This window comes from Dermacentor variabilis, chromosome 5, assembly GCF_050947875.1.
Source record: "Dermacentor variabilis isolate Ectoservices chromosome 5, ASM5094787v1, whole genome shotgun sequence".
NCBI classification, from domain to species: domain Eukaryota; kingdom Metazoa; phylum Arthropoda; class Arachnida; order Ixodida; family Ixodidae; genus Dermacentor; species Dermacentor variabilis.
In genome coordinates, this window is record NC_134572.1 from 128,694,878 (window position 1) to 128,766,966 (window position 72,089).

Below are 72,089 nucleotides of genomic sequence, written 5' to 3' on the forward strand. Positions count from 1 at the left end.
CATGACCGACCCACTGACCGATGTTACAAAATCTGTCGTTGAGTTCAAATGGGAAAACCTCAAATCGAAGCAGTCCAAGAGCTGAAACGGTGCGTGCAGCTACCACCAGCACGCGTTCAATTCGACGATGATGCCAATATCGAAATCCACACCGACGTAAGAAGCTTGGTATTCGGCGCCGTGCTTATCTTGAAAGAACTAGGATTTATTGAAAGCATCATAGCTTACGCTAGCCGGTGGCGATTCAAAGTAGAAGCCAATTATCCAGGATTTAAAGGAATGCCTTGTTGTAATTCGGGCTACAGCAAAATTTCGACCCTATCTCCATGGTAGGCCATTCAAAGCGGTAAACGACCCCCACGCCTTGTGCTGGCTGGCAAACTCAAAGGGCCCTTCAGACCACTTGATAGAGCCTGAGGCTGGAAGAACTCCACATCAGGGTCAAGTCAGGACGGAAACACTTTCAGGGCAACTGCTTGGCTCGCGCCCTATTGACCCCTCATCGCTCGACCGCCAAGACTGTTCCCACTTTCATGGGAACAATCAGCGCGGATAACTAAGCTCAGCAGCAATGGAGGCGTGGATTTGCAACGTGCGCTAACAAACATTGCGACTTGATTTTGTTGCTTTTCTTTCTTTGCAACCTGTGTATATTGTTTTTTTACTTTTTTGTTAATTGCCACTGTGGGCGGATGCTTTAAGAAAGAGACATTAACACTTGTACTGCTTTATCCTTTTTTCCGGGGACAACATTTCAGCCGCTAAAAGCTGAAAGTTATTGCTCAGTGCAAGACGCGTCAGCATGCCTTCAAACGTACTCAAATCTTCGCGTTGTTTCTTCTCTGTTGCCTGTGTTCTCGCCGACCCTTCTGTGATAAAACTCTACGCGCGACGCGAATAGTGTTGTACTTTATGGAAGGTATGTGGATACCAGCGATGACGCTGAAACCATCGACAAGTGATGTATAAAAGTCGACGTGAGTCAACCGCAGATCAGATTTCGATAATCGCATAGCGTGCTCGCTGCTAATATTGTGCTTCGTGATTTGCTGGGCTAAGATTTGCCAAGAAACAGTTTCGTCATTTGCATTGTGGCCCTGTGCTTGTTCACCGTAACTACATCTTGACACTACACCAAATTTGGGAATTATGTCGAGGCTTACGGGAATCTTAATTTGAACTGTAATGACTTGCCAACGAAACACTGTTCCAAGTTCTGTTATATGTAAAGACCAGGAGAGGCAATCATAGCTATAAAGAACGACCTTTTGCTAGAAGCCTAAAATGTATTTGATCAGTTATTTATGTGACGGAAGTGGTTGAGGAGTTCCGTCCGTTTGAAGTTTGAGGAATAAAGCAGCACTGAGGTAAAAACCTTGTAAGTCACCAAGTGGAACAGCTTCATTGTGCTAGTGACGACAGCAAGATGGCGTAAAGGGTAGATAATTCTCTCCGCGGAAAAACACAACAGCGCTTTTACTGAATGACACTCTTTCGAACTCTCAACATGTCATCGTTCAGTTAAGATTTTTTTAAACCGTGTGCTCGTATGTCAAGATCCCGTTGCAGTGAAGCCCAAGTTATTGTGTTCGACGGTTCGATGGGCGTCTAATAAATGCAAAAGCATTTCTGTTCTTGCCCAACTAGAAAACTGTCGATCTGTCCCGAATCGCTTTCAAGAACGCTCCCACAGCAGCGAGCGGATTACCTTCCGGCTGTCTCTAGCTTCAACGCGAACTACGCCACCAGAACACAGGCCACACGAGGCTGTCACCACTCGCCGCGCTGAGCCCCATCGCAGATCGTTTCAGGAATTGTACCAGCGCGTTTTCCCCAACGCCAACTCAGCGGCGAGAACAAAGAGCACACAAGGCTGTCAGCAGTTGGCGCTCTCTGTCACCTTCGCAGATGAACATCATCTGCGAAACGCTATGGTTTACACTGTGGTGGTTGTAGCGCGGCTTTCATCCCGTTTTAAGTGGGGCCTAGGATGTGGAGCTGAAGACCTCGTGCTCGTTCGGAAGGGTGCTGATGGGCGACCATCAGCAACCGACCGATTACTTATTCTTGCATCATCCCTTCTGCCGGATGATGGGTGGTCGTGATGTTGTGGGACGAGATTGGAGGGGGCTGTTCTTGCACTACTGCAAGGCTGTGTGAGTGGCCTGCGAAAGGTCATCCTCTTGTTCTGCCGCCCAGTTACTGGTAGTTTACACGGTTATGCCATACGCACAATGAGCACGTTGGATCACGAGTATGGTGCCTTATTTCGGCACCAGGCGATATTATTGCTATATTTAATAGCGTTGCCAATACTACCATGATTCGGGTGCGCATCGGTTGAGTGTGTGGAGAGCTGTGGTGAATATATTGCCGATTCGGGCTGTCGCCATGGTATCGGTAAGATACGTGTTCATGTCATTGTACGTGTTGCGACCGCTGTGGCTCACGTTTTGGTTCTCGAGAATAGTGGGATCAACGATATTGTCGAAGGCGCCTTTTTGCTGGAGGGTCATGACCACCACGGTATTATTCTGTGTGACGTGTCCAAGAGATATTATTTTAGTTGGATAGGAATGTTCTTAATGGAAAGATTTGTTCGGAAGCCTAACATATGTCAGGGAGGACGTGGTTAAAATTCAGGCATGGTAGGCGTCTGTTCAGGACCATATACTCTCATGTTTTTACAAAGCGACAGGTGGAGGTGATAGGTCTGTAGCGGCCGTTTATGTCCGTCCTTTCGTTGTCCCGCCCGTGGGGGCATTTGCCCCATTCCAAGAAATCCAGTTTGCCTCGCCGTGGGGGTCATTGCCAACTGATGTCTCTCAGAAAGAAAGCGCCTGCCCGACTGGGCTGCCACCACTTCCACTGGGCAAATTTGTTTTTACTTTTGAATAAAGCCAGTCAGCTATCCGTTCTCCATGTGTGAAAACCTGTATTCCTTCCCTCCCCTAAACCCAGCTGCCAAGAGTTCTCAGTTGAGGCTGGCATAGTAGCACGCTGGGCTTCAAAATTAGATTTTTTTATTGTATGCTTAAATAGATTGTGTTCAGTCCTCTCCTTACAGCAGTTGATTATGATCTAGGGGGTTTGCAGGGAAGAGCAATCAGATTTAAGAAACTTGATGGTTATCTTGTCCTTGGCCAGGGTTGTTTCTTTGAAGCCTCATAGTGGTCGGTTGATTTCCCATTATATAAAAGGCCGATCAATGAGTGTGCTTTAAATCCCACCGTGAAGTGTTGTTTGGAAAGGCCAGTGGAGTAGCCAGCGGTTGTTGGGGGTGGCCAAGCTCCTAAGGTTGTCGTGGACGTATGTGGGGTCTGACCAGGATAACATCGAGAAGTTGGCGGCTGATGGTTGTTATTGTGTGAGAGTTCGAGAAGCTGCCTCAGTAATATTCGCGCTTTAGGCGTGCTCAGCATTCCCTGGAGGTCCCTGCATAGCTGCAACCGATTATGTCGTGCCATTGAATTGCATATTTTTCTGTCATTATGGTGATGCTAGCCACAGGAAGTTTCCGTCGCAGATTGTGTTTGTGGTGCTTGCAGCGCCTTACAAGACTACAGCGAGCTTTCCAAAGGAGTAGTTGGTGAAAGTACACTGCCAGCTTGTCCGTAGTTTGTGTAAAGGTTCGGGAGTGTTTGTGGACGTTGGTTTGTAAATTCTTGACCCATTGCTACAGGTTGGTTGTTATTATATGTCACCCATTCGATCAGTTTGTTCTTTGGAATCGCCCGCTGGTATTTATGTTTGTGCTTACTGCAGTGACGAGGATACAATCATCACTGCCCTGAGTCTCTTCTGCGTGGACTCATACGGCATTTGCAATTTCTCGTAGAAGCGTAAGCTGGAGGCAGGAAGCTCTGTTTATTCTGTGTCCGGTTAGTAAAGGGTATTGGAGATGAGTTGCGATGGTTAATCATGTAGTACGGCTTTGTGGAGCGTCGTGCTTTTGCAGGTTGTTGTGCAGCCGCCCCTCCAACCACAACAAAGCTGTGAGACCTGACTATGGCGATTGCTTTGATGAAACGATCGTCCAAGTATCCTTTGGGCGTCGTTGTCGTGCGTTGTCGGCCTAGACTGTTCTTGTTCCTGTTTCCTTTTGCTCTGGAGCATTTTCAGTAGGTCTTGTTTAATATCACTGTACTCAATTTCGGTTTTCTTGAGGTCACTGTTCTGAGAGTGCATGTCACGACACGGATGTTGGAAGTCGGCGCATGGGTCTCATAGCTCGATAGCGTTGTTATTGTTCTCGCGTGTTGCAGAGTATTTGCAGTTCGTGGAGTGTGTCAATTGCAAATATATAGGCCAGGATTGTAAGGTTTGCATGTGGAGATGGATTACAATGTAGAGAGAGTAGTGTACATATGTTAGGCTTTGTTTTCTTTGACCTATATCGGTTTAGTGGGGCCGTCTCCTCATTATGGCCGGAAGAAATAGTGGAATGGAATTTTGCAATGGCGTCTGGCGTGCAATGGCGTGCAAAGTGTTTCGGTCTTTACGGACCTATTTTTCAGACAGTTTGCTGTCGATTTGTGGAAAACATCATTGCATATTCTTGAGTGTGATTGCGTTTAATGTTTTTTTTTCAAATTACTTTGACGAGTTCTTACTCTGTGTGTTCAACAGATTCGAATTCACATTGATCTCGTTCGTCTTCTTATTTAATGATGCCTGAGTGACGTACCTAGCTTCGGGAAGTCGTGAATTGTTTGCGGAGTACGCCTCCTCTTTAGAAGTAGACTCAGCGTTGTTAGTAGAGAGAAGCGATGAGTGAATGCGTCTACTCCTACGTTCGTTCACGTTTGTGTCTCTAAGGTACGGCGGCTTGTTCAGAGAGGTTTGCGGATCATGTTGGACAAGTTTAAGTGCACAGGTGCAAAGTAAATATGCGTTGTTGCGTGTGTGGGTGGGGCGGTTATTAAAAAGGTACAGTTTCGGGATTTCAAGAGGCACGTAATGAAGAAGTGCACATATCATAGTCTACCAAATTTACCGGTCACTTGTGTGCGCTTTTTCTAGTGTAATTTTAAATCTTTAATATTGCTAATAACTTACGTAAAGCTCACGAACTGTGCGAATATTCTTTCCCAATACATCCACACAGCATATATATGTGCACAGGCTTGCACATTGTCAAGGATACTAACTGATGGAGGACACTCAGGCTCAGCTCAGTGCAATAAAAGCATTGAACATTGAAAAGCTAAGCACTCAATGATTACAAGAACACTTGAAGAAAAACCATGTACAAGTGTTACAAGCACTCAAATACGATTTGGTACTATACAATATATGCAGTCCTGTTTGTGCAGTAAGCATAATCCATGGGTGCCTGTCGGCAATCCCTTGTTGAATGTATAAGAAATGCCACTGTTGCACAGGGTTAGCCTGGTGGTCACTTGTCTGCAGTATTATAGAAGAGGCCAGACGAAGGGAACGGGACGCGTAAACCACAGCATAGGGCAACGTGGGACTTGCAGCGGTATTCAGGCCAGCAGCACAAACACTATTTACATGCACTGAAAACAAGCCCAGCCCATTGCGGCCCTTCCCTGGCCGCAATGGCTTGCAAGCCACTCATTGCTGTCATCACTCAGAGACATGGTCACTACTTCAAGGAAACACATATGGACATTATATTAAGAAGATCTAACTGATAAAACAAGAGCAGTATATAAATACAGAGACTGTGATGAAAATACATCAAGTAAGTACTTTTATAATGCTCACATTAACAGCCTACAGAGTAAAATTCACATGCTGTATAAATTTAAAACAGTAAAAAAAATTAACTGGCCTAAATAGCGCACAATACATCTGCGTACAGAAAGAATCGCGTACAATTAGGCGAGATAGTTGATAAGTAAACTGTCGAAAAGGCTTATCACAATGTTAATAAATAAAGAAGAAATAACAGTGGATTGGACTAAATTTACAGATTTCCACTGTGTGTTTCGCAATGCATTGTGAAACGTGCAGGTGATTGGGGTAAACTCTATTTGCTGTTACGATCGAAAAACGTGTGACGGAAGAGACACAGAACGGGAGAAGTGGCGACATGGCGCAGTCGAAGCATCGGTACATTGTGTCAAATGCTGTCAGTTCCACCTTTTGCTACTTGCCTGAATGAAATGTGACTTTGCCTGCTGTCACGCTGGCGCAATATTTTTACAGCTAAGCTGTACATCACTAGGATACCGAGATTCTTTCGCGTCCGTCGACAAAAAACTCTCATCATCAAAGTCTCATTATTATTATTATTATTATTATTATTATTATTATTATTATTATTATTATTATTATTATTATTATTATTATTATTATTATTATTATATGCTTTGAACACACATATACACTAGACAGGAAATGAAAAGGGAGGAGCAGGCTGGCAACTGCCGCCGGAAGGGACGCAACACATGCATACTCTTCAGAAAGCAGTAGAGAGATACATAGAAACGGAAGATAGAAAGAAGGGCAGGAAATAGGGAAGAAAGGCCAAGATGACAAACATCAAAGAATCAGGCCCAACACTAACAGTACAGGTAACACAGGGTAGGGCCCGTCACTGGAGCGCGCGCCACTAAAGACATCGAGATAGCCCTAAGCACTAAGCATTCATACCCGCGAGACCAACCAGAAACGGAATAGCTCAAAGCCACATTAGGCAGCGGCTACAAGTACTGAGCAAAGTGAAGCGAGCAGTGCATACATTCTTTGGAATCACGCTTACAAAGTACAGAACAGCATACGTTTCAATTAAAACAAGGTCAAAATAAACATCTGAACCATATAGTTGATTATATGGCGCTTGTGACACTAATGCGAAGCACGTAGCGCTCCCCGCTTACTTTCAGTGGTACAGATTATTGTTGCGCAAGCTGCCGCATTGAGGCCAGCTTCACACGTGAGCTGGGACGTCCCTAGGCTTTCGTATACAGGGTTACCAGCCTAGCAACTTAGTTCCATGTTGTTGCAGCAGTGCTAAGGGCGGCGGCGGGCTGTAAAAATTAGCATTACTCTGATTCCTACGAAAAATCTAAAATAGCACTACTTTTGTTACTTTAAAGTCATAAAGCATTATATAACTCCCTCAGCCGTCGCACTGGAAGTTTTCAACATCCACTTTCGCAGTGCCGAGATGGCGACTTTTCTTTATAATTATCGTTTCTTTTATTTTCAAAGTGCACTGCTTGTTTGCAATTCAGAATATGTAAAACCAAGACTCCCAAATTTCTATCGTGCTTGCATATTATCCTAAACAAGCAAGAAGTAGTGACTCATTTTCTGTGCCTGCGGGTAGCAGAAACAATATTGGATCACACTGGAAAGCAATATTTCGAACTCATATTTGGGGGCTACAATTCGCCTATTTCTTCTAAAGTATATATTTTTTATAGAATGCATCCTAAACGTTTATAGTAAATGATTTCCTCGTGCAGAGCACCATTGCGATATCCCACTATTTTTTACATTGATCGTTGCAGTTTCTAATTTCAGCCACGTTGCTTGTAAAATTCCAGCAAAACGTTGCTTGTGCTCTGTTAATCAAGGACGCTTTAACGTTTTCGAGATGGCTCAACTAAATTTTCAAAGCAAACACGTTTCGCGAGAAGCGGTAACTACGGCTTCCCTACTATCAGCTCAAGCACAAAGACTACGCTCGAGGCGGCCAGGAGCAGAACAAAAAGCACCAGAAAACTACTAAGCTCGGCTAAGTGATCTGGTGGCTCTGTCGTAGCTGGCCTGGCGGTAAACACTGAAAGGGACGAGCACCAATCGTATTTCTCGATCATTCCAGTTTCACGGATTCTGCGCACCAAATGGCGGAAGGCTATCTTATGAGGAAAATTCTTGCGCACCGGGATGGAATACAGTAATTGGTTTAGCGTATCTTTAGACTGAACAAATCCGCTATATATTATTTCGGCACACTGTGGCAATCTCAGTGCGAAACAGACGTGATCCTTCTTCCTTGCGCATGAAAGACATTCTACAATATCTGCGGTCTGTAAGGAGGCCTTCTCCTTGGACGTGTAGAACGCCGAGCTCAACTTGGAGTGTAAATTGATGTAGCTAACGTTCCATATAACGTTGTGATGCATCATAGTGCCAACACGAAGGCAGGGAGTAACAGTTTTTCGGCTAAGCGCATCATCAAGTTCCTCGACTGTGTCCATAACATTTCCTTGAGAGCGGACACTGAGTCGCGCGACGAGTTCACCGCGGAAATAGTTTGAAAGCGGAAGGATAGCCATTAACCACACGCTGTACACGAGTGTGCGAGTCCACAGTGAGCTTCTTCTTCGAGGAATGGGCAAAGAAGTTGCGTAACAAGATGCGAGGAGGAACAGAAAAGATTCAGTCACTGCGCTAAACTGCAGGCCGTATCTTTCTCTCAAGTCAGCTACTGCTAACACAAGTGAAGCGCATATGAGAGAAACCAGAATGAAACACAATCCACGCATTGACTCGACGAGGATTTGTGCCAAGGAAGTCAACACAAAGCCCACGTCTTTGACATAGAATACATCGTTTCCGTGATAAAGAATTTGATCGATGCCGTAGTAGTGAGCACCGTAATAGTTAAGAATCATCTCGGATCCAATGATGTCTATATCTCCCGAAGCGAGTGCTTGCGCAAGAGTTCTAGATTCTCTTTTATAGGAAAATTTTAAAGTTACGTTGTAAAACTGAAGTGCACGTAAGACAATCCTCGCGGCTCCTGTGTGGCAAGATAATTCTGGTGCTTTGCATCCGACATGTATTACTTGATTTCTGATGGGGCGTTGCGGCCGAATCCTGGAGTAAGGTTTCACAGAAAAAAAGAGGCATTCTCTAGCGGATGTCGAGAGAGCGCGGAATCGCGGCCTGCCTAAACATTGCGGAGCGTTTTTGTTTTCTTTACAGAAGCTGCTATGATCACAAGGCAGCGTTCTTGTGTAAGACACCGTAACGTTACCATTGAACAGTGTTCTTTTGGCCGCAATGTTCTCAAATAAAAAGCAGTCCGTGACAGCAAAACTAACTGGTCGTGTGGGACACACGTTTGTAGAAGCAAATGCGTTGTCACCCAGATTTATAGCAAGCACGTTCGTCTTGACACCCGCATCCGCATTTGCCTTCATATACAAATAAAACGCTCTTCTTCGAAACGTCCACAAAGTTGCAGGCCAAGGGAACTCGCGAAGGCAGAATGTATTCTCAGAATTCCAGTACCCTTCCCGCGTGACGAATGCTGGTATATTGTACCTCGAAATGTGCGACTGAAAATGGGAAAACAATTGCTCACCTTCTTGAATTAGGCGTGCATTCGGCAGTGCCCATGAAATGCAGAGAATACTAAGAAGCCAATGAGAGAACAGGCGAATGGGCACAACCATTTTGGAGAGCAGAAGACTTTGCTGTAGAAAAGAAAAAAATTAAAGGAATGCATATATGTGGCTCGCCTGCCGTTATTTTTTTGGTTGGATATCAAAACACACCATAATTCCGTGCTTAAAATATTAATGTTTTGCTAATCCTTGCGAACTTACTGGCTTCCTATTCCGTGGTCAGGCAGATAACTCTTTTTCAGTTTGACTATCCGGGCACGAGCCAACATTCAGCTGCGCCGTGAGCAACAAACAACGTCGTACCAGCAATGAAATTTGCGTCAGCTAATGTCATCACATCTGTTGGTTGCGCTAATTTTGATTGGTCTTTCGCTAAGCTCAATAAAAGGAGGCTGATGAACGTTGATCTTCTAAGCTCTTCACCAACGGATGTCACCAAATTGCACAGTTGCGTCGCACGCCTTTTCAACGAAAATGGAGTTTTTCTCACCTTTTCCAAGGGGCTAACTCTTGGTATGAGCCAAATTTGTTCTCACATTGCTACACGAATGCAATACTAGAATGCGATAGCACGCATAAACTATGGATAATCGAGGCTCGAAAAGTTTACACGTTATGCGAGTAAACCGAAGAAAATGCACGCTAGTTTTATTTTGTGTGTGATAAAGACTCACTGTTTGGCACAATAAATACGCAACTTTTTTTTCTTTCCTGTTGTATAGAAGCCAGAGTAGTGGAAATTCTAAGGACAGCCTATAGTGGCAAGCGCAAGGCAGATATCCTCACATTCACTTGAAAAGCAATATGCTGTCGTCGCTATGGCAACGCCTCTGGAGAATCTGAAGAAACTTTTCGGTCCTTCAAGATCCGCTCCGTATCTGCAAAGAGAAAAAACTAAATTCAAATATTGCTTCCATCTACAAACTCGCAATTAACTTAGTGAATTTAGCTGTGACAGTTTGGTGGGCAGTCACTTAAGAGACAACACAAATGTTGCTAATTCGTTTGAGAAATGGAGAAATTTAATGTATGTAACAAGCTGATCGCCAATTTTCTTCACCAGGACAGGTGGAAATGCAAGTTTTCAACCAATGGATTATTTACAACATAAACAGCTTACTTGGCAGAAGTTAAGAATGAATAAAATTATTGTCACTTACTTGACCTGTCTCTTGGACTCAATCCATGTATGGCATATTAAGAGAACGTTGCAGAAGCTTTCAGTTTATCTTCTCCTAAAACAATATTCGTAAACAACTCGCGTGCCCGTTCATTCTATGACACACCGCCCCCGGATGTTTCAGGTCCTAAACAACATTCGCATAACCTCTATATATTTATCACGACTAAAGTTGTAAATGAGTAGTCCTAGAGGTGACAGCCCTTTTGATTTTTCAGCAACACCCTAACCAAAGTGTGGTAGAAACAAATGTCTCTCATCCCCTGAGAGCAGAGTGGTAAAACGAGAACACCTTTTCTACGTGCCAAACAGAGAAACACCACGCAAAATAAGTACTAAATAAGTAAATATACTCCTAACACCTTTGATTTAGCTCCAGCTTTGTTGTTGATAAATGGCATGTTTATTTACTGTATGTGCTACCCAGCTTTCGCTATGTACTATCCCGTTCTGTATGAGCAGGCACTAGCGAGGGGTGGCCGATTTGCTCTCCTGGGGTACTACTCAGAACGTCCCAAGTTTGACAAAGTCCGGGATCTGCGCCAAATCTGGCGATGCCCTCAGATAGAAGAGCTATTGGTATCGAGGCATAAAATACGACGCGCGGCACGCCTCCAGTTTCAGTGGCTTATCTAGATTTACTCATGGGTTAGTATACCTAGGCATTTACCTCGTAGATGGCCGAAAACGGAGGGGCCATGTGGTGAAAGAGATGGTGCCTTTTTTATTCATTTCATTTTTTTTCATTTTCATTCCACCCACCTGGGCAAGTGAGATAGAAAGAACTTTATATTTTGTTTTCAATGCATGTTATGTCAATGTTAAAGAAAGGAAAGAGTTGGCGTGACAATGCGCTACACGTCTCCACTGTTCGCATTCGATGGAGGGTAGACCGGTAATGTGCGAAAGAAGTGGCACACTCGTGACACTCCCCAGGAAGGCGGGCAAGCGGCTTGCGCCGTGTGTGTAGATAGCTAGCAAGAGAGTCGTGGTATAACAATATTCCGATAGTTCATTGATAAAAATAAGCAGCGCTATCGCAGAATATTGGTCAGTCTTCAGTGTTTGAAATGAGCATGGAGAAAAAAAGAAGTTAGAAGGGAGCATCGCGCAACGCGATTGAAGCTAACCCTGTCCGCCCAACACGTGATTGCACGTCACAGTCGGCAGCTCGTTTTAGGATTCCCGCTCTGCAAGCAGAGCTTTGGCGATGTAGACGAACAAGCTCGCACCGAGTGAAAATTACTGGCATAGCTACTACGAACCAAACCAATCACTAAATCTCAATTCCTGATCCGTGAACTGAACGAAAGAGGTCCTTTGTTGGGCCACCACTGAGCAAAATATGGACTTCACGGAGCGTTCGCTTGCCAAGGCTAGCTGCGTGACGCAACGGTCTCCCCTCACCTTTTTCTTCCTCCATGGAAATGAGAAAGCGGTGTGCGCAAAGCGCGTTCATGGTGGCGGCTCTATCTCGATCAGTTGTTGTCAGAGTTGCCATATATTACCAGCGAGCATCTCGACTATTTGTTGTTTCGACATCAGTCAAACAGCTTTCGAGCAAACTCAGTCGAGTGATAAATATGGGCAATCGTGCATAGAAGCTCCAGTCCAAGAGGGCACTAAATATTTTACCACACTTAAGATGGGGTTCTTAACGTTTACACATTCGATTAGACTATTTTAGCACCCAGTAGTCAAAATACTCATGAATAAGGGTGCATGCGCCTATAATATGTGTTTATCGTGAATAGTGATTTTACATCGAGGACTCAAGTGTCTTCGACACATTGACGCGAAAACCAAACGTCCCCGCCTTGCGCCACCTGTCTATGTATTGCATTTATTTTCTATGGTTAGGATGCGGCTGGTAGGTGGGCTGCAGCAAAGTCTTATATCTAGGTGAAATACACATCTTGACTCACCATTTTAACGATTGCAACCATATTCTATGCTCAGATTACCACTATACAGTGTCATTGAACACTTACGGATTCAAATATGCACTACATGCATGAAAACGTGCAAGCAGCTTGCACAATTTTCGAGGCATTTTCGGAGTCCCACAAAAGCAAAACTAAAGCACAAGCCTAAACAAGATCTCTATATAGATGAGAGCACAAACACAGACATGCTGTTTTAAGAGCCTCCCTTTTACATTGGCATTAAAGTACCTTTTGCGTCGCGCGTATTAAAGAAGAGCTTTAGAGCAGCCAGGTTAGGCAGGAAGTTCTGAAACGTATCCTGTTCAAATGCTTCTTCACTTTATTCAGCCACTTATGTGCTCTCTCACCCGATCCTGAGGCACTGTTCGTTAGACGCGGAGAACACTGAGGGTCCGGCCTCGCTGAAGCTGTAATTGCAGCTACACAGCTGACGATCTGCGGTAGGAAGCGTTCGTTTGTTTCAGCACAGCGTGGGCAATATTACAAAATACTAGGTCGTAGTATTGCCTGAGGAAATTTGTAGACATAAGGTAGCGTCAGGCAAGGCACGGGTAGGTGGAAATCACTGAGCCAGGCTTTCGTCCTGCAGTAGACATAAATAGGCATAAAAAAAAACGTTGATTCCAGAAAATATGTTCGAAAATCCTTTAAATGTGGAAAGACACAATAATTGTGTGGGTTTGTAAAAATTGCGTAACCACTGCTGGATGAATTTTTAAATGATCCAGGTTGTAATTAGAGAGCGAAACTTAACAAGTATAAACTCACGAGGTCGGACGACTGATCTTAATGTCATACTTGAAGCCCGTTACCCAAAGATTTCATAACTCGTCCGATGTATGCAAAACACTAACAGCGCTAATTGCTCCAGCGTAACGAATTTCATACAAAATCAAACCGAAGTATGAACTGCAGAAGAGCACAGCTCTCACTCCTTTGTCTGACACTCAAGTCAGATGTGAATGTTTACCCCTGACGTTCGCACCAGGAAGACAACCACGATGCCAGCGTCCTTATCAAGTCACTATCTCTCGGTAATTGCACGCTGTGGTCTCGCATACTCGCCTCGATGGGCTGCAGCAGATAATCTGCACCAGAGCGCCCATCGTCTTGCTCACGGCCATGATTAGCATGCTACACCGTCACCGATGGCAGAAAGCCAGCGGCAAAAAAGTTTAGGTGAAGCGTCGCTCGAACTCCCACCTCACCCTTTTAACGCGAGGCCACAACGAAGTGCCAGTGAGCAGGTGGCCCAGCGAACAAGCGAACCTATGGCAGCGAATATTTTTCATAGCTCTCTACTCTCTACGCGCAGCTATGAGAGAAGGTGGAACCTGCTCCATTACCCTGATTCTTGCCGTAGCTGTAGCTGTTGTAGCTACAGAAGATGCATTATCTGATGTTGTCTCTTTTGCGGCGACAGAAGTTCGGTTCCCAAATTAGCTCTTGCCTTTTCCGACTGTCCCGTTCGTCCAGCGAGTGTGTTACGCTGACGATGATCGCTGCCGCCGTCGGCAACTCACAATGATGACTTTTGTCCTTGTCAGGCAACTTCGTCATGCCCAACTTTCTCAATGGCAGCGTGTGAGGAAAACAAAACTTTCACAACCACCGCCACAGGGATGCCCATGCCACTGGAGTAATCTCCTTTTAGGAGCCAAGCCCTCTAACGATTAAAGTATCGTGGAACAATGCCTGACAATAAGTGGAAGGCTTCCCCTTTACTAAGACACATCGTGCGTTGAGGCCTGGGCATTTATTTCAGAAGCAAGGATGAAAAATTCTGCAGTAGACGTGGATTACTTTACATGTACATCGCATAGAAATTGTTTTTAACAAGATGACACTGTGTTTGCGTACCATTCTATGTTGTCATGTTCGTAAAAAGAAGGGCGGCGACACAGAGGAGGCATTCATTGACAATGATAATTATAAATCTCAGACTTGCCTAATACTGGCAATGGAGGATACACGGAGAATGGTCTTGGTGGAGGAAACTAATATCGAAAGCATCGCAAATGTCCAATACAATATCGGCGTCTCAGCGTCATGAGCACGTAGTGTACACAGCAGCTCACCAAATTCATAGCAGCCAAGTTCCCTATACTTTAGCTTACGAAATGCGCCAGGAGAATAAAATAGCCTAAACCTCATAAATAGCACTGCGTCATTTCGCTCCGGACATCAGTTCCAATACAAGCTTTGGTCCAAGAATTGAATAAGCCATAGGCCTGAAGTTCAAAGAAGTCATCCAGACTGACAGCTTGAAGTCTTTAAAACGGGAACTAAATCTTACTTGCGTCCTAAATATACATTTAGAGAAAACGTGCTTTTGAAATGATCTAAAGACACTTCAGACTTGAAAACCATCTTAAATGCTACACTACAGTTGATTCTGGTATGCAAGTGCTTTTACGCTGTCCTACTGAACGACGGAACCAACAAACGTAATGGTTTCACACAAGTTCTCGGAAATTTTTACGCTGACCACAACGCCACCTCTCCTTGATAACACGCTAAAGAAACCGAAAGAATCATGCTGGACCAGGAATATCTGAATCAAATGCCTTCAAATAGTAGAATGCTTACGTGCCTACAACAAAACAAAATATAAGAATAAGCCTTTGGCTGAACATCTGCGAATAAAATAAAATAAATGGCATTGAAGTTTAACTAAATAAATAAAGTCCACTGAGACAGGACGAGTATGGGAGCTCCAAGATGTGTCCATGTACGCGGTTCGAAATTCCAAAAGATATATTACTATGTCATATGGTAAGAAATTTGGGCCAAACACACACATAAAGAAGTGATAACTTATTTATCTAACCCACATTATTCTTTTGCTACTAACGCAATCAAATTTATGTAACAGATATAATAAATATTTATTTTGCTTGAAGTTCATGCTTTGAATGGGTAAGTTCCTGTACAACCGCACCTCTCTTCCCTAACAAACCACCTTATTACCGTCGGTACAGCGTAACGGCGCCGACACGAAGGAAAAAAACGCTGTCGCCGACAGTCGGCAGGCCGAAATCGGTGTCGGCTCGGCCTAGTGTGAGTGAGCTTTTACGGGACAGGAATACCTGGCTGCTGTTTTCGCCGTACACAAGTTTCGCTGTTATCTTTATGATAGACCATTCAAGATGAATACCGACCATCATTCTTTATGTTGGCTGGTCGGTTGCTGGCCGTCACGCAGGTTAGGCGCTGCGCCTTCAGGAATGTGATTTTGTGGTGCCGTACAAGAATGGGGGGGGGGCGCCACTGCGATGCTGAGAACTATGACGACTGCCTCGCTGCTGTTACTTGTACTTTCCCTGACGCGGCTGATTTTTAGCGAGAACAACGCAATCATCTTATACTCGATCCGTCTACTTCCATACCATACTTCTCCATGCAGCAACAGTCTTACAGCTCGTGATAAGTTGTTCTGCAAAACTAATTACTCCGGGCAAGGAGCGCTTTTTGTGCTCGTTGTCCCAGAAAGTCCAAGCTCCGACGTACTACGTGCCATGCATGACGATGCGACATCCGGCCATTTTGGCGCCTAACGAACGCTACACCGCACGCTGGAGCGCTTTTACTGAGCCAAGATGAACGCAACGACCAAGCGTTGTGTAGCTAGTTGTGAAACATGCCAACATCATAAGCGACCTTCCACCGCTGCCCCGCGTCGCCTTCGGCCACTGGCACCACCCAGTTCCCCGTTCTAGCAAGTAATCATTGGCCTTTGCGGACCATTACCATTACCTAAGAATGGGAACCGTTTAGCAATTCTTTCAGTGGACCATCCTACACGGTGCGCAGAAACTGCAGCCATACGCTCTCCCATTGCTGCTTGCGTGGCGGTCTTCCTGCTGCGTTCCATCGTCCTTCGTCAGGGCCCACGCGTTTTATCTACAGCGACCGTGGCCGCTAGTTCACTGCTGATGTCATTGAAGCGTTACTTCGTTTATGCACGTCCCAGTTCCGTGATTCCACGCCGTATTACCTACAGACCAATGACCTCGTTGAAAGAACAAACAGAACGCTGACCAACATGCTTGCCATGTACGTCTCCTCCGATCATAAGAACTGGGCCGACGTGCTGCCCTACATACCTTACGCATACAAAACGGCGAAACACGAAACCACGAACTATAGCCCATTTTATTTCCTGTATGTAAGGTTTCCGCGAAGCCATCTAGACACTTTCTTACCTTTTATTCTCCACAATGACGAGTCTATATTGCACACCTCGTATCTCACTGAAGAATCCCGTCGAATAGCTCGTCTTCGTACTCTGGCCTCGCAAAGTCGTTTGAAAGAACAATACGATGACCGTCAGGAACAAGTATCGTCCGAAATAGGTGACTTGGTGTTTCTTTCGACGCCGAAAGCCAAGCGTTGACTGCGTCAAAAGCTATTGTCACAATATTTAGGGCCAGTTGTAGTTGTGGGCCGCTGCCTGAGCGAACTCGCGTAATAGCTCGCCTCCATTGCACTAGTCGGCGATCAAGCAGAATGCAGCCAACTAATTTTGGTCACCTGAAACATTTCTACCCTTCTTGTCTATCATAACTCACCCAACTCCTAACTCCTTACTTGCGGGGAAATGTAACAGAGATACGAAATGCAGTGAGGAAAAAGAGAGAACAAATCGAACGAACAGCTTTGGAGGCGGGACTGCGTTACCATCATCTTTCATGTCCTGTGAATAAACCCATCTTGGTCGCAACTCTTCGTAACAATACGTTGGGGAAGCACCTATAGTGCTCTTGTTGCGTCGCTCCAGACTCTTCAGAACCGAGCCTAAAGAATAATTACTTGCATTTCACCCTTTTCTAATGTTTATTCCCTACTACACGAGAACAACATGCTTACTATTCCTGTGCTAACTAAATACAACCTACGTATATTTTTCAGGAGATTTGCGAATAATGGAGCTGCCATCAATCGCAGTGCCATCAATACAGGGGTGCGCATGCGCAATGATGAAGATCAAAGCCAAAATAAATAAAGAACAAGCAATTACCACAATAAATGCTTGCATACAGAAAGGCACATTGCGTCGGAAACAATGATATGGATGGTTCGCTCACGCACTGATCCTTATCTATTTCAATCAAAATTTTCTAATGTCACATGTGCCGATATTTTCAGAGAACCTGTGCATCAGAAAATTATCGTCCACACCTAAACGATGCAACTTACGCAACGATATCCGCATACTTGTCCTCTGCTTACTTTATTTTTCAGCGCATGGTCCCTGAACCAGTGATTTAAATTTCTCTGTGTTTGCCCGACGTAAATTCTTTCCCAGGGTAATTCGATGTAATATAATATTCCCATGGAGCACTTGACGAAGGACGTCTCGAGTTCCCTTCTTTTAGGTCATCCGCGCTTTCTGCAATTGCATATGCGCGGGCACTGTTTCCCGAGTTTCGCGGGTGCCGAAAAAACTAGCGCCACTCCACGCCTTGCTGTGACCCTTAGATCGTCGAAAAGCCTACGGACATAAGGCCCAACTTGTGGCTTGGTCTTTGAAGGCTCGCAAGCTGCTCTGTCCCTTTGAGTTCCAGGTTCCAGCTAATTCAATAGCTTCTCGGCAAGCGTATCTACAAGCGACATAGGGAAGCCTGCCGCAATCGACAGCCTTAGATAATTGGTAAAGCGACTGCGTATCTGGGGCAGACATCTCCTTAGTGTATGCATGTTCGGGTGTGTGCGTAAATGCGGGAGTGCAAATGTGCGCCAAATTGATTCCCGATGATGAGTTACCAACTAGCCGAAGAGCAAGTTTCACATGGAAAACAACGTCTTTGAAGCGACACCCAACAATCCGGAGCCTGCAGATGTTATGTGCGGAGAGAAAGGTTTCCTTTAGAGTTTCGCACCTGGTGCACGTATAGAAAACCAATAGAAACGGCGAGCTGATCTTAGTAAGAAAATTATGCAGATCCCACGCACTGTGGCAATCAATGTAAACGAAGTTTTCTCTGCCATTTGCTTTGATTGACGATAATTAGCGCTGATGTTGATGGCGAATGTTTAATTTCTTCAACCTTTTGTGCAACACAAGAGTGGTGAATTGATGTTAAACGTTACCTTCCGTGCAGCGCTGCTCTTTGTCTGTGTAGTAAACAAAACACAAAAGGTGAGGTGTTTGCTTGAGGCGTTTATGCACTCCGTATTTCATAACATCTGAGAGGATTGAGCATTATCATTACCTCATATGGCACATCGCATCGTGGCAGAAGCATTCAACTTGAATTGAATAATGGGACTGTACGTGTCAAAACCACAATCGGATTATGAGGCAGGCCGTTGCGGCAGTCCGGATTAATTCTGAAATCGTGATATTCTTTAACGTGTCCCTAAAACAAAGTGCGCCAGGGTTTTTTTTATTTCGCCCCCGTCGAAATGCGGCTGTCTCGGTCAAATCCGCGACCTCGACCATTGCCGCAAAGCTATCGCGGCGGGTACAGAAGTGTTGATTTGATCTGCGACCGCTTCCTATGTGTCGCTTAGACGCTGCGGTACCCTTTAATTGATGCCGCCCTGCTTCTGCACGCCCTGCGTAAGTTGTCCACTGGATATATTTACATGGTTTTATTTTTCAGCAATAGCAGATACGGAATAATTCGTACCTTCAACTTCAGTTTATCCATCGTTTCCTTGCCTTCTCACGTCACCTTTTGCCAATCGTCCTGCCCCTTCCCTTCTATTTCTATGGGAATTGCCGGGGAAGAGTGGCAAGACTGTTATTCACTCATTTCGCGACTGCGTCGGTTCTACCTATTATCAGCTGTTTCTCCCCATCCTCTCTTCCATTCTATCTACCTTCCCTCCGGACTTGCGCGTTGGTAGAAAGACAAGCGCTTGTGGGGGGTCACGGATGATGACGGCTGTTAAGAGGCTAAACAGGTGATGACCCGGGAGCTCCAGAGGGCATTGTACACATTCGACGCACTGTGGTCCAAAGCAGTTCCCCGCGTCTCTTTTCTGCTCTGCCCAGCTCCGTCCATGTGTATACACGCTCCGAACCACCGCAGACGCGGTGTGCCGGACAGCAGCACCAGCAGCAGCAGCAGTGGGAAACTCGAAGGAAAACGCAAAGAAAGCTTCGCATTAAAGGGCCCCTCACCAGGTCAGGCCATTTTGAGCTGACAAGCGCAGACCATATAAAGCACCCTGAAGATCTGCTTGCAAACTATCACATCGCTACGCGACGTGGAAAGGTCTCAAATTTCAATCCGAACGCCGTTTTCTCTTGCCCTCGCGGCGCCCACGCTCCAAGCCGGACGGTGACGTACTCGTGTCCCTGTGCCTACGTACTGGTGTCCGCAATCTGACGTCATTCATCGAGCTACATGACTTCGAGAACTGTTCAAGGCAACATCCGTTGTTTGTGTGATCTGTTGCTTGAATTGGCGAATTGAAGTTTGGAGAAATAATAAAACACACAAACGGAATGTCCGCGTTTCTTTTTTTACTTCGCACCCAAGCAAGCGAGATGTACTTCCGCTTCGCCTGCTTGTTCCTACGGTCATGCATTCACGTGCGCAGGAACCGAAACTATGCCATTTGTTACCCTGTTTCAACGCGTGACCACGCTCTGCGATCCGTCTGTGTCGGCGTCAACATTCGTCAAGTACTGAATTACACCTCTATTCATGTGTCCTTGTGCACAGCGCGGAAAATCGTGCGCTGCGCGAAACGGCACAACAGCTCGCCCGCGACGCAGTGAGGGTAACAACACACCACCACACAAAAAAAAGCGAGGAGAAAGAAAGAATGAACGCCAGGCCCGTGACGTATGCGTCGCGATCCTCGAGGTCTGGTATGGGAGAACGCAGGGCGGGAATTTCATCTGCGGAGGCTAGACGGGGTAAGTGGAAGGAGTGTCTCTCTTTGCAGTGGAGCTCGCCTGTTGAAATCATGGGTTCGCGGCACTGAAATATTTGTCTAGGCTATTATTGTGCCGCGTTCAATTTTTTTTTTCGGCAGAACGCTCCCCTGAGGACATGTAACAACATCCAACGTATAACAAAAGTTTGCTATTGGGCCTGGTGAGAGGCCCTTTAAAAGAAACATGCGGAATGCAGAACATCCGCGTTAGACATCGAATGAGTCCAGTAACACAGGCGCGGAGGTCTATAGGTAAACAGGGACATCAGCTGGACAATCCGCCTTTTCCATTTTCCTGTGCTGCCCTCTGCCGCACGCCGCTGAAAATGTTTTGGAAAGGTCGCGGGGCTTCCGCCGGTTGATTTGTGTACCTTCGCCCACGTTGAGTGCACGTCGATTGTACGTTTTGTGGATCGCGAATCATTATTAATGGCTTCTTCGGGGCAACATGTCGTTCCCGGAAGCCATGTAGTACTTACTGACTTCTGGGTGAGTAGGCCTGAGTGCGCTCTTCTGCAACCAGTGCGGCCGATAAGGGCACGCCGACTTACCTTTGCCGACACGGCTGCCTTGGAATTTGTCACTGACTTGTGCACTTCGAGCTCGCTATTTGTACTCCTTGTACATAATATCAGGCATTTCTGATATTCAAGAACTCTTCTAGGGCAGCCTTCTGCGTCGGATTTCTCAAAGCGGTGCATTTGTTTACATCAATATCTACAGGCGCAGATCGTTGTTATCGTGAAGTATTGTGGGAAAGGTGCATCGCTGAGGTGAAATAATGTCAAAACCTAGCAAAACGTACATATCTGCCCATATATATCGTGTTGTTTCACCCTTACAGGAGTCACAATGAGCTACCGAACCACAACAACGGCAACTGTGATCCAGATACATGTACTATGGGCTGTTAATTTATTACTGATTCTCGCTTTTGTTTAGCTCAATCATACTTACAGTTTTCACGTGCCACAGACAATTCTAGGAGAAAACTGTGCTCCTATAAGTGCTCATTTATAGGCCCTATCGGTCTCTCGCGAAAACGCGCGGATACCATCGCTCACACGGCGGTGCTATAAATGAGCGAGGCGGTTGTTTATGCTGCTGTATACCGAATATACCGTCTCTTACTTGCCGTTTGACGCAGAGGCAGACAGTGCATGTCTGAAATTGAGAAATGTGTCGACAAAGCAACATGTACACAACCACCCATATACAGAGATCGCGACCGACAGCCTACTGGTACCGTGGCGTACTGATGCCGGCCCAGCGTTGTGTCTCCGCTTGACGTTTATTTTGTACGCGCTCTGCGAAGTGCAGTTGCTTTCAAATCGCTAAGGCCATAACTGAACTAAATATCAATTTTGTTCGGCCGAACTGCTAACACTTCAGTTCAGGTGCTCAGGTAGCTGATGCACGAACTCGATCTCGCCAAGCTTAATCTTCGCTGAACAGGATCGACATTGGCTCAAACTTCATGGGCAAGGCATGAGAGGGTTGAAGCTTGTGCATTTCAACTTGTTAGTCGTGTTTGACTCATTTTCAGCACAATTACTTACATATACAAGCGAAGACGCTGTCGCTATCCTGCGGCCGGTTCGACGGCCGACGGCGCGAGATTCGGTCGAACGATGGTCTGCGCGCTGATTTTGTCGGTGCCGCCGACAAGAAGGCCCGTCTGAGTACAACTCGCGCTCCTCGGTGTAGTGATTGTCGACCTGGTATGATAAAATCGTTTCAGTGACGCACAATAGTCGGTCAATCGTTGGCGTGAGCGCCTTGCCGGTCTCGTATCGACCCAGAGGTCACGTATATACCCAGTGGTACCGCGCCTTATGTAGGTGCCACCACCAAGTGAGGACCGATGCGGCAAGAAGACTTCGTCAGAAACGTGCTGTTGCAAAAAAGCTAGAGGAGTAACAGGAGCTGTTGCAAGTCAAATATCAAAACTATGACGCTGCGATTGACACCCTTACGCTTTACATGTAAGCAAAATAAAAGTGCAAATACCTCTCAGCAATTTCTCAGTCGCGATGTTCGAAGTTCTTGAGAACGTTTGTTCATGTTTCCAATAATTCCCCTTTACTGGAGGGGTAGCTGTCTCGGTCGCGATCACCATGGATCTGCCAGATGCATGGCTCGTCCCAGTGGATATTGTAGAAGGGCAGCTGATTGGGCGACTTGGTGCTCCATGGTAACAATAAAATTCAAACAGCGCTATACGACAGGGCCAGAAAGAGGAGGAGACAAACACGGCGCTGATTGTGGAAGGCGATTCCTGATATTTTGTTGAGAGTTGGGAACAAAACAGTTTTTTTCAAGGCACTACTCTCCGACAGGCACGGTCATCGTAAATGCATATGGCTATTTTGATGCCCTTTACCCTCCTTCTGCAAGATCACCATCGACCGGTCAGGTGCCTTTCTGCCAATTTCCTTGTCCTGGGTGCACGCGCGTCACATATTTCTAAGCACCTAGACGTACACCCGTGGCCTAGTACGAAGTATAATGTTGAGCAAATCCCGAGCCGACGCAGGCTTTATATCCAACCTGTATTGATCTTTTCTTTAGGCGAAACTTTCTTCTCTTCTTCCTCGCTGTTTTGCATCCGTCGCCTTTGTGCTCAAATGAATGGCGCCGATAATAAAAAGCAGACCGGTAATGGAGACGATGAAATTGTAAATTGGTCGATCTCGAAAAATGTGTAAACAAGACTGGTGACTCAATGCACCTATCCTTGCTCGTGTGCGCAATATGTGCTCTCCCAGGGCCGTCAGTGGGCTGCCTACGAGAGGCTCTATGCCCTCACTTTATTGCTACAATGATATCGCATTACAGTTGTTCAGGTACCGCATCTTTACCAGGTCTCCCTTTATGGTCTGTGTCTAGACAACATGACGTAGCCAGAAAACATCCACACAGTTCTACTAAAGAAAGAGAAAGCACGTAAATAATTGACAGGACAGATTACGCTTATAAATCACACAGCACTACTTACCCGATAACAAAATATGCTGAAGTTATTAACTGAGAAGCAAAGCTAGAAAAGGGTAGTCGCTGAACTCAGCATCTCGCCAATTTTTCTTCAGGTTTGAAATTTTTCGATTCTCTTCAAGGTGCCTTGCTAAGTACTCTGCTGGCTCTGCTGCCTCGTCGTGCTGACTTTTTTCTGTCCTGATATTGATGTATGCGTTATGGCCACTGAAATTGCTGGCCTGAAGCGCGCAATTCATAAATAATTAATAGGACTAAAGAACCGCATGGCCCTCATAAACAAAGAATTTGAGGCTCCAAATGAAAAATTGTGTAAAGGAAAAGATGTGGATGTGGCACTGAAACAAACACAACAGATGCTAGCGCAAAGATTCGAGGCGTTGAAAAGGAAAGTGCAAGGAAACGCCATGAAAGTTGTGGCACAAGATCAGTATTCTAGAAAAAAAATATTGGATTGAACGGAATTCCGCATGACAGGTCCGAGAGCCCCGTAAGCATAGTTGGAGAGTTTGGCCACGTTCTCGGTGTGACGATAAATAAAGAGGACATTGAAGAGTGCCACCCAATTCCGGCGTGAAATACTGACTCTGATCCCAACACCGTTGGGGTTCTCCACAGCATGGCTAAACGCGATGTAGTCCTTAATAAGGCCAGGAAGCACAGGCTCACTACAAATGAAATCAAATTTTCTGCTAACCAGTCTGTCTATATCAATAGACCATGCTCGCAGCTCCAAAAGCTGCTAGGCATGGTCATAGCTAGGAAAAAAGAAGTAAACTAGCGTTCCACATGGGCTAAGAACGGCAAGATTATCGCACGCTGTCCTGCGTGTTTCATGTGAATCAGACCTGGAAAAAATACAACCTGCCACCACCATTAGCTAGACTTGTTTTTTTGTTTCGGTGACAAAAATATGCAGACGAATTACAGAGCAGTCTCAGTACTGCCTGTCCTATCCAAGCGACTAGAAAAAATTATTTGTAAAAGTTTAAAGTCATTTTGTAATAAACATTCCATCATATCAAACACGCAGTTTGGGTGCCGTGCGGCAATGTCAACTGAATCGGCTCTGCTAACCCAAAAGAGTTGATCTTAAATGGTGTTGAAAATAAGGAATGAACACTACGAATTTTTGTGGACTACTCTAAAGAATTTCATAGGCTAAATCATCAGACTTTGCTAACTAAACTAGAGCATTATCGGTATCGGGGCGTTTCTCTGAAGCTTTTACAATGTTACCTTAACCACAGAAAGCAACTCGTTTCAATTTGATCACAAGACTCACGTCTGTGGGAAATTACATAGGGCGTTCCCCAGGAAAGTATACTAGAACCAGTATTGTTTAATATATGCTAACGACATTTTCAACATTTCTAATGACACGAACTTCATCATTTAGCGGACGACACCAGCTTGTTTTCTAAGTCTCGTAATATCGACGATCTCTCGTTGTTGGCCAATGTCACACTGAAACAATTGGCAGAATGGAGCAAGGTTAACGCTCTGAAATTAAATACAACAAAAACAAAAGCTGTTATTTTTGCACATTCACAAAAGAATCTGAGTGAAGACATACTGTTGCAGGTTGGCTATCAAGTAATTGAACGTGTTCCTAACGTCAAAACTTTGGGTGTTATATTTAATCAAAAATCAACGTGGAATAAACATGTGGAACCTATTGCATCCAGTTTAGCCAAAGCTTGCGGTGTGGTTTGTAGACTCCGTGCGACGGCACCATCTAAAGTTAAGTTGATCTTTTATAATGCCCTATTCTTATCACATTTATTGTATTTCCACCTTGTGTGTGGCACCATGTCAAAGCAAAATATCAGTAAATGATTACTGCTACAAAAAGGACGTTTGTCATATAGCAAAAGCGCCATTCGACGAACCATTTCTGAACCACTTTCGAAGTTTAACGTCATATGTCTAGCCAGCTTACATGAAGTTAATCTTGTCCTAGAATACCATGGGTACTTTTAGTATAAAAATGAAGCGCTCTTGGGGTTAAGCAACCTAACAGAACTAACAGATATATCCTATAACATTACGAAAATAAAGATATGGCCCGTACAAATTATTTTTCTAATCGCTTAACCAATCGCGTACCATCCTTATTAAATAATCTAGATGAGAACGATGTATAGATAACTGACATTACTACGAAAAGAATACGAGACTTCTTAATTAAAATAGAGTAACTTTTTTTCTAACGTCCCTTTGGCTAGTGGTAGTCACAACTTACCTCCTATAATTAAGTAGTTTCACGTTTTGATAACATTGCAGGATGTAACCTGCAGGATGTAACCTGCAAGACATTTATACAAAAATTTATTTACTGCCTGTGTTTTCGTATGTTAATAAATTTTTCAGCAATTGAATATAATTATGTATATCTGTTGGATACTATATATTCATATACGTCATTTGTACTGACTAAATACACTGTTTTGTAGCACTGATTGAACATTTCACCTTACACATTTTTACTTATACATTGTCGTTGATTGTACATTGCACACACTAAACTGGACAGAGAGTAAAACATCTTTATTAATAATATTTGATTGACGAGAGCAGTGTGGGAGGAACCGTCAGTCCAGGGTCCCTAAGATGATTCCGGCGATGCTTCGAGCCCGTTGTATCACAGCTCGGAGGACCTCGGGAGGTCCGTCGCGGAGGGCATCGTCCCACAGCTCTTTGTTGCGTAGGGGGTAGAGGAGAGTTGGCAAGGGAGGAAAGAGGCTTGCAGTGCACTCAATCGTGACGTGGAAGATAGTGGGCGAGCTGCACAGCCAGGGCAACGATCTGCATAACACTGTGGGTAGAATTTATTGAGAGAGACAAGATTTGGAAAAGTTGCGGTTTGTAACTGGCGTAAGGCCACTGCTTCCTCCCACGAGAAGGACGGCAGTGGTGCGACGTGGGCGCGACGAATGCGTGTATAATAACGGTGTATGTCTTTGCAACGGAGCAAGGCATCCCCCAACTCTGAACTAGTCGCCTCACCACGCCGAGTTGCCAGGAGGGAAATTTCTCGGGCAACCGTATGTGCGCGTTCGTTATCCGGCAGCGAGGTATGACCAGGGGTCCTGAGTAAGTGGATGCGGGGAGGTATGGTTGGTGTATTTTGCGGGATCTGTTTGAGAATTTGGTGCGCCGCTCTCTGGATGCCATGTCCTGATAGGAACGCCCGGCATGCTTGTTGCGAGTACGTCAATATATACACTTCCTCAGCAACACGGATGGGGTATCAAATTGCAAGAGCAACGCCGAGAATTTCTCCGTAAGCGGCATTTGTTCCGCGCATTGCAGCAGAGTCTCTCAGGGATTTGGTGCCATCCAAAACTACCGAGGTATAGCCCTCTTGAGTGCGTGATGTGTCCGTGTATAAAGTATGTGCTTCCGGGATGCTTGCAAGCATGCGGCCAATATATAGTACACGGGCTTTGCGCCGCCCTTTGTCATGCTCGGGGTGCATATTACGTGGCAATGGATAAATACTTAGTCCTTGGCGTATCGCTGACGACAAGATCATTGGACGGGTTTCAGACTCAAGGGGTGGGACACAGTATCCTAGACGTGTGAGAAGATGGCGGCCAGTAGGAGTGAGTAGGAGGCGCTGGCGATGGCTGACCCAATGTGCCTCTAGCAGCTCACCTAGTGTGATATCGTGAGTGCACTATATCGTGATATAGTGCACTCAATCGTGACGTGGAAGATTGTTGGCGAGCTGCCACAGCCCGGGCAACGATCTGCATAACACTGTGGATAGAATTTATTGAGAGAGACAAGATTTGGAAGAGTTGCGGTTTGTAACTGGCGTAATGCCACTGCTTCCTCCCGCGAGAAGGACGGGGTTGGTGCGGCGTGGGTGCGACGAATGCGTGTATAATGACGGAGTATGTCTTTGTAACGGAGCAAGGGATCCCCCCACTCTGAACTAGTCGCCTCACCACGACTGTACAAATTTTATTTTATTATGTACCTGCTGTCATAAATATGGACAAGAGCCATTTCAAGCTGCAAAAAAGCAGCCTTTAGTTCTTATTCCAGCGTTCATTTTTTTTGTAAACGAAATAATACGAAAAAGATTGATTGATTGATTGATTGATTGATTGATTGATTGATTGATTGATTGATTGATTGATTGATTGATTGAAGAACAACTGCAGGTCGAAGATGGGGCGGTGAGTGCCGCATTTGGTTTTCACGAAGGAAAAGATACACATGTGCGAATATGTACATACAGCCATGACATACACTTGCCTTCGTAGTAGTACGCAACGGCGCCGGCAGAGCGAGCCCTCAGTAGCAGGTCAAGTTCATCAGTGCTTAAATCGCTTAAGTCGAGCCCAGCATCGCGAGCCAATGTAGCGTCAAGGTCGTCCATTGCAACGAGCGTCAAAATTGGCGTCATAAAATAAACAACCAGCTTATGGTCGGCTGCTTTCCCTTCCGCTAGTCACCATAGTGCCGCTTTCGCACTGCTGTCGGGTCTGTCTTGGCTCTATCTTGGCTCTGTTTGTGGCAGCGCGTTTGCGTTTTGCGCAGAAAAGCCGCAGCACCGTCTGCGGACGCCGCTTTGGTGGCGCCCGCAGACGGTGCAACATCACTATGCAACCGACGACGCAACATCACTATGAGACCATGACATCACCTCATCTGGATCGGAGGGCGGCGATTTGAACTGGGCTAGAGGTACGCGAATGCTTCAGAGCGCATTTTCTCTTAAAATAAATGACTTCTTCTCATGAAACGAGCGTTTCGAGGTTTCTGGTATGGTATTTCAACAGTCCACGTTCACTTGATATTAACCTTAAGTGTGCCTTTAAGATTATTATGCAGAAGACAGAGCCAGTGTTCAATAGCCTGGCAAGAGAACAAGAATTCACCATCGCTATTCAAGCCCTAGAGCCTGTGCAGAAAATACGTTTACCTAGGTCAATTGCTCAGAGAGGACACTTAGAAAGAGATCGAAATATATAGAAGAATAAAAATAGTTTGGGATGCGTACGGCCGACATTATTAAATCCTGACTTGGGGCTTACCGCTATCGTTAAAAACAAAAGTATGCAATCAATGTATTCTACTAGTACTTATATAATGGGCAGAAATTTGAAGGTTAACCAAGAAGTTTCAGAACAAGTTAAGGGCCGCGCGAAGAGCCACGGAACGAAAAAAATATTAGCCGTAACGTTAAGAGGAAGGAAGATAGCGGTGTGAATCAGACAGCAAATGGGGAAAGCCGATATACAGTTGATATTAGGAGAAAAAAAGCGGAGCTGGTCATGCCATGTAATGCCTAGGATACATACCCGTTGAACCCGTTGGAGTTACAAAATGGGTGTCGAGGGAAGGCAATCGCTGTCGAGAACGACAGAAAATTATGTGTGCTGATAAAATTACGATATCTGTCGGTGGAAGATGCAATCGGCTAGAGCAATACAGAAGTAATTGCAGATCGATGGGAGTGGCCTTGGTCTTGCACCGGCGGAAGCAGCGGTAGCAAAAGCAGCAGAAGCTGCCAATTATATGTACTGTGCAAGATGAATGCCCATCCCAGCGATCTTTAGTTCCTTCAGTATGTCGTTAGCTTATTGCACCTTGCACTTGTAAATATCCTTACTAGGAAGGATGCAGTCCCCAAGCGCATTCTTCAGTTATTATGCGATGTTTATGCAACTTGTGTTTTTCGAATGTTTGATGACAATGAAGAGCAGTTCTTGAATCGCTAGAGGAGACCTTTGAGCTGTTCTTGCTTAGCGCTGATATTATTGTGGCAAGTTGATTCAAGAACACGCACCGTCGGTGTATTGTTGCTTCGAAAGAATTGAAGAAAATCATCACTGACTGCTCTAACTTCCTCAATGTGTGGGATCGCAGTGCCCCTCTTCAGGTCTTTATACTCTTGACTGAAGGCGACCAGCATCATCGGCGCTTTTCCTTCGTCTAACTGAACGGCCCCTCTCACGACCCCTATGTGTCATTTGAACAGCAGGCGTTGGTCATCTTCGGCAGCGGCTGCCATGTACCAGGCTGCTTCAGTGTCGGTAAAAATTGTGATGCTGGTGCGAAGCGCCACAGTGATTTTCTCTTCAAGTGCACTGAAGGTATGGTGAGTGGAAATCCTTTCAAATGGTATCGCTTGGTATGCGGCAGCATTCTCGACTGCGGCTTGAGGTCGATAACTGCGCCGTATTCATTTATGAATTCCATGCGGAGAATTGCGTCCTGTGAGTATTCATGGAGAATAAGAAAATATCCGATATTGCGTGCTGTAGTGTGTGCAATTTTTACCGTGCACATTTCACGTCGCACCGTTACGTGTCCTCCACCTGTTTGCATACTAGAGTCGTCCCATTGCGTATTTAATTTCTTGACCAAGGCGATGAAGGATCTACTGATGATGAAATAGCTTGCACTCGGGACTACAAGGCCGGTAACCTTGTGGCCATCGAAAAGCGCGATGTGAATGGTTCTTTTTTGCACTGTACTAACGTGAAGTGCTTTTAGGTCCCGTTGCCGGCAGCCATCAAGATACCATGAGCCAAAACCCAGAGCCGTTATCCGAGCACTCAAACGAGAACATCTAAGCAAGTTTAGAGAACAAAAGGAGATTATTCGGACAACTAGTCGGAACCTAAGAAAAATGTGGTCTCTTGCCCTCACCCTTTTGTAAAGGTCTGTATTACATATTCTAGTTACTACCTAAACAAGTTTGAAAAGATATTCATATTGACTTCTTCCTTTTGTCTTCACAACATTACTCAAGCTCTGACTTCTACAGCACTGAAATTTTATTTATCAGGTTTAATAGCTACGTTCAAAAGGCAGATACTGGGCACCACACAACTCTTTCTCATGTTTTGGCACTGAGACAAAGTTACCCGCGCTCTGTATAACGCCAGCGGTCCGGGAGTCCCACGGCGCAGGCTCTACGTCGCCTCGAGAGATGGCACCACGCAGCATGGGACCTCCTTCACGTGATCTTCTTTTAGCTGGGCAGTGCGCTCTGTCTCTGTGGCGTCTTTCGCTGCCCATTGTGCTGCCTTATGTCGGTTTTCTTCTAGTTGGGCAGGTTCCATATGGAGCAGTGCACAGTATTGCGTGGTGCGGTGTGGTGCGGCGGAGTGCGCCGTTGGGAACATCCACCACACCAATTTTAAGATTGTGGCTAGCATCATTACCAACTAATCTGCTTTGCGGGTTGCCATTTTATACTTACATCTTCTCTCGATTACGAGAGGGGCAAAAGTTTGCTTCACTCATAGCATTGCATCACGGCTGCGTCACGTTGTCCCGGTGTTGTCAAGTCATGTCATCGGGCTTTCTTGAGAACGCGTTTTCGTGGCTTCGAGCAGTTGCCTGGGTGATGGTGTTTCTCTGCGTAGCGTCGAAGGGGCCCACGCAACGTCGTCGTCGGCAGCGGAAGATCTCAGTGCTGTAGCCAAAGGTGATGCCCTGGCGAGGAAAAGCGGGAAGGTCTTCAAGGCCTCCACTACGTGTGTGTAAGTTAGTCGGCAATGTCTCGTAGTTGTTTACGTTGCTGTGGACGCCGTGCCTTGAAGGCGAAACCTCGTGGTCCCATCGTAGGGTATGGGCAATGGCGATAGACTTGGTTGACATCTCCGCAGGGACAATGCAGCGAGCGATGGTCATGAGCGCGCCAAATGTTGGTTTTCCTCCGGGCGTTGCTAGTGCCGACGTGTGGGCGGGGTGGCGGAGGCAGCGGAGGCGCCAGTATGGCCGCGTAACAGGCCCTTGCCGCGGGTCCGGTGGCGTTACTTGGCATCAAGCTGCGCATTGTGGTGTGTCGCATCACTTCCGCTGCAGATTGCGCCGTTCTTGAAAGTTCTTGGGACTGCTGGCTTCTCTCACGGACAATGTTAGAAATGGAGGCCATTTGAGGTTGCGGCGCAGGGATCATTTTACGTAGCTATTCGCGTACAACTGCCCTTATGGTGATCTCTCGGCGGTCGTTGGAGGCTAGCGCTTGCACTTCCTACTTCAGCAGGAGCATTAGGTGGTTTTATTGGCCAGTGCGCAATGGAATATGAATCAACTAGTGCGAGAAGCTAATCGAATTGTGACGAATATCGAATAATTTTCGAACAGTTCACGAATAAAGAACAGCTGTTATCACATTAATTTAAGAACGATGCTCACAATGCAGCCACATCCCCTCTGCAAAGACAGCTCAAGTTGGTGGCGCCAGAGGACCCAAACAAGACTTCTAGCTTACACATGCTAGTGTAACTGCTGAAAGATGACGTGCAAGGTGAAAACTCGGGCTTCTCGGTTGACATCGAGGAGCTTCTCTACGGAATTCCTCACGAGGACCTGTTCCAGGTGCTTCGCGATTGCATTGAACTTTCGGATGTGGTAACGTTCTAAAATGCGAGGGGTGTCTCCGTAGCGGGGTTCCTAGAGTGGTTGGAAGTGTACCTTTCCTCAACCATCGTGACGTTTCACCATAACTTTTATGTAGAAAAACGAGGTATATGTATCAGATCAAGTGTTGTAGCAGTGCTTACGCAGATCTTTTTAGCTGAATTAGATTCCTTGTTCTCCGCAGAGATCATGTTTTTAGATACGTGGCCGACTTTTAATTCTTGTTAAATACTAACTCGCCGAATGACCTTGAACAGGTAGCGACATACATACTTCAGTCTTTCAGATCAACAGCTGCCAAGTTGAACTTTACCTTTGAATAGCCAGAAAATACTTCTTTACAGTTTTTAGGCATAAGGGTGTTTTTCGTTGATAAGGATCACCTACGTCGGTCGTACTCGCCTCGTTCAACTAAGGCACTTGTGCTGTTCGGTTCATGTCCTTCAAAGCTGGTCAAAATAGGCATTGCGGTGTCATGCTTGAGGTGATCTCTTGCCATGCCCTGTCACCTTAAGGTCCCAGCTAGCCTTTCCTCCCAGGTGAGACGTCTCGATAATGCAGGTTTCCGCATGCATAATTGAGCCGCTGTTAAAGGCCCTTTGCCACCATACCACAAACACTGAGGTTTAGTTAGGAGAAAAGAGACCGAGGCGAAAGTTTAAGTTCATGCCATATGTCCATAAGGTTTCCCATAGGATTAAGATGGTAGCTGTAAAACTCGATGTTGATGTGATTTTTCCAGCGCCCTGCAAGTTGACGCGCTTATGCGTCCTTTCTAACGTAGATACAGCCAAGAATTATAAATGTGGCATAAAACACAGACGCACGCATGTACCACGTTGAACAGAGGTGGTGTACGAGTGTCCGCTGGCCTGTGGAATGTTTTATTTGGAGCAAACCGGAAGATGTATTAACAATCGTTTAATGGAGCACTCTATTTCATTAAAAGAGAGCAGCGCACAGCACCTGCCAATTCATTGTAGGGCATGTGTGAACAAGCGCACACCAATTTTTGACAAAACAAAAGTGTTAGTGCAAGCAAAGGACCAAAAGGCATATGAAATCTTGGAAGCTTCCTTGATAGCAATACATGGCCCAGATAGGGGCTTCAGCGAACCATCAATGTATATTATCAAGAACGAGCTCCATTTTTTATATATATGGGGGCTCGGCGAGGGAGTGCTCAATGGCTGCGCGGTTATGATCTGGCTTGGGCATGCTCGTGGTTCGAAGAGGCAGCATTGTGTGATTTCAATAAACTTGTTCTTACTCCGCCTTCGTCCTGTCTTCTCCTACCTGGGTGTCTCGTCCCTAGTGCAGTTTAAGTTCACCAAAGAATTTGTTTCCAACTAGCCTCCCAACACAATCTCCTTCAGTTGACATCCCAGTTTTCTTAAAGTTGTCAAGTTTCTGTCGTTACACAGTTCTTTACTGCGCATTGTTCACCTCTAGTCGTTATCCAAGGCCCTTTATCGTCATGGAACGACGTACAAGCTCCCTTGCACGTGCATTTCGCTGCCACAACTGAAGCGATCATTGCATCGTCGCTGGCAGCCGTTCATTAACAACTCGACGGCAGCAATGTGTGGAGCGCCTGGAAGACGTCACGTTATCATTTACAGCAGCCGTTGAGTTTAGCGCACTTCGTTCACCATCATGACGGAAGTTCCAAAGTTTTATGGCTTCCAGTTTGTTCCAACGTTGTTGGTAAACACGGTGGGTTCGTTCGGCGGTAGACACTCATGGCCTGAAGACGTGAAGTTGTCGCTTGCCTAGATCCAGCTTCATGATGCAGCCAAGGTATGGCTCAAATATTACGGCTCCGCATGGCCTTCCTAGACCGCATGGAGTATGGCTTTACCGACAGGATTAAGCCAAGGCCTTCTGTCTATGACGATCGTTTAATGCGCATACGCTCGCCCATGCAAGCAGCAGCTGTAGAGGTAACTCTATACGCGTATGAAAAGGTCAAGCTTTTCGAGGACTGCGAAATATTGTGGCTCTACTCTACTGCTAGCTAGTATGTGGTCGACGGGTTTTTCGATGATACGCATGTTGCCACCCTCTCTGCTCAGTCTCCGGAAAATTCACGCTTTGTTTTCACACGAAAGACAGCTCAACTGTAGCAGAGCCCTCACCTTTGTGTCGCTATGGGTGCGCAAGAGCTTGGACCTTCACAGACAACCTCCCCACGACGCTTCTGCTTCTGTTGTGCTGGTACTGGTCACAATGCCCTCAGTCGCCACGAATCTGGATCCATTATCAGGCTCGCCAATCCTCTACTACCAGTGTTTGTGGAAGGCATACACAGCCTGATGGCACTTGTGGATTCCGGCGCTCAGCACACGAGCATCACGCTCCTGACGTACACTATGCGCCCATGGATACAACCGCCGCTTCAGGGACGAGCGGGTAGCGCTAAACAAGTGGGCATACTATACATTCATGCCCTGATGTCGGCACTGGCAAAATTTATCCCACGAATTCCTGTTTTCTAGAACCTCACTGCCGATATGATTTTGGGGACTGATTTGCTGCTGCCCGACGACTGTCAAATCATCATCGACAATGGTGGTGTGGAGCTCCTCCCTTCTACAACAGCCGCCCAGTGTACCATGCTCAATTTCACGCTGTTCCGACACCGACAGGTTAGCCTTCGAATTCACCTACCTTATCCTCGGTACTCGCACGGCACGCTGCTTTGATTGCCCATAGCGCAGCCGACCTCCTAGGTAAACCCGCCGCAGTTGCCTAGTGGCTATCGTAGTTGCCTGGGGTCAGAGAATCAGATACCTGCCGGAGTGGCAGTATTTCGGTTGAGGCGCAATGCAAGAACGTCTGTGTCCCGTGGTTTGGGGGCACGTTAAGTGTCCCAGATAGTTGAAATTTTGGGAGTCCCCCACTTCAGCATGCCTCCTAACCATATGGCGATTTTGGCTCGTAAAACCACAAGAATTAATTGAATTAGTGAAATTTCCCAAGCACTAAGTTGCTAGTGCATCCTATAACTAGGGGTGAACACTCGCCGATAGGGGTGTCACTGTAGAGGTATGCGGAACGCATGCGTAAAAGGTTTGACGCGAGCATCATTCAGCCCTCTTCAAGTTCGTTCGCAGCGCCTGTCGTGCTTTTTCGCAAAAAGAATGGTTTGTGGTTATTTTGGATAGACTACAGGAAGCTCTCCAAGGCAGCAAGCAAGCACGTGGAATTGATGACGCTATTGATAAGGTTCGTCATTCCAAATTCTTTTCGTCACTTGATCTACGCGCAGGGTAGATAAGATAAGTTAAGATAAGTGCAAGCAAGTATTTCGAACTCTTTCAGGGTTGGGGCCATATTTACCGGCATGCCGTTTGGCTTGGGCACTGCTCCTAGCACCTTTAGGCGGCCCATATATTCTTTGCCGGGTCCTCTGAAGAAGCCGAGCTTGTGTAATATACTTGGATCACATTCTGGTCGTTCCGCAACGGAGGAAGAACGTGTGCGCAATTTAGGCGAACTTCAGAAGCTCTATGACGCTAACTTTCAGTTAAATTGCGCGAATAGTATGAGTTTGGTCTCTCCAAGATTTATTATCTCGGACATAAAGTCGCTGTAAACGGCATCCAGGCGTTCCCAGAGCAGATTGCTGCTGTGGCAGAATACTCCACACCAACTTGCCTGGAACAAGTTCAGTCATTTATGGGCATTGGTTCGTGATTACGGATTGGATTGGATTGTAAAACTTTATTTGTCCAACAGATGTAGGGAAGGCTTTAAGTCTTCCCACCTAGACGACGGCCAGGAGTCCTTGGACCCTAGCGGCGATTTCGGCCAGTTGGACGGTCTTCAGTTGAATCTCCGGATCGGAGCTGAGTAACAAGGTCTCCCATTGTTCTAAAGACTTTATTCTTCCCTCAGAGGGAGCCTGTGGGCATTCCCACAGAATGTGATTAAGATTAGCCCTGGCTTTACATAGCTTACACTGGCTGGAGTACTGACCCGGGTAGTAGAGGCTGCACGACACCCGGCTTGGAAACGAGTTGGTTTGCAGGCGACGCCAAGCGGAGGCCTGGCTCTTGTTTAAGGATGCATCAGCCGGAGGATATTTAACCCGCCCTAGTCTGTAGTGTTGTGTGATTTCTCTGTAGCACACTAAGCGGTCTCGCCCCGTGAAGCCTTCGGCTAGCCCACCAGCTCGGAATGTAAGTCCTCGAGCTAATTCGTGGGCCGCCTCGTTCCCAGCGAGGGAGGCGTGCGCAGGTGCCCAGATTATTTCAATTTTCCTGCTATCTCTGCAGGTCTGCAGGATTCTGTTCGCCTCGGGAGAAATTCTGCCTCTGGCAAAGTTCATCACCGCAACCTTAGAGTCGCTTACTATAATTTTGGCTGAAGTACTTGCAATTGCAAGTGCTATGGCAGATTCTTCTCCAATCTGAGAGCAATCCGTTGGAACTGTGCCACTGGCTATCTGTCTAGTTTCAGCGCTCGCTACAGCTAGGGCCATGCGGCCGTTGCCATAGTCTGCAGCATCAACGTAGAGCACGTCCTTCGAGTTTTTGAAACGCTTCTCAAGAGCCTCAGCCCGTTTCTCTCTGCGTTCCTTGTGATGGATTGGGTGCATGTTTTGAGGTAGTGGTGGGATTATTAGTCGGTTCCGCACGCTTCGCGGCAGGTCGACTTTGATGCCTTCCTGCCCCTCATAGTTTATGCCTAGCCTAGCTAGGATTTCCCTGCCCGTAGGGCTTCCCGCAAGTCTCTCATACTGCGAGATCCTCACTGCTTCAATAATCTCCTCAAGAGTGTTGTGGAGCCCTAGAGCTAAAAGCTTTTCATTTGCAGTGCGGATGGGAAGCCCCAGCACCTGTTTGATACTTTTACGTATGATGCCCTCAATCTTCTTCTTCTCGAATGACCTAAAATTGAGGAAGGGAGCAACATAAGCTATTCTACCTATCACAAAGGCCTGGACTAGCCTAACTAGATTCGCTTCTCTCATCCCGGACCGCCTGTTGGCGATCCTGCGGATCAGCCTCATGGTCTGCAGTGCGCAGCCGTCTAGTTTCCTTATTGTTTCGCCATTAAAGCTGTTGGCCTGAATCAAAAGCCCCAGAACTCTGATTTTGTCCACTTTTGGAATGGGGATCCCCCCAGCTGTGAGAGAGATTTGCGGTTCCTCCTTACTGGCCCTGCCTTTCGGCTGGTATAGAAGCAGTTCCGATTTTTGCGGTGAACATTTAAGTCCCCTAGGTCCGACGTAACCTTCAACTGCCTGGATAGCCCTTTGGAGGGTCTCCTCTATTTGGGCATCGCTGCCCCTAGCTATCCAAAACGTAATGTCATCAGCGTATATGCTGTGATTTAGTCCTTCAATAGCCTCCAGTCTTTCAGGGAGTTTGATCATGGCCACATTGAAAAGAAAGGGCGAGAGCACAGAGCCCTGTGGGGTCCCTTTGCTGCCTAATTTAATGTCATCCGATTGGCATTCTCCAATCTGGATTTTTGCTTCTCGGTCTGACAAGGAGTCCCTAATGTAATTGTAGGTTCGTACGCCTACTCCCAAGTCCTGAAGGTTCTCAAGAATGGCTTTATGTGTGACGTTATCAAAAGCCTTCGCTAGGTCAAGCCCTAGGATGGCCTTTGCGTCCCCCGTTTCCGCATCGATGATTTGGTGTTTTAGTTGCAGCATCACGTCCTGGGTGGAGAGCCTGGGCCTAAAGCCCACCAGCGAATGCGGATAGAGGTCATTATCCTCCATGTAGTTATTGAGCCGCGTTTGAATAACGTGCTCCAAAATCTTGCCTGCACAAGAGGTTAGGGAGATAGGTCTTAAGTTCTCTATCTGGAGTTTCTTGCCTGGCTTTGGGATCATCACCACCTTAGCGGTTTTCCACTGATTTGGTAGTTTACCCTCTTCCCAGCACTTCTGCATAAAGTTAGTTAATGCAGTTATAGAGTTATCGTCTAGATTGCGTAGCATTTTATTGCTAACGCCATCCGGGCCTGAAGCTGATTTGGTTTTGAGCTTGGCAATCTCCGCCCGGACCTCCGCCTCGCTGATGGGTTCGTCTAGGCTGGAGTTGCCTACGCCTTCATAGTTAGGTAGGGGTTCCTTGCTAGTGTCGCCTATGTATCTCTCCTGTATGTCCTTCATTAGATCTACCTCTGTACCTTCGTACAAGTGAAGAATTTTTTGAAGGTTCTGTCGCTGCGCTGTTTTGCAGCCCTGTGGATCCAGCAGGTAGCGGAGTAGATTCCATGTCCTAGCTAGGCCTATATTTCCGTCCTTCCTATCGCAGGTGGACTCCCAGTTCTGCCTGGTTAGTTTGAGCGCGTAATCTTCTATATCTTTATTGAGCCTAGCGATCCGTCTCCTGAGATTGCGGTTCCACCTTTGCCTCCTGAGCCGTTTTTCCATGCTGAGCTTAGCCTCCCACATATGGAGGAGGTGGCTGTCCGCTATCTCCAGTGCAGAGTCCTCCGTTATCTCCTTGGTTGCGTTTTTAACGTCCTGGCCCAGTTTCTTAGCCCATTCATCAATATCCCTTATCTCACTCACTGCCGTCTCGCTTCTTATTTCGCGAAAGGCATCCCATTCAACAATTAGCTGGTTTCTGCCTTTTCTCCTGGCAGGGCCTGCGCTTACCACTGTTTCGAGAATAAAGTGATCGCTACCTAGGTTTTCCTGGGTATTAACCCAGGTTGCATCTCCCACGTTTTTGACGAATGTGAGGTCGGGTGAGGTGTCTATGCTGACACTATTCCCCGTTCTAGTGGGGGTTTGGGGGTCGGTCATTAAGGTGAGCCCCTCTTGCTGTGCGTCCAGCCAGAGTTCCCTTCCCTTAACTCCTTCTTTTCTGTACCCCCAGGCAGCGTGTTGGGCGTTAAAGTCTCCCACCACTACCAAAGCTTGCCTGTTGGCAATACGCAGAGTTTTTTGGAGAAGAGGTCCAAATCGGGCCTTCCTTTGTTTCGGGCTGCTATAGATATTGAGAACAAAGAGGCTGCCTTCTTTCTTTTTTGCTGGAATGAGTTCAACAAGGACGTGGTCTACGTTGATAACCTCCGTGTCGTGCTTAACGACTGCCAAGTTTCTCCTGACCAGGGTGGTTACCCCGGATCTTCCATCATCTGTACTAAATGATATGTAGCCCGATAATTTTGCCATCCCCGCAGTTTCTTGTAAAGCGATTACGTCCGGATTGTCTTTGCCAAGAAGGAGCTGCTATAGGACCGCTCTTTTGCGACGGTACCCGCGGCAATTCCACTGCCAAATCGTGTGTTTATTGTAACTGGCAATGATGGAATTGTGGATTATCACCCAGTGGTATTAGGGTCGCAGCCGTGTGAGAACCACCATGTACCTTCTGCTCTGTTTCCCTCTGCCAGTTATTAATGCTCACCAACGCGACCCTGTGTTTCTGGCTTTCCTCCGATAGCGCCTGGATGGCTTGGATGACTGATGCGAACTTTGCCTCCCAGCTCGCCTGGAAGTCGTCCATTTTCTTGCACAGATCTGCCATTGTGGGTTCTTGCGGCGCATTCGCGCTTGGTTTCCTTTTCAGAGGTGGGGAGCGGGTGTCATCTACCTGCATCGCCACAGTGCTTTCAACGGTTGGGTGGGTTCCAATCGTGTTAGCTGTTTTGACTGCGTTAGCTACTTTCTTCTCCCTTTTTAGCATAGCGTTTTCCTTTTCGAGGTCATCTACTCTTTTAATGAGTTTCTCTACCGTGATTCTCATCTTGGCGAGTTCCTCGGACTCCGTATTTTTTGGGGAGACCTTATCTACCCAGCTCACCTCCCTTTGCTTGTTGGCTTCATTCCTCGGCCTTGACGACAATCTTGCCCTGGAGCCGGAGTGGACCCCGGAGCCGGAACGATCCCTGGAGCTGGAGCAGCCCCTGGAGCTGGAACGGCCCGGGTGATCGAGGCGAGGGAAGGAGCCGGAGCGGCTCCGGAAGCCCTCCCGGCTTCTTGATCGGCTTTTTCGCCCAGACGGGGGTGTTTTCTTCGCCTCCTCTTCTTGGAGCTTCCGCTCCCACCGGCGTTTCCTGACGATGTACGGAGTTCGGTAGATCTCGCGACACTTCTTGTTGCCCAGTTCATGTCCCTTTCCACAAAGAGCACATTTGGGATCGCACACGTGTCCATCCGGTGGCTTCACCGTACCGCAGCCGCGGCACTTGACGTCGTCCGGGTCCGGACACACATCAGAGCGGTGCCCAAGATGTCCGCTTGCGTTGCACACCTCAAACTTCTTTTTGTAGAGGAAGCACTTGAGGAGCCCGCCTCCATAATTAATCCAAAACGGCACATTATCGTTTACGAAGAGTATTAGAACTGAGGTCGATGTCTTCCCCATTCTTCTGACCCCTCTGATTTTGGGGTTCCTTGAACAATTCAGGTTGTCCAGAATCTGTGCTTCCGTGTGTTCCACCGGGATCCCATGAATAACTCCTTTGCCACTGCCATCGGGGGCTGACAGGTAGGCGTTTACTTCGTATTTTGCCTGATCAACCTGAAGTATTGTTATCTTCAGGAAAATTATTCAGGAAAATTAGGAAATTCAGGAAAATTACGGAAAATTATTTACCTCTTCGCATCGACCGCTTGTGTTGTGACCGATTTACTTAAAAAAGGAGTTTGTGCTTAATTAGGCACCACACAAGGAATCGCTCATCGAACTTAAAACAGTAGTTAACTCACTACCCAGTGCCAATTCACCTGAATGACGACAGGACTAGGGATGCTAGCCAGATGGGCCTTAGGGCTGTGCTAGCGCAGCGTAAGCCTGGTGGCATCCAACGTATTGTGGCATATGCGAACCGGAAACTTTCAGATACCAAGCGGCACTACCACTCCGATGAACAAGAATGTCTAGCGGTGGAATGAAGTGTAGATCTCAAGTCGCACCACTTTCTGTTTGGCATTATCATGCATTATCATGCTGCATTATCATAGATGTTTTCCAAGCAGCAGCTGAAGCATAAGTTTGGCCGATACATTATCATGCTGCAAGAGTACGACTTCGACATGCGCCATAGTGCTCAGGGGCAAAGCGAAATCACCGAGGCTCTCTCACTGAACCCCTTTGACCGCGTGTCAAAAAAAGAAGGAGGGACCCTGTTTCTTCTCTCAACAAGGCTTCTCCGAAGCCCAACAGATGGACAAACCCTGATCGTCAGTAACTGCCTCGATCCCTGTCGCAGAATATAATTCGACGTTCGTGATACGCGATGACACACTGTATGGGCGTTGGTGGGACAACGACCACTCAGAAGAACGTCACTTAGAAGTAAGTGCTAATTGCTTTAGAACAGCAATTTCGCGAGTCGTTCTTAATGCCCTGGAAGAAGGGCACATCGGCCAGCGAGCCATGCCCCACAAAATGAATATAATTCTGGTGGCCGGAAAAACAATTCCAGCTCCTATGTTGAGAAGTGTGTCAGCAGTTAAGCGACTGCTAGGATGCCCGTCCGGATTACTACTGCCAGACACCGTCTTTAACACTGTTGGCAAAGATGTCAGCAGGAAATCGCTACAGCATTGTTGTTGTGGACTATTTGTCGAAGTACGTCAATGTGACCTCTGAGTTACCACTAGCGCCCGCTCACCTTATCTATTTGCTCAAGCTCAAATTTAAGTGGAGGCATGACTGGGACGTTCACCTTCAATCAGCTACCTATGCCGTTAACATGGTGCTGCAGACGACTACTAGGGCAACGCCATGCGAAACAGGCATAACCACGGCGCGCAAGCCGGAGCACTTACGAGGCACAGGCAGCTCGAACATAAAAAAGCATTTATTTAATGGGTGTGATTGCTGATATCCCGGAAGTAGGAGGGAATGTGTTGGAGGGTAGTAGGAAAGAAAACGTACTGCGCGTGCGTTGCACTCAGGTGTGACGCAGGCACAACAGGAAACGTCTACGTGAAGCTGCCCCAGCTCAAAGCGGTCCTGAGCGTAGACACTTCGGTTAGCATTTCCAGCTCCGATGAACGAGCGTTCTTTTTTTCAAAAGAGCAAAACTACAGTGATAAGCGCTTCAGAAACGCAAGAAACCGATAATAATAATATTTGGGGTTTTACGTGCCAAAACCACTTTCTGATTATGAGGCACGCCGTAGTGGAGGACTCCGGAAATTTTGACCACCTGGGGTTCTTTAACGTGCACCTAAATCTAAGCACACGGGTGTTTTCGCATTTCTCCCCCATCGAAATGCGGCCGCTGTGGCCGGGATTCGATCCCGCGACCTCGTGCTCAGCAGCCCAACACCATAGCCACAAGAAACCGAGAAAGGCTGATATGACGGCCGGCACCAACCAGCTCCGGTGTATGACGCGGCTGACGGGGTGTCAGTACAAACGGGAGGCTGCTTTTCAGGGCATTTTAGTAGTAGAGAGGTTTTAAGGGCCCTTCATGATTACTGAATGCGCAGGGGAGAACACGTGGCGTGTGAACACCTTGCTGGTGGTGCCTGCCTGGATAGGGCTAAACGAAATGACTTCGCGTAGTGTGTATCATGGCTCAATAAAAGGTTCCAGTGGTTGAACTGAACTGTCCATCTTTGCAACGAAGCTGTGTAGCTGACGGACCTGCATGACTGAGCCGTATGCGTGGTCTCTTGGGGAGGAGGGGCTGTATCTAGTCTTACTAATGTCCGCAAGATGAACAAAAAATATGACTGCGCTGCGTGGGATCGCAGCTAGGGTGGTTGTACCTGGGCTCGCTAACATGCGTACATTGCATAAAAAGATAATGGCCAATAATATTGTGCAGAAGAATCAAAGGACCCGTAGTTTCACCGCGCCCCACACCTGCCTAGTGAGGATGTGCACCGCGATGGCCGCCGTTGCTGCCGGCTGCATTTGCTCTTCTCCGTCCTCAGCATAACGGCGCGGCAGTTGTCGCGGGAAAACAAGGGGGTGTGCGCCGAGGTAGCTGCCGCTGTGTGTAAGAACCGGATTTTTCCTTGCCGAGGTAGGTCATTGCAATAGATGCAACAAGAATGGGGAAAATGGGAAGACCACGATTGAGCGCAAGGCCGAATAACAGACCGAGTATGAAGAGAGGTGTCGACAACAGTGCACCGACTAAAACAATTCACAGCGTTGCAGTGCGAAAGCGGAGAATACAGCCAGTGAATGCCTCCGAAGAACGTCAGCGAGAGTAGATGCGGGAGTCAAATCGCCGGCGTCGATTGCAATCTACCGATGAATATCGCGCCCTGGAGGCCGTTCGTAAGCGTCAAGCTAGGTCGTTCGACTGTGCGTCCAAGGGGCAGAAGCAGCTTCCCTGGCTAATCCGCCACCATATGACTGGTTCGGTCAGAATTCAATTTTTTATTGCGAAAGCAATATTGCTCGCACTTTCGGCCAATCTGTGGTTGTGCCGCCTCCTTACACAGCTGCGCATCAGGTGACCGTGTGACTTCACCCCAGACAGAGTGACGGGGCGGCCCCAGCTCGCGGCATCGATGGCGGAGGCGAAGCCTTGCGCGCCGCTGCTGCGGCGCTACCGAGAGGGGACGGTCGCTGGTGTGACGTCACGCTAGGAGGATAAATGGGGCTACAGCTCGGCTCCTCGCAGTGGTCGGCGCGCTGCCTTGCGCTATGTCGGATGATGTATATCCATAAGTTTAACAAAGCGCAACCATGTCCACACCATCAGCCTAACCAAGGCCCCAGCTCGCGGCATCGATGGTGGAGGCGAAGGCTTGCGCGCCGTGGCTGCGGCGCTACCGAGAGGGGACGGTCGCTGGTGTGACGTCACGCTAGAAGGATAAATGGGGCTACAGCTCGGCTCCTCACAGTGGTCGGCGCGCTGCCTTGCCCTATGTCGGATGATGTATAGCCATAAGTTTAACAAAGGGCAACCATGTACACACCGTCAGCCGAACCAAGGCGCAGCCAAGGGTATTGCTTTCGCAATCTTCCAGGCTTAACCAAGCTAAGCCTTCAGCCAATTTTCTTGCAAGTCCACAGCGCGGTCTAGCGTCAACAGGAAAAGTGTGCGTAAGTATTGGAAGGAAGAAAAAAAGATGGAAGAACATACTGCAAGAGAAAGAATTCGCTTGGAAATACGGCCATGGGTCCCGTTCTTTACATTTAAATGTACACTCGCCCACAAAATATTGCGGGGTGCGCGAGCGCGTGGCGAAGCGACCCTCCTCCCCTTCTAGCGGCGAACCTTTGGTGTTGAGATAGATACCTGAGCGCATGCGCGTCCCTCCGAGACTGCAAGCCTGCATGTTTCCACGCTTCCTCCTTGCGCGCCGGCGACATTCAAATGTAGTCGCGAGGTAGCCCTCTCGCGATATGCGCCATGGCGGCTTCGATGGGCAGAACTTCGTTTATACAACCGGAATCAATTGTTCATTTTCGTCTTGCGGGTCTCCTTCTATAGATTGCGTTTTCTGCCACGCTTTTTTGCGGGAGAACGCCCCGTTGGTAAAAAGAAAGAAACAACGAAGATTGGCCATGAAAAGCTGCAGCGCAGAAGAAAAAATGACATTTTGCGTTCGCCACCAGGCCGGCCCTATGCGTCAGCGCTCGTGACTCGACAAAAAGCGACCGCAATGGCGCGCTCAAGCTCAGGCTTCTAAACACGCTTCACACGCCCTTCGAAGCCCCCACAGCGTATATCACAAGAGGGCGACCTCGCGGCTACATTTGGATATCGCCGGCGCGCAAGCACACAACATGCACGCTTGCAGTCTCGGAGGGACGCGCATGCGTGCAGGCGTTGGTCTCGACACCAGGGGTGCACCGCTAGCAGGGGAGGAGGGTCGCTTCGCCACGAGCTCGCGCACACCGCAATATTTTGTGGGCGAGTGTACATATTGACACGTGTACTTGCTCCTTTCTCGTGTGACCGCTTTATCAACGGGTAACAAAGGCTAAAGGTTATCGCTCAGTGCTCGACGCGCCTGCGTGTATCGGAAGTTCTCGAACGTTATCAATGTGTCTATCCGCTGTCTGTTGTCACCAAACCTTGTGCTTTGCGAATGTATTCACGACACACATTGTGTAGTACTTTCCGGAGGACACAGGGGCACCAGAAATATTTCTGGAAACTACGATGACTCACGTATAATATGCGATGCGCTCGCGCAGCAGATGAGATTACGACGATCGCCCATTGTATTCGCCGCTATCGCTGTGCTTTGAGTAAACTTGGTTTTGAGGGCAGAGGTTCGCTCAATTAAAAGTTTACACGCGCACAGTTTTGCAACTGCTTTCTTCATCGATATGGTGATATATATATATATATATATATATATATATATATATATATATATATGAGAGAGTGACAGAGATGTACGTATGTATGCACGTGTGTGGGTGTTTGTCTTGAGGTTATCAAGGGGTGTGTATATCTACACTTTTTAATCTGTAACCTTTCATTAGTGAAATTCAGGGTTATTCTCATTCAAATATTGTTCTCACACTGCTCGTTACTTTAGACACAAAGACAGACTGTTTTATTTCTCTCTTTAGCATATGATTTCGTTTTACCTATACCTGCTTACCTGTATCTACGTTTTGAACTGTGCACCTTACGCACTCTTGTGTGAACCCCTTAAGGGTAATCTACGTCACATAATTTAGAAAAATAATATAGTGCTGCTTAGTACATTGGAATTGGAAGTTCTTTTTGAAGCTCGCTAGAAATCTTTAGTACCTCTGCTTGTTCAGATGGCCATTGATGCTATCCGGCCGAGAAACACACGAATCCTTGTACGTCTGATGCACTAACACTTCAAAGCCACATATGTATCGGATAGCTCCATATATCGCTCCTGATACTTTTTCATGATCTTCAATGAAGGGAGACCCAAGTCGGAAACTACTAGGCAATTTCAGAAATACCTGCCTCTTCTAAAGCTTGTCTCTCTGAATTAAAAACTCGAGACAGCTTCCTGTCGAAAGTGCTTGCACTGCACTGAATACACTTTAGAAAATTACGGGTGGTGAGACTTAATCCAGAGTTCTCCCCTACGGCGTACCTCATAATGAGTTCATTCTTGGAGCATGTCGGTTCTTGAGTTTTATTTCTCTGTTGTATGCATCGAGGCTCGGCTTCCCTCATGCTGTCACAAAATAAGTCTCGCACAAACTGCACGACCTTTCCAAGGTATTTGTTACATTGTAAGAGCATTGCCAATGGTCGCATTTGATGGTAAGGTCTCAGTGTTGAAATAGCACGTTTCGTGAAAGAGTCGACAATAGGTGTGAAGCATGCTCAAGAACAAGTCGAACCCGTGATCGTTTCAACACTCTATTCCCCGTGAGAGACGTTAGGGGTACATCAGTGTGTGTGGAGCATTGTGCATACCTTATCCCGGTTAATTATTTTTTTTCTCTGTCCAGAAATTGCCAATCTACCGTCCAAAAGGACTAATGTGGGGATCGAGCTGCTCAAAAGCGTCTTGACCTGACCCCGTATGCCTGAATTTGTGGTGGCCGATTTAGAAACCAGTTTGTTAGCTCAGAACTCAAGGAGTTTGCTGTGCCCTGCGGTTTACATCAAGACACTGTCTGTGCGAAGTTGCCACAAATCATCAAAGAAGTAGAGAGATTGCAACGGGTGGTTGAGAATCTAGTTATCAAATTGAAACATCGTTATCTGGTGCTGCTAACCTACTGCGCGAATCATGGTGTTCTTGGAACCTGCCTAGATAAAAACCTGCCGTGTAAACCATTGAGAACAAGATCACCCACGTTACCACAAGAATGCCAATTAGGGCCTTGCAGCAATAAACTAAAGACTATGTTAATAAATGATCGCCGCATCAGGAGGAGACAGTGTCACTACTACGAAAGTAAACGACTCGAGTTGGAGGTGCGTGACCTTGTTTGGGTGGCTGACCTAAATTCAAAAGCCACAGTTCCAGCGAGAACTCCAGAACAGCGGGCGTATTTCATGAGAACACATCACGATGCCGAATTTAGGCAGAATAGGAGAATGCTCAACTGTGTCCCAAAAGAAGGGTTTGATGTGTGGATGTACGAATTTCCAGTTAAGCAACTTCCTATTGCGGCTGATTTGGTTCCTAGCGCAGTTAATACACTTGAAGATACAGTGCGCCCAATAAAACCAGACAGCGACCGAATGCAACATTGTCCCGACTGTGACTAGATATAGAAGAGTTCCGCAAAAGCCTAGAACGCAAGGTCAGGGTGAATGATATTCGAACTTTTTAGTTTTGTTTTGTGTTGCTGCGGCACGTCTTCCTAGGCGCGTGCTTATATTAGGAAAAAGGAGATGCACTCCAATTATGAATTTATCACGTTCGAAGGCGCGGGCGAAAAGAGGCGACAGTTGCGTGTTACACACCGCATGAACGAGGCGCCAACGCCGGCCCAAATCCCAAAGCCAACTTATCAGCCTCCGAAAATGTCCCCAGGAAAGGACGGACAACTAATGAAAGGCCTTCTGCTGCGCCAGTAAACGCTGATTCTTGTCCAATGTCAGAGCCAAGAATTGTAAAAACTCAATATAACATATTCTTCACTTAGGGCAGTTACATTCACAGATGCTTAATTCCTCTAGGCACATTACAATGCAATTAAGATGGGTACCAAGAAAACTCTGGAAAATAAGTAATGACAAGCAATGAAAGTTCTACACGCACAGTACAGAATGAATAGGAGCACCAAGTTTTCACTCTTATTCAGCGGTGTTTGTTTTGAGTCAGACGTCCTCGGTGTAGCTCGTGACAAATCTTGAAGAAAGAATTTCTTCCGGGAATCCAGAGGCTTGAAAAAATCGTCAGCCAGCCTTGTAGGGGAGTACCCTTGCGCAGGTGGTTGGTCTACGCATCACATCTCTTCACCAGCACTGTCTCATCTCTGATCCCCGCGGTGGTCTAGGCACGGCGCTTTTGTAGCCTCTGCCGGTGTTTCTCGTACTGTCTGACGGAGTCGCGTTCTCATAGTATGAACAAAGCCAAGTAATATTCTAGAGATTTCTCACGTTTTCAGCCGCGCGGCCGCAGTGGACTCATCCGTCGGCGCCCGCTCGGGCTGTACCCCTTTCACTCTCGCACTCGTCGCTGTGTGTCGAGGTCTGTGTGGGTGTTTAAACACGCGCCTTCGCTTTCTCTTCGAAGCTTCTAGTAGCCATTGATCGCGTTGGTAGTCTGTGGCTTATGCGCTCTCTCCCTCCGTCGAGGCTGATTTGAGGCCGAGGTGCTTCTTTGCTGGCTAATGGCTGGTTAATTTTATCACTGACCACGTACTATTCCTGCATGAGTACGTGAGACAAGCCTGGAGAACAAATATGGCTCGTTTGCCATTTAAGTTCCGCTAGGTCTGTTCTCCTCCTGCTCTCGCGCGGCATATCCTGTATCTGAGGGTGCGCCGTGGCCAGCGGAGTGTAGCAAATCGTTGCAGGGGTCCAGAAGGGCCTGCCCTGTAGCCTCCGCTTCCGACGTCAATCACGGTACCCATGCACGCGAGGTAGTCGCGTGCGAAAATCACAGGAAGGGAGAGACCCGGGAGATGCGCAAAGCGCTGATGGCGCGCACCGTTCTCCCAGTGCACAACCAACCGCACACAGCCGCACCAGATAGCCGTAACGATTGCGAGGTTTAACGTGGTGTCGCAGGCTCTAATGCGGGCAGAATGCCGGCGCAATTGAGCCATAACCTCTTCGCCCAACAAAGGGACCGAAGCTCCGCTATCCAAAAGAGCCACGAACTGCCGACCAGCGCTGACAAGGGAGATGAAAGGCGCCGGCGTGGGCGAAAAGTGCGTTCCGGCGCGACACGCCATTGGAGCAAGAGGTGCCTTTAAAAAGCTTTCACTCTCGCCGCTGGCGAAGGGGAGCTCACCCGCTGCTCACCCCATTTCCCCACGGGTGAGGCGGCTGTGCAGTCGGGTGGCACGCTTTGCATGGTCGGACAATATGACCGCGTTCTTGAGAATGGTAGCACACAACACCTCCGTCCGATTGAGGGGGGCCTGGGCGCGTCAGGAGCGCTAAGTGATTTCCGTTCCCTGGCAGAAGGGGCACCGGGATCTGATTTCCCCTCGTGCGCAGGGGCACGGGTTTGGCGTTTCCGTTGGCCGTGCTGGGCAAACAGCGCACCCGGGCGTGTGAGTATGAGCTGAGAGCGCAGCCAAAAAGGTGACGCGCATCTCGATACTCTCTCGTGGCCGAAGGCGTCTCCTATTTCGGGGAATCGCCGTCTGGCGAGTTACAACCAGCCCACACACATTGAGGTTCGAAGGAGGCTGACAGCGGTGGCGGTGGACGGTAGGCTCTCACTGCAGGTATGTCACCCCGAATACGCTTCGCATCGGAGGCCAACTCGTTTAGGTCAAGATAATGGGTGCACCGAAGGCGAAGGTTGATGGGTTTAGCGGATGGCCCGCTCCATCTTCTCGACATCACATGCAAAACAGTCAGCAAGAACGCAGCGCTCCTGCATTGTCCAGACATATTCGAGCAGAGTTCGTCGGGGTGTTGGGCGTGCTCTGGTTGGCGACGGATGATGACAATAGGGAGGGAAAAATTCCCTTCGGAAAAGCGTCCTAAACTCCTTCATCGAACGAGCTCGATAACGGACAAGTCAGCACCTCCGTGCAGCGTGGGGTATATGCGAGGCAGGCAATACAGTGCCTTGTATCGCGCTGTCGTCCAGCCGCATTGCCTCTTCATGGCGGTGCTATGCCTCGAGGTACTCCGCAGCACCCATGCGGTCCGAAAACCGCCGTGCTCCGGGAGAGGTACTCGTAGGCCGCTTGGCACGCCTGGCTGAGGGGACTGGAGGCCTCCCTTTAGAGCACTAAGCTGCGAGCGCACCGCTTCCATCAGTACTTGGAGAAGGTGTGCTGCTCCGGTGTGCAGCAGCATTTGCTCCGCGCCCGGTGCCGCAGTTTGAGAAGGCCCAACATGAGCTTGTTCTCCCTAATGTACGCCCGTCCCTGAGGGGCCATTAAATGGCACAGAGGAGAGCAGGGTTGCAGCTCCGACAGGTGCATGAGGCCTCACGCGACCGACGAACGGATCGATGGCGGAGCGGGGTGGATCACGCGTGTCGAAAATGTCGTTCATCTGCGGATGACGCGAGTGGTAGTGGAAAAGCGCGGCAAGGTTGTCGACTGAGTTGGCTGGGTGGCACTTGACCTTGCCTGCTAGCCGCGCTCAGGACTAGGAGAGACCAGCGAGCGGTTTCACAACAACAACAAAGCAAGGGGGCTCACCTGCGGCGCACCGGACGTCGAAGTGCGCTCGGGACAAAGAGGGGCCAGCGAGCGAAACTGTGCCAGCACCTAAGCAGGGTGGCTCCGACGCGTCACATGGGAAAAGTAGAAGAAATTCGAAATTGGCATGGCATGGTCGACGTATTTATTTATTTATTTATTTATTCCGTATACCTACATCGCATGTACGGCATTATCGTAGGGGGGTCAAAATGCAGGTGGTCACAATGGAAACACATTCAGCAACATCAAAAAATACATCAAATACAACATAGTTTAAGCACTGAAATTCGCAAAAGGGGAATACAAATTAACAAAGTACAAGAAAAGTGAGTAACGAAGTAACAAACTAACAAAAATGTAGCGTAGGTGCAGAGATGAATAACAGAACAATCAAACAATGTGGCTCTCAATAGCATTTTGAAAACTAGAAGATGCCATCACTTCATTAGGGAGCTCAATCCAATCGTTAATCGTGTTAGGAAAAAATGAATACTTAAACACATTGGTAGGGAACTGATAAGCTCTAATTTTGTTAGCGTGGTCTCTCCTAGATGAAACGTAATGCGGCTCCTTGATGAACAGTGCTTTGTCGATACCAGTTTCACTTTTATATATATTGTAAAGGAATTTCAATCTAACGATTTTCCTGCGTGAAGAAAGAATTTTCCAACCCAACTTTTCCCGTATTCCGGATCCTCTGATACTAAAATTATAATTTCCTGTTACGAAGCGTGCTGCTTGCTTCTGGACGCGTTCTATTTTTTCTGTGAGGTTTTTACTGTATGGATCCCAGATAATGCATGCATATTCTAGAATAGGCCTGACGTTTGTTAAATTCAAGGTTGCCTTCAGTGATGAAGGAGAATGCTTAAAATTTCCAAATCAAAGCGCTGTCGAAAGACGGTATCGCTCCTGCTGGCCTAAAGCAGAGGGTTGCCGAGTTTAACGAACCTCGTGCTGTCGGTGTCGTCCGCGTTCAAGAATATTTATTCTGTAGCCAGGGGATCAAGCAGGACGGAGGGCCATGGATGGGCCTGCTCTGATGCCATGCCGAAACCGAGTTGGGCGCCAGTTATGTGGACTTGGGTTTGCATAAGGCTTACCCTACGAGTGACGGTCACTAAAGTGCTCCACACTCCTTCACTACGCGACGCACAAACACACTATGGCAGGGTTCGTCGACTCTCCGGCCCAGCGCAGAGAAGGCTTCGGAGTCAGATCACAAACGAAGACGGGTTTAACCCCCCAAGATACAGCACAGTGCGACAATTACGCTGTTTACGGTCAAAGGCTCACTTTAGGACAGGCCGAGTACGCTCGCAGGCTGCTCAAGGGTTCACCGGGAAGCGTTCCACAAAGCGCGAGAATGAGATGTAGCGGGAGGAAATGTCCCATATTAGCGCCTAGTTGCAGGCCTGTGAGCATCTGCTGCGGCGATGAAACGCTTACCGCAACAGAGCTAGCGTGAAGAAGGCGATCAGGGGCCGCCATAAGGGAGGCTAATTAGGGCGCGTCCCGGTGGCATTTTACAATTCCTAGTAGGTACAGCGGGCCGCAGCGTTTCTCGCAGCGCTCTACGATAGCAATTGTAAATACGCGTCCCGCATGACACTTGCTCGCGTGGTGATACCACCTTGGGAGGGAAAAGCATGGTCTGCGCGAGAAATTGGCTCTGGCTCGATAACCGTGTCCGCCATGTGGCTGTTACTGAGGCAGCTCCGTGAAATCGAGCTAAGCACAACGCGCGAGCTCGAGGTCGAGGCACGGGGAGGCACCTCGATCCCCACAAGATACACCTGCACGAAGTGGCGCCGAAGGTGAGCAAGCATCATTAACAAAGACAAACTGAACACGAGACGTAAGGGCGTATCCAAGTAATTATGGTGGGATTAGTATTATGCGAGCACTTTGTTTATGTAATAGAAGCGAATGGCTTACCTTATCAAATGCTTTAGGAAAGTCTACAAATATGCAGTGAATTACGAAAACAATGTCTGCATATGCATGCAAGTCGTTAGATAACGACAAGAGCTCGGTTTCACAAGAAAGATATTTGTAGTCCCTGCTGCGTTGGAGTGAAACAATTGTTGGTTTCCAGAAAATTAACCAGATGTATGAAGATACGTTTCTATATTTTTCATGCTATGGATGTGAGTGACAATGGGCTCTGAATGTTAGGACTACGAGTTCTCCCGGATTTGCGGATTGGAATTAGTTCGCTTGTCTTCCAGTCTGTGGGAAGGTATCCAGAATTTCTCGATTCGGAAAAAATACTTTCTATAATGATAGAATGGTATTTAACCTTGCAGCTCCAGAATTTGTGATTTATTTTATTTGGTCAACACCATAAGAAGGCTTTAGCTTTGAGTTCTGGATTATTACACGTGTTTAGGTTCTTCACTTAAATTATGTAGTTTAACTTCTAGTACCTGTGGTATTGCTTCTGCTATTGTGTATTACTAGGTCCGTCCGCTTTCGAATGCGAAAACCCTGAGGGTAAAAAAAAATTCGAAAAGCAATGAAAAGTACCCTACCTTTCGAGAAGGCCATTTCGTATATCACGGATCCACCCGACAAGAGACACGGACACCAATGGCACACAATACACACATTTTTAATTCATAAATGAATGAGTAACTATTCCTGTTCAACACTCGAAAACAAACACTGCTCACGATTTAAGCTCATTGAATACAGGATACAATGCGCTATGCGCAGTCCTCTTCGTAAGGTGAGTCCTGACTGTTGGTGTACATCGGCAATGTCTTGCTTGCACAGTGGAACTGCTACCGTAGCACTTTAGGTCGTCAGCTTTTGGTCGCCTGCTGGCTGCTGTTGGATACAATCGATACTCAAGAGTGCATGACCACAGCGAAGTGCAGTCAAAAAGTTCACGTCAAAGTGCAAGTCAAAGTGCAGGAACATGGCACCGAGCCGGTTGTGGGTCTCGTCTCTCGTATTTCAGGGTCAGGTCTTCTTAGCATACTTCTGCTGGTTTCAGCGTGCAGCTAGGAAATAATCCAATTATGCCGAAGACAACATACCACGCTGCAAGAAGATTGCGTGACGACTTTATTTCTTCCTTCGTTTCTTCAACACCGTGATCAATTTGCTGCGCCTACCTGTTTTCGTCTTTGTGTGCCGGCGTCGTTGGTCAATTCAGTGATATTTTACTTGTTCGTTCACTGTTTTTTTTTTCGAGCAATCCTGTGTCAACAGGCGCGTTTTAACGTGTATATAACAGTCAAATGTTGATCATAACCATTCCACAACACTTCTATACCAGCACTCGAGCACATTAACCGATTCAAGAAAGACCGCGTTATTCAAACATGATTTCAACGCTGCGTAGACAAAATCAAGTCAAAATAGAAATTTAATACGTCACAGCTGCTCCTGACCACAGTAGGAGAAGACAAAGAATCATTTCTAGAAATAAAAAAAAGCAATCTTCTTTAAACACTGTTCGTCGAGCAACTATGACACATATGGGTGAAGTGTGAAGCAGCGCACAGTAAACCACGCTAACCCGTGGAAGAAATGGACAAAAACAACCGCTACAGTCACAAATGTAATTTATTGCGAAAAAGCCTTGTTAGTAGTCTTTCGCGCCAATGACTCGTGACGTGTGACAATGACTGGCGCTATTTGCCAAAACAATAGCACGAAATCCTGACTTGAAAGTCTTAGTACCCCTGTATTTGCTGGCTTTCCTGAAGTGACAATTCATGCTCCTTTATCATCGCACTGGCGAAAGAAAACAGGCTTGCGATTGCAGCGGCTGTCTTGTCATTTGTTGCTGCTTTAGGCGCTGCGCACATGCTGCTACTTTACAAGATTTAACGTGATTGTTCACTCAAGCGTCAATATTGCAGTTTTAAAATATGCACACTTCACTGACACGCATCACTGTTTGATACCTAGCGTTGATAAAGTCCACCAAAAGTCTAAACAGTGTAATGAGCTACAATAGCAACATTTACAAAAGAAAACACAGATCATAGAACATAAATTGCCTCACAATCGCACAGTCCCCGCACATTTTCTTCTTCACCTGTAGAGCCATCCTGTTCCTATTCCTGGATATTTGCTCTTTATATAGGAAATTGCTAAGCTTATGCCAAAGCACATTTGTAAAAATTTGAAGCACAGACGATCATGTCCTCACTTGTGCAGAACAACATAGCCCAATGCAGCTTCTTTCTCCCGTTTTTTTTTTCTTACAACCGAAGTACATCGGCACGAAGAGCGCACGTTCGCACACTGACTCTACACCCAAAATCCTAAATACATGTCTGTGAATCAGTGACACTAAACAACTGTTTCCTTTTTTTCCCTGCAAAACTGAGATAAAGCAAAATATTGAGATAGCTGCACGTTTCTATTTTCAATTTAACCTCATGTTCTTACGCGTACATGCCTTTAAAAAGCTTTGAGGATGTGCTGTGTAGTTTGTGGTTGGCTTTAATTTTGTCTGCGGAACAACTTCTTTTACTGAGTAATCTGGCTGTTGGCATCCGCTTCACATTCATTTTACAATCTTAAGATGCAGCCGCGTTGCGCAACTTGGGCATATTCTTGATTTGTCCTTGATCTTGCATATCAAAAAGTTCCAATCGGTTGTAATCTATATGTTAAAAATTTCGAGGACGCTTAGCTTCGCCTCTAAGACTGGAATGCGATGGCATTCAAAGATCCCTGGTTGCTTGTCATGCTTCCTGGCAACTGCAGCGTATGTAACCGCAATTTTTAACAGGAAACGGTCGCGACAAACTCTATGCACGAAGGCGGGCTTTCTCGTAGAAACGCGGCCTCTTGTGTGAGCCGCGATGCGAGGGAGGTGAGCGACATTTTGAAGTGTTTTACGGAAGCGGGCGCGCCGCTACGTGGACTCCGAGATATTCACGCGCCGGCGCGCGCAAATGGCTGACGCCGTCGGTGGTCTATTAATCGAAGAAACGCTGGAAAATGGGTTTCTTTGAGTTTTCGCGTGACAGAATTACGTTTTCTTGTATAGTCAAATTAAGATCCGAGAGCTGTTATGTCTGAAGGTTTTGTGTAATCATAGTTTACGGTTTGTCCACGTATATTAGCTTGAGAAATTCCATTACTTCCGTAAATTGCTTGCGTACTTGGAGGGCCTGGGCATACGTGGTTCGCAAATATTTTTGTCGATGCGACGTCCAACGTCGACACAGTATTTTCTGCGACACAGGCTTCTTAACGCTCTCGCGTTAATAGGGGCTCGATCCTGATCTACAGGTGAACATTCAAAGTAATCAACTCAACATTGCTATACGTATTACTGTTCGGCTTTCTGTGATTGCCTCTTTTTGTTAAAAGACATGTTTTTGCCGAAAATTAACACTCACAAAAGGAAGACACATAAAGATAACATGGGCGGCACTTCCAACTGATTTATTTTGGGCTGTGACCCAAGAATATATATGTATATACATGCATGCGCTGGCTGTTCACAGATGTACGTAACCCAGCGGTCAAACAATCTAGTTTCTGATTTACAGAGCACGATAGATGTATCACTAATGCAATTTGTACCTTTCTTTTTTATATAGCCATTCTGGACTCGCTCTTGGCTTTCGCCAAGGACGCGCAGCTCCTAGGACGGCTCTGAATACGCCTCCCCCCTCCTCTTCCTATTCCCCATTATAGGCCTTCGCGCCATCCTTTAATAAATACATTTTGTCATCATCATATAGTAGGCTTCCATCAGCTCACGTGCTGTTTGAAATCTACTCCTGCCAAGAATCCTAACCTCAGAAAACCGTGGTTTGCACATGCAGGCCTTGCAGGTCGCAGGCAAATGTGCCACGCCATCTTTCAATAGATTTAGTTCGTGTTCCCTGGCTCGTTCATTTATGCAGCGTCCAGTCTGTCCTATATAGGACTTGCCGCACTCAAGGGGAATTTCATACACCCCGCCTATAACGAATCTCCAGTGGGACGTACTATGGTTCTTGCCACAGCCTTGCGAACCGGTCTCCTCGCGTGTGGTTTTCGAACAGAGTCGACCCAGTTTGACGGGGCCAGAAAAGGCAATGGGTACACCATACCGGCCAGCCACCTTCTTGAGGTTATGGGAAACCATATGAACATGAGGAGTCACTGCAGGTCTTACGGTTCTGGCTCTGTGTTCCTCCCTTGTGGCGCTTGTACCTTTAACCTTCCGTAGAAGGCTTTCGGTGACTGAGGTCACCAACGAGTCAGGGAACCGTGCCTCTCTTCTTTCAGTCGCTTAATCTGATTATTGAACGAGGCCTGCATCGTGTGTGTACACGATTGTTTGACCGCTGGGTTACGTAGATCTGTGAACAGCCAGCGCATGCGCATATATATATATATATATATATATATATATATATAGATATGTATGTATTCTTGGGTCACAGCCCAAAATAAATCAGTTGGAAGTGTCGCCCGTGTTGTCTTTCTGTGTCTTCCTTTTGTGAGTGTTCATTTGCGGCAAAAACATGTCTTTTAGCAAGCACCAACTAGGCCAACAAGCAGTTCTGTTGCCTCTTTTTGTCTTCGTTCTTTACTGAACAATCTGATCCGTCCATAAAGGTGAACTTGATTCTTGCGTTTTAGGCCACTGCGGTCGCTTAGCGGCTATGGTGTTGCGCTGATAAGCACGAGGTCACGGAATCAAGTTCCGGTCACCGAAGCCGCATTTCGATGGGCCGAAATAGAAAAACACCCGTGTCTCTCGCATAGGGAAAACGTTAAAGATACCGTAGAGGTCAAAATTAATCCGGAGTCCCCCGCAACGGTGTGCTTCTTAATAAAATCGTGGTTCTTGCACGTAAAATCCCAGAATTTATTTCAATTTTTTTCTTGCGTTTTTAAACTGCTTGTTTATTTACTTCGTAGCTTCAAAGTGCCTTGAAATCTTCACAGCCTCAACGCAAGTGACTTTCGTTGTGCTGCTATGGTTCTTCATAATCACTAAAACGTGGCATCTGGTGGATGTGCTTTCCCGTTCATGTATCGGCTGCCCGCGTTGCGCGTGCACCCCGGAAACACCAACGCTGCCCCGGAGAGTTGAGCTGGACTTAGGCCACAAAACCTTTTTCCGGAGCAACGAATTCTATATGGGACGAACAGGAAGATCGTGGCCGCCATCGCAGGCAGCATCGTGTGCAGCCATCGTACCGCACCTCTGCCACGGATCTTCATCCGACGATGGATAAACTTAGCTTGAGAAATTCGAAAGGGTTTCAACCACGAATAACCGGAACGATGGGAACATTCTGCGCCATGTGTCTTCCTTCTTGGACGACACCACAAAGACTTGGTTCGAGGACAGGGAGACCACTCTAACAACGTGGGACCTGGTTAGCAGTGACTTCGTGTAGATCTTAAGGAGTATATTTCGAAGAGGGAGGGCCGAACTGCTACTGTGAACTCGAGTGTAGCTAGGCAATTAGAACATGGCCATCTTCACGGAAGGGATGACCCATCTTTTACGGACCACTGACCCGTAAATGTCCGAGGAGACGAAGAGTACACTTCCTGATGCGGGGCATAAAGCAAGAATTCTTCGCCGATCTGATCAAGAACCGCCGAAGACTGTAGCAGATATGCTGACAGAGGCCAGGTCGATAGACGATACTCTGTAAATGCTCAATGGGGAATATAACCGCCAGGTGCTCACGCTGCATCGGGAAACCCAAGCAATGGGCTTCGACGACGTCCCAGAGACCTCCAGGGGTACTGTGTGCGAAGAACTGCGCAAGATGTTACCTTCGTCCAATCTCCAGGTTGTCTCAATCGCTCACATGGCCATGCATGACCTTAAAGGTTCACTTGGAGTTTCCGAACTGCAGGCAGAATCACCGCATCCCGTGCCGCAAGCGAATAGCTCGCTGCTGTCGCCAGCGGTCAAGTCTTCTTCCACGCCCGCGCCAGGGCTCCATGACTCCGCAACTCAATCGAATGGCGCCGCCACCGCCAACAGCTCGCCCGCCCATTGCCTAGCGCAACTACCATACACTGTCCCAATCCGTGGCCGGTTGCTTAGTCCGTATCCTGAAAACTAAACGAAGCAACCAATATAGGTGCAGTTGCCGTTCGCCAAATAGACGAAGACCCTTCGCCGTTGACTTAGACACCAAAAAGACCATCCTACGAGGCAACGACGGCACGAAGCTATGCGAACGGAGACTTGAAGTCAAGCGAACGCCGGCTATAGAACACTTGACGACATGACGTATCATCAATGGGACATTATGACGCAGCTATGACACGACGCCTGGATATAACTGCAATGCAAGAGAAGAGACCACCGACCTCGTCGCGCCTCTTATCAGCCACAATGTCACTGCTCTTGTAGATGCAGATTCCCTCACCAGTGGATTTTTAAACGCCTAAATGAAGAATGCTGAAACTGCATGGGACAGCACTCAAATCCGGACAGCTGGGGGAAATTTAATAACGCCGACTATAATATCCACTGCAAGAAATAGCGTTCATGACCAGATCTACTCTGCGACATGCCTTATTGTGCAATAGTGTTTAGCATACGTTTTTTTTAGTATTTACAGATCGCATAAGTAATCCCAGACTCGTAGAAGGAATTGCTACTTTTGTATCTGACTTTTACCACTATGTACGCTATAACGCTTCTGAAGAAGAAGCACAGGACTTCGATAAAGTCAAAACGAGCCTGCTTAAAAAGAATAGATTATCAGCAGAAACATTAAGACGAAAATTCAGGGAGGTCGAGAACACCAAAAGTGAGTCAAACTCAGATTTCGCATACACGTTGGAGGTAAACCTGAAAGTATGGCTCACAGAAGAGGGTGCACTCGGTGACGCCGAAAAGACAATGGAGTGCGTTGCATTAAGAACAGTTCTTCCGCCGGCTGCCAGAAAACATTAGGTATTGGGTTCAGGATAGGCCAGGCGTGGACACTATCACGAGAGCGGCCGATCTCGCTGAGGAGTACGGAACTCGCCGTGCGTTCGAAGGCAAAGAAGCTCCTAAGAAGGAGATGGATAAATACAGACCCGACAAGCCAGGGCGATGGTCAAGGTCGAGTCACTATAAATGAAAGGAAAGGTCAGATTCGGTGAAAACTTGTGACGAGAATAGCAAGGGAAAGGAGGAGTCGCCCAACAGAGGGCAGAACGTCAAAAGAAAAAAGCTTTCGAGGCAAAGAAACCAGTGGTTTGCTACAACTGCTAGCAATTGGGGCATATCTCCGTTGGGGTGCAAAAACCAAAATACTGTTGATGTCACTAAGTGTTATCTAGGAAAATTCGAAATTACTAGAACCGTACATTCAATACCTCATGGTAAACGGTAAGCCGTGTCCGGTGCTTAGCGACTCGGCAACCACAATGCACGTGGTGCACCCGTCGTACGTGGAGGAAGGCCAGTTCAGGGGAGAATGCGCTTGGATAAAGCAAGCCGTAGAGACCTCCAGTGGCAAAGATTCGCATCGAACGCCCTTTTCGAGTACTGGACACTGAAGCCGCCGTCTCGGCACATCTCCCAACGCAGTATCCATTTTTGTTTTCTAACAGATCCGAGGATTTGCTGCAACGCAGGGTAATCGGGTTTAGTGAGGGAATAGTACAAGCCCTAACTCGTTCCGAGGCAAGAGAGCTCGCGGCCAAGGCAGTGTACGAATGTCCAGCGGAGAAAGCAGGTTTGACAGAGGATTCGTCAACCAGCACCAAACAGGAGAGCCCTATAGGGGACATTGCGGAAAGTACACTAACTAATGAAGAGGTCAGGAAAGCGCCGGAGCCTGACATGTCTCGAGAGTCAGAATGCAGAAGAAAGTTATTGGATATAAGCCCGGCCAGATTGATTGCTGAACAGGAAAAAGATTGCACTGTGCGGAACCTAAGGGCCGACGCGAGAAAAGGTGTGGCCAAGCAGAACTTAAAGTTCCTCAAGATGGCAGGCGTCCTCTATTGAAAGTGCACCAGTCGAAAGGAAATCCAATTCGACCAACTGGCGGTGCCGCATCCCTATCGTGACCAGCTCCTGCATCTGGTCCATGGGGGCTTAGGACAGGGCATCTGGGCATTAAGAAAACAAAGGACCGCTTACTGCAGCAATTTTACTGGCTCGGCTGCTTTCTGGAAGTGGAAGCATTCGTGAGAAGCTGAGACACATGTCAACGCATAGGCAAGCCCGGAGATAAGGCTAAAGCGCCAATGAAAGTTATTCCCATTGTCACGGAGCCGTTTCACAGGCTCATAATAGACACAGTGGGACCAGTTCCTGCAACGCAGTCTGGCTATCTACATATTCTCACTGTACTATGCCCCGCAACCAAATTACCAGAAGTGATGCCCCTCAGAGAACTAAGCTCGGTGGAGATCGTCAACGTGTTTTGTCTATCTTCGCGCGAGTGGGGTTTCCCGCAGAAATCCAGTCAGATCAAGGATCCTTCTTTACGGGCGCACTGACCTCGACGTTTCGGAAACATGCGGTATTAAAATTATTCATGTCTCAGTGTACCACCCGCAGTCAAACATGGTAGAGAAAGTCCACTCAGTCATGAAACGGCTTTTGCGAGCCCTTTGTAATGAGCACAAAGCCGATTGGCAGGTTTGTTTGCCTGCAGCAATGTTCGCGCTTCGAACTGCAGCGCACGAGTCAGCAGGTTTTTCACCTTCAGAGCTCCTTTGAAGTCGCTGCCTTCGCTCCCCTCTTCGCATTGTTCGAGAAGCCTGGGAAGGCCAGGCAGCCGATCCTTCGGTTGTGGTCTACGTGCTCGAGCTGTTAGACCGTCGGCACACTTCTCCGGAATTAGCAGGGCAGGAAATGCGTAAGGCACACAGCAATGCTAGGCCTTACTATGACAGGACGGCTCGAACGCGATGCTTTGAAGTTGTGGAAGAGGTAATGATTCTGAAACACTAATTGAAAACAAACTTCAGGTTCAATAGGGAGGGACGGCTGACATAATTAGGAATTATCTGATACAAACTACGTAATTATGGTACCGGGAAAACGAAGGACACCACAAGTGTACGACAGCACTCTACTTAAACCCTACCGGCAGAGAAAGGCCATTGTGAACATGTCGCTTAACCAACCTGAGGAGCTGTCTGTCGACTTTCAGGAGTTAACATTAACAACGGAGGCAAAAGACATTCACGAGACCATTGACAAGCTAGTAGAGGAGGCGGAGTTAAATCCCGATCAAAGGGCCGAACTAAGCGAATTCGTGTTTGAATTTAAAGACATATTTTCGAACACACCAGGCAGGACCACTGCGATCGTTCACGATATCGAGTTAACCTCATCGGACCGAGTTTGTTCGAAAGCTGATCGCGTTTCTTCTCGTCAACGTCAAGTCATGGCCACTGAAATAAACATGATGTTAGAGCTAGGTGCAATCAAGCCAGGTGAGAGTGATTATACGTCACCTCTTATCCTGGTTGAGGTCCCAGGAAAGGAGCCGCGACCGTGTATCGACTACCGCAGGCTCAACCTGATCACGAAGGACCAGACCTACCCAACACCGCGTATCGAGGAAACGCTTGAGAGAGGTAGCAGTGCTGTTTTGATCTCTACGCTCGATTTAGTCAGAGGGTCCTGGCAGGTTCCGTTGACCAAGAGGGCAAGCAGGCTTACGGCCTTTATGTCCCCGATGGGGAACCTTTCGGTCGAAAGTCCTAAGCTTTGAACTTAATGCTCCCTATTGTTTCCCTAGCTTTATGGTCCAGGTGCCACGGGGAATGGAGGACTTCGCATTTCCGTATCTCGACGACATAGCAATCTTTTCTTTGTCATGGGCGGACCATATGCAACACTTGCGAACCGTGTTGTGTCGTCTACGAGAGGCCAGCTTAACCGCCAAGGCTCCCAAATGCCAATTGGCGCGCGCGGAGGTAACTTACCAAGGTCATGTAATAGGGCAACGCCATCGTCGGCCTTCAGAGGTTAAGCTGGCCGCAATAGACAACTTTCCGCAACCACGCACCAAGCGGCACATCAGGTCATTCCTTGGTTTCACAGGTTATTACCAAAGATATATCCCGCGTTATTCCGGGATTGCAAGTTCTTTAACAGATATTCCCAGAAAAACAGAACCGCAAATGGTAAAGGGGGATGTCGTGAAAGAAAAGTCTTTTAGTATGCTGAAGAAAACACTGAAACAGCCAGTGTTGAACGCGCCCGGCTACTCTAAGCCATTCACTCTTCCGTGTGATGCCAGCGACCGGGATATGGGGGTGGTGCTTTGTCAAAAGAGAGATGATTGAAATGAACACCCCGTACTGTACCTCAGTAGAAAGCTTTCAGTTCATGAGGCAGCATACAGTGCATCAGAAAAGGAATGCGCCTGCGTGGTGTTGCAAATGGGTCTCAAGCCCCAAGGGTAGCGTTGGCCTGACGGCCTGGAGCACAACTGGAAGCATCCGAAGGTCCTGGCAAAGCATGAGTCGACTGCTAACAGAACAACTTGTTTATTCTAGCATCGCAAAAGCGCGGCCGGTCAGGTCGATCGAAGTAGAGAGACGGGAGAGCACGTTACTCGACGGAAGAAATCGGAGCCTCTCTCGGCGTCCGGGGCAGCTTCTTTTATACTCTCGGAGTCGAGGGCAAGAAGGAACGGCTTGCGAGAGGCGCCCGTGACGGCGGGGCACAGACACGTTGAGAGACACGTTGAGACAAGAAGTGACGCATCCGCGGGGCCGGCGTCGGTGAGACCTCCTCACTTCACAGTTGGGGGGCTCCTCTCCCCGGCTGCCGCGCTTTGACAAGCGTGGGCACCAACATGCACACACACTCACACACACACACGAAGACACGTGGCATTGAAACATGCCTGGACGCGCTTGGCAGGAAGCGTTACGGCAGGGCTGAGCTTGCCAAAATGTCCGCCGCTTTGAATGAAGCCCCGGCGTCCGTTGCATCCGCGCCGGCTATACCGCGCGTCGATGGCGAAACGTAACAGTGGTATGGGCGGCGCAGAAGCTTGCTTGCTGTATCGCTGGATCAAGTTTCACCATAGAGACTGACTACTGTCCCCTCACATGGCTGCAGTCCATGTCTAGAAAAGACGGCCGTCTGTTGCGCTGGAGCTTGACTCTTCAACAGTACACCTTCGATAATAGCTATAAGAAGGGTAAACTTAACGCAGTGCCGATGGTCCGAGTCTTTGCCCCTAGATTAGCGAAAGCCTCATGCTCATTCTGGTTTCCTTGTCATTTTACGCTGGTTTTTTTTCATACGTGTATTTATTATCGCGAAGTAGTAGTTGATTGATAGCTGATTTTGGTAACGACGTCTTAACTCTTTCAAGAAATGGCCGGTTTTAGTGTTTGGGGTAGGGGGGGGGGGAAGAGACGCGCGATAGGGATGGGAAAGTAGTAGCGGGTTTTCTTTTTTTTTTGTCAACGTGGTGTGTCTTGGGGGGAGGGTTGGCCTTGTGATCGATTGTTTTCTGATTGTGGGTCCGCCACTGTTCTGGAGTGATTGCTTGCCCAAACAGGAGACGAAAAGTTGCAAGACCGGTTTGCAAGTCCAGTTTCACGGGATTCACGGTTTTTGCGCTGTAACGTTAAGTCCAGTTTCACGGGACCGGACCAGGGAGAAAAGGCATACGAGCGCGCCACGAGGACTGATGAACGACTCCAGGGAATTTACATGCTACGAACCATGGGTTCGTCACGCCGGAAGAATATTCTGCTGCTGAAAAGCCGAGCCCTCGCCCACTGGCTGCTGGCCCCTACGCATCGGAATCTTCCTTCTCCACGGGCGATGCTGTTACGGTTGGCGAGCAACACCCCGTGCAGAAATGATGATCGAAAGACCATGCCTAATCGAAATGAAGGATAGGTCCCTAATTTGCTATGGGTGTCACGAGAGGTTGCCGGACTGGCGGGCGCCCCGAACTGATTACAGGCCCCTTGTGTGTGTGCGTGACGGGAGGGGGGACGCCTTCTGGGAACTGTGCGACTCAAAGGGAGACTCCTTTCCGCGAACCAAACTGGACCTACAGGTATCCGCCAGCGGGGGCAAGCATGGGCAACCAGGAGAGAGGAAACAGCCGCCCTTCACCGGCCTGACCCAGTATATGTCGCGTGAGGTTGACGTGAGCAAAATGCCGCCTACGATTTTAGCGGGCCTATTAAAGCGGCCCCGCAATGTATTTTTTTATTATTCTCTTCTTTTATATCATTCACCAACCATGGAATAAACAGTGCAACTTTCGCACTGGAAATCGTCTCGCCCCTGCCTGGTCGCCATGGCCTACCGGGCGTCTGAAGACTGCCGACAACACCACATTACCCAGTAGTAATGCCGGTCTAGGTTCGAGTAACCGGCGTCGCAACAATTCACATTAGCCTGCAGCGCAGTTTGCGAAGGCTCACTTTTCTGTGCCGCGATAAGTGACTCTCGTTCAACCCTACTAAGCAGCTCCCAGCAAAAGGATGCGGGACCAAGCAGTGAACCTTCAACTTCAGCCCTAGGTGCCCCGTTTTCCCGAGTCTCGAAAGGCTCGTCACACACTGTCACTGATGCGGTAATTGATCCGTCACAAGTCTGAGTCCTCTGCTCCTCTACTTTTCATCAGTCGTATCTCCCGGCCTAGGCTGCCGCTGTGAGGACGTTACAGTGTCAGTTTCCTCGTTTGAAGATGAGCTTTCCCGTTTCTTTGGGATCGCGCGTGACCACGATCGCGTTAGTGCAATGCAAGCGAGACCGGTAGAGAACGACGATCCCTCCTTTTTCTAAAACCTGCTCCTATTTGTTCGAAAAAATATGAAAAGTGTTCGGTTTAATTTGGACTCACGACTGCCTTCGTTTGCAACCTTCCAAAAGCGCCCTCGAAGGTTACCTTGGCAACTGGCAAGCACGCGCTCTGCTCTTCTGCGACTTGTCTGATCCAGGCGCATTCCCTTGTATAGGCGCCGTGCACGCCGACGGACGCGCCACTGGTGGCGTCTTTGTGCAAAACACGCGGGAGAGGAGCCTGGCGCGTGCCGTAGTTTGTTGTGTCGTTGATCGTGCTTCTCTGTCTTATTCACGTTTTCAGAGCAAGATAGGCAACACCATTCGCACGTGTGGGGTGGCCAAAGCTTCAGGGAATGTCGAAGAAGAGTTGTTGCAGGGTGGGGGGCTCAAATACCGGTAAAAACGTGCCGAGAATACGGTTCTAATCATTCCCGGCAAAGCCTCATCAGCAGGAGCAGTGGTAGCAAAAATGGATTGTCGCTTCGAAGGGAAATTTCTTGTTCTCATGCTTTCCTTTGTCTCGTCGGTGTTTTTTCCCCTCGATCATAGTTAGACGCGTGAGCAACGAAGTTCGTCTGCAGCGCAGCATGAGGTTTAAAGGCATTTCGGAATGATGTTTGCCGCTTATATTGTTTTCCGCTTCTTTACCGTGTTGCGCTAGCTACGCAGTACGACTGCACGAGCGCATTGTGTTGTATGGTAAAGCTACTGAAGTTTGCAGGAACTGAAATGGTTGGTTTCATATGGCCTGGTAAACCCTCGCACCAGCTGTCGTGCACTTCATGTTTTTATATCTATTTTATGCATGGCTTTGGACATGTTTAATTGTTGCTAGTTGCTCCATGCATAACTCTTGTCGATTCTTTTGAGCTGCGAAGTTTTCACCCTGCCTTGCTTGTAAAGGTTATAAATCGCGCTATGTCTTATCGGAATGATACCAAGGAAGTGCTTCTTTAACAGCTTTATTCTATTCACCCGAGGGCATCTTAGATATTGTTTGCGTTTTTGGAAATGTGTTTAGAAAATAGGTAGTTGAGGGCGAGAATTGCTAATAGCTGCTGCATATGGTATTTTTGATCCATTTCTCGCTGAAAAGTTCGCGTCCCGTTTGGGAAGTCATCACATCTCGATGCTGTCTGAGCAAACTTAACACGCCGAGTTATTTGTTTGTTGCACAACGTAGTCTCTTCTTGCATGTGAGTTTTGTACTCAACTGAAATATTTCTTATACTTACGCTGCAGACGACTAAACTGGCCATTCCGCCAGCGCTCATCTACTTTGACTGGCGCTGGCACCTCACTCTAGTAATATAAAAAAGTATTGAAAAGTTAGTCAGTCTATAGCTTTGCACGTTTCCAAGCAGCTCCCTTGGGGAATTTAAAATTGCACAAACTGCATCGGGAACGGTAGCTATAATCGGCGTATGCAGCAGAATTGCATCGGCGGTACAGCCCGAACACGGGCTTTTATTAACCCGTGTGTTTGGTAACTTCGTTGGCTAGTGTACGCGTTTCCATCAATAAATTGTCAATTACTCTTCTTGAGGCGACTTCGACTGCACTTATTCGGCGTCGTCACATGTATTCATCGGCAGAAAAATCACAACGGCGTATGCAGAGATTGCACCGTGCGGATTTGTTTAAGTCTGCAGTAACGACGGGTGCTTATTATTCAGGTACAGAAGCAGCATTGCGGCAAGGGTAGAATAAAAAAAACCATCGAGAGATCGCATCACTCAACAAAATTTATCGGCTAGTGAATATGAGCTCCACGTCATGTAAATGGGGTTCATGGCGTTTGTCTGCGGGACACATCTTGCACGTACGTGGGCCATGTTGTGCCAAACACCGGAAACATCGTGTTCATACCCGCTCGCACAGAGGGCAGCATGCTCCCTAAAGCTGTCACTACGGAAGCAGCAGCCTGGCACCAGAACAAAAGCGAAATCGCAGCCGCGAACTTCAGCTATCCTTGCTGCAAAGGGTTGTCGTCTGCTACTGCTCCCGCGTGTACTGTTGGAAGCGTCCGCTAGGTGGCTTTCAGTGGCGCCTCTATAGGCGGTGCACGAGACGTATAGTCCCCCGGAGGAACACAGAACGGATGAGTAACATCCATGGTGCCGTCGGAACCGCGAAGTGCCCTGCACATTTTCCCGTTTACCAAGACATCCTGCATATATGGTTCGAGCAGCCTCAGATTTTCGTCTGACTGACTAATGCTGGAGAACTCGATTTGCCCCTTGCAATTGGAGGGAATATAGCCTTCCTTGTCGCAACGGAAACAGATGATTGGTCTCCAATCCTCGAATGCGCGCTCTACGTCTGCCTTAGCTTTAGCGGCCCCAGCCAACTGGGTTGTCTCTGCTAGCCCTTCCCTCGGCACCTCATATTTAGTCGGTACTCCTTTGCTGTGCTAGTCGCTCGTAGATGATTTCTTATTCGGCAAAATCTGGTTCCGGAGGGAAAACCGCTTTACAGAATGGCCTCTTTTTCTAGCCTATCTTCCTGAATAGCTTTTCCTTGGAAGTTTTGGCCCGTTGAATATTCCTGCGCGAGCGTCACTGCCTTCTCTAGGTCTACCTCTGGGAGCCTGTCCTGCAGGCAATGTAACTCCTTCAGGAAGGACTCGGTAAAACTGCTCTATAGTACTATGCATTCAAGCACCTTGTCGTGGTGGCCATGCAATTCTGCACGTTTCAGCCACTCTTTTAAGTTGGACTTTAACTCGTACGCCAACTCAGCGGTCGACTCGCTGCCTCTTTTTACCTGTCTAAACCGCTGTCAAAATGCCTCGGAAGAGAGCTGGTATTTACGAAGAAGCGCGCCTTTTACGTTTCCATAGTTCTCGTACTCTTCTTTAGACAAGGGTGTGAGAACCTCCGCGGCTTCGTCTGGGACAGCTGAAATAAGATGTGAGATCAAAGGCTTTCGTCCAGCCCTATCTTTTCACACGTACGTTCGAAATTCACGAAAGAAAGTGCGATATCACCGCTTATCCTGTACGGTAGCATCAGGTCCTGTAATCTCAGCTTAGACGTATCGTCTCCACCGGGAAAGGTACTTAAACGCGCCGAGCTGATTAGAATTTGTTGTATTTCCAGTTCTTTCATTTTAAGGGCATGACCTCGCTCTTCGCGTCTTTTCTGCTCCTTTGCCTCCTCGAACCTCTTCTTTTCTTCTGCGCTCGTTGCACAATTTTTTCTCGCTTCTTTTCTCAAGAATTTCTCCCGAAACCTCTTGGACTTCATCCTAAGTTACCTCTTTTGCCCTTATAACGCCCGGAATGGCTTTCTTTCGCCTTGCCGCGGCAACTGAAATGCCCATCTCCTGAAAAATATCAAATTGATCCTGTATCCTCAGCTTCTCCATCGCGATTTGACGGATTGTCTCTGGTTTTGCCTCTAAATTAGCTTTGCTTAAGAAGCCGTAAATCTGTGGAAGGCCTGAAGCGAACTAAGACAAAACTACTACAACCCTTTCAGAATACTTGAGCAACTGTCCTTAGCATTTATGTGTGCGACAAAGGTCTGGCGATGCGAAAGGCGAACGTCGGGCACTCACTCCTGCAATGTAGCTGAAACCGGTGGTCCTCGTGGCTGCCGTTGAGCGGTGTAGCGGGCGTTATCTGGCTTCATATCCCACAGCTTGCCATCCACTGGTGTGACTTCGGTGTGGAGGACGAGAGACGGACTCTTACCGCAGACGTAGAACAAAAGAAAAACAGATACAGATAGTGGATGATAGCGTACACCCGTGAGCAAAAGTATAGGAACCAGGGATTGCACGATAAAACACATCTTCTTCTCTGTCAGTTAATGGAACTTCAAATTAAAGACTGCAGTCAAAACATGGCATTACGAATTTTCAAGCGCACTCATCAGTTTCTGTTTATGCATGTTAATTAAGAAGAAATTCTGTTTTTCGGCGACGCCGTAGTCAATATACTTTTGCTCACGCGTGTACATGCAACTGTAAGAGCAGATCAGACCGACTGGGCGGCTGAAGGTACTCTCTCCTTCACAATGGGTTGGTTCTCTGTTAAATACGTTTGGCGACTCCGTCGGCAGGAACAAGGTTGGCGACTGCTCGTCGGTCGGAACCCATCGGGACGGGTGAACACGTCACTCGCGTCGAATTATTGATTCGTCGCGGCCACGGCAGGGTGCTTTTTGAAGTCACCTCCCGTGTCCAATTCTTGATTCGTCACGGAGAAGTGGGAGCGCTCGTCGCCTCAGTGATAAGCACGTGGTATAGCACAACACCGGGGAAGGATTTTGAATAGCATAAAGTCATCAAGAATAGATGTTAAAAAAAGAAAGAAACAGTATAGCTTGGGCTTATTTATCAAAACCACGATATGGTCATGAGACACACAGTTGTGCTGGAATCCAGAATTATTTTCACCACCTTTAATTCAACCCTCACCTAAAGCTAACTACACGAACATATTTGAATATTGAGCTCGTATAGATAAGGCCTCAAAGCCCGGGATCGAACCATCGACCTCGGCCTCAGCCGCGCAAGGCCACCGCCGCTATATTACTGCTCGAGGTTGTTACCTGAGGTCCTGTTGGTGATTATGCCGATGATAGGCATCATTTCCGAAACGCAATGGTTTGCCCGGAGGTAGTTGTAGCGCTGCTTTCATCCCATTGTAAGTGGGGGCCTAGGACGTACAGATGATGACCTCGTCCTCGTTAGGGAGGTTGCTGAGGAGCAGTTTTCGTGTACGTATCCTTGCGTTGTCCCTTCTGCGGAATGATGAGTGGTCGCGATATTGTGGGGGGAGATTTGAGGGCGCTATTCCTGCACTACTGCAAGGCAGTGTGAGTGGCCTGCGAGAGGTCATACTTTTGTTCTACCGCCCAGTTTCCGGTAGTTCACATGGTTATGTCGTACGCGAAAAGAGCACGTTGGATGACGAGTATGGTGTTCAATTTCGGTGCCAGGCGTTATCATTGCTCTATTGAATAGCATTACCAATGGTACCAGGATTCGGGTGAGCATCGTTTGGATTTGTGGAGCGCTGGGGTGCCATTATTGTCGGCTCGGGTCGGCGCAATGGTATCGGTGAGAAAGGTTCTAATGCCATTGTACGTGTGCCGACCGCAGTCGATCAGGTTTTCTTTTTCGAGAATATTGGGATCAACAACATTGTCAAAGGTGCCTTTTCGCTGGAGGGTCATAACCACCACGGTATAATTCGGTGAGACATGTCCAAGATTTATTTTTTGACTTGGATACGGACGTCCTTAATTGAAAGATTTAGTCGAAAGCCGAACATATGTCAGGGAGGACTTGGCTAAAATTCAGGCACGGTTGGCGTCGCTTCACGACCACATACTCCAATGATTTTACAAGGCAACAGGTGGGGCCGACTGGTCTGTAGCGACCGTCCATGTCCGTCACTTCATTGGCCCACCCGTGGGCGTCATTGCGCCTTTCTCAGAAATCGAATTCACCTCGCCGTTGGGGTCATTGACCACGGAGGTGTCTTAGAAAGAAAGCGCCTGCCCGACTAAACTGCCACCACTGCTTGTACTTTCGAATAAAGCCAGTCAGCTCTCCGTTCTCAACCTGTCAAAGCCTGCATTCCTTCCCTCCGCTAAACCGAGCTCCCAACAGGTATCCGTTGAGGCAGGCCTAGTGGCTTGCCGAGTTTCAAATTCAGACTTTTTTCTCGAATGTTTAGATTTCATTCAGTACCTTATAGTAGTTTATTATGTCCACGAGGGATGCCGCGGAAGGGTAATACGAGTGAACAAATTTGATGGTTATCTTATGCTTGCTGGGGGTTGTTTCTTCTGAAAGCGCATAGTGCTTGGCGGATTTCACATAATTAAAAGGCCGATCAATGACTGTGCTTTGAATCCCGGTGTCAAGTGTTGTTGAGGGTGGCAAGTGGAGTGGCCAACGGTTGTTGGGGGCTGCCAGGCTACTAAGGTTGTCGTGGACGTAGGCCGGTTGTGACTGGATGACATTGAATAGTTTTCGGCTGATGGTTTTTATTTTGCGCGCGTTCGAGAAGGTGCCTCAGCAATGTTCGTGCTTTACGTGGAATCAGCTTTCCCTGGAGGTCCTTGTATAGCTGTTGCCGATTATGTCATGCCACTTGAATGGCACACTTATCTTTCAATATGGTGACGCTAGCTACAGGAAGTTCCTGTCGCAGATTGAGTTTCTTGCGTTTCCAGCGCCTGACAAGACTCCGGCGGTCTTTCCATAGGAGTAGTTGGTGAACTAAATGTCCCAAACCTCAAACTCTCACACCCAAACCCCCACAAGCGCAGTTCGTGTAAGGGTTTCGGAATGGTTGTGGACGTTGGTTTGTAAATTCACGACCCATTCCTACAGGCTGCATGTTAATATATGGCGGTAGTGTGGTTATTTTTCTAGCGTGTTGCAGGGCATTTGCAGTTCGTGGTGTGTGTGAATTACAACTATATAGTCCAGGATGGCAAGGTTTGCATGTGGAGCTGGATTGCAATGTGGAGAGTGTAGTGTAGTTATGTTAGGCTTTGTTTTCTTTGACCTATCTCGATTTCGAGGGGCAATCTCCTCGTTATAGCCGGAAGAAATATTGGAACGGAATTTTACGAGGGCTTCTGATTGAGCATACACTTTCGCTCTTTACCGAGCTTTTTTTTTCAGACAATTTGCTGTCGATTTTTGGAAAACATCATTGCACGCTCTGGAGTGTGATTCCTTTGAATGTTCTTTTTTTTTAGATTATCTTGACAAGTTGCCCCTCTATCTAACTGTGTGTTCAACAGATTCGTCTGCGCATTGTTCTCGTTTGTCTTTTTGTTTAATGATCCCTGAGGGACGTGGCTAGGTTCGGGAAATCGTGAATTGTTTGCGGGGTACGCCTCGTCGTTAGAGGTCGACTCAGCGTTGTTAATTGAGAGACGTGATGGAGGAATGCGTACGCCTCGTCGTTAGAGGTCGACTCAGCGTTGTTAATTGAGCGACGCGATGGAGGAATGCGTACGCCTCGTCGTTAGAGGTGGACTCAGCGTTGTTAATGGAGAGAAGCGATGGAGGAATGCGTATACTCCTACGCTCGTTCACGTTTATGTCTCTAATGTACTGCGGCTTGTTCAGAGAGGCTTGCGGATTCTGTTGGACAAGTACGAGTGCGTAGGTGCAAAGTAAAAGTGCGTTGTTGCATGCGTGCGTGTGTGCGTGGGGTGGTTATTAAAACGGTGCAGTTTCAGAATTTGAAGAGGCTCGTAATGAAGAGGCGCACATCTCATACTCTACAAAATTTACTGGTCACTTTGTGCGCATTTTCTAATGTAAATAAAAATTTCTAAGATCGCTAATAACTTAGGTAAAGCTCACGAACTGTACAAATATTCTTTCCCGATACATCCACACTGCATATGTGCACAGGCTTGCACATTGTCAAGAATACTA